This window comes from Engystomops pustulosus, chromosome 1 (assembly GCF_040894005.1).
Source record: "Engystomops pustulosus chromosome 1, aEngPut4.maternal, whole genome shotgun sequence".
Classification (NCBI taxonomy): domain Eukaryota; kingdom Metazoa; phylum Chordata; class Amphibia; order Anura; family Leptodactylidae; genus Engystomops; species Engystomops pustulosus.
In genome coordinates this window covers 20,945,413-21,016,802 of record NC_092411.1, presented here as the reverse complement: position 1 = coordinate 21,016,802, position 71,390 = coordinate 20,945,413, and the positions used below count along the sequence as shown (strand labels likewise).

General features: G+C 47.8%; 2 protein-coding genes and 1 long non-coding RNA gene across 6 annotated transcripts in view; 1 reads left to right on the top strand and 2 right to left on the bottom strand.

The window, feature by feature from the left end:
- LOC140117937 (uncharacterized) overlaps nt 1-3,338 on the top strand; it is a 3,435-nt gene extending 97 nt beyond the window's left edge. The window contains exons 1-9 of one of the 4 annotated variants that reach the window (XM_072135209.1): nt 1-495; nt 1,172-1,373; nt 1,476-1,774; nt 1,902-1,940; nt 2,135-2,179; nt 2,308-2,385; nt 2,722-2,778; nt 3,034-3,072; nt 3,208-3,338. The exon at nt 1-495 is cut by the window's left edge and continues 95 nt beyond it. In XM_072135209.1, the coding sequence (XP_071991310.1) occupies nt 1,173-1,373; nt 1,476-1,774; nt 1,902-1,940; nt 2,135-2,179; nt 2,308-2,385; nt 2,722-2,778; nt 3,034-3,072; nt 3,208-3,253 (804 nt within the window). In that variant the 5' untranslated portion in view covers nt 1-495; nt 1,172 and the 3' untranslated portion in view covers nt 3,254-3,338. Of the gene's footprint in view, nt 496-1,171; nt 1,775-1,901; nt 1,941-2,134; nt 2,180-2,307; nt 2,386-2,721; nt 2,779-3,033; nt 3,073-3,207 lie in introns of all 4 variants that reach the window. The other 3 variants (XM_072135192.1, XM_072135201.1, XM_072135182.1) reach the window with 3 other exon arrangements.
- A 17,880-nt stretch (nt 3,339-21,218) lies between these two features.
- LOC140063916 (NACHT, LRR and PYD domains-containing protein 3-like) lies at nt 21,219-48,172 on the bottom strand. Its single transcript, XM_072113834.1, has 10 exons — nt 47,848-48,172; nt 34,555-34,718; nt 32,177-32,348; nt 30,817-30,882; nt 27,445-29,137; nt 26,061-26,231; nt 25,109-25,279; nt 23,590-23,760; nt 23,006-23,176; nt 21,219-21,350 (listed from the first exon to the last, which is right to left on the bottom strand). Exons 1-10 carry the CDS (start codon nt 48,170-48,172, stop codon nt 21,224-21,226), a joined length of 3,231 nt encoding a protein of 1,076 aa, XP_071969935.1. The 3' UTR covers nt 21,219-21,223.
- A 17,337-nt stretch (nt 48,173-65,509) lies between these two features.
- Nucleotides 65,510-71,077, bottom strand: LOC140065251 (uncharacterized). Its single transcript, XR_011847877.1, has 3 exons — nt 70,828-71,077; nt 66,189-66,262; nt 65,510-65,610 (listed from the first exon to the last, which is right to left on the bottom strand). It is a non-coding gene; the product is annotated as an uncharacterized lncRNA (long non-coding RNA).
- Between the last annotated feature and the right edge of the window lie 313 nt (nt 71,078-71,390).

Genomic DNA, 71,390 nt, shown 5'->3' with positions numbered 1-71,390 from the left:
TAAAATAAAAACTGATGATGTTCATTAGGAGGGTCCTACAGAGGTGACACTAAAAGCCCCCAAGACCCAGAGAATGATAACACCACAATGACACGGTATATAGATTAGATACATTAGATTGTATACATTTCATCTGTAAGGGATTTGATTGGCTGTGGGATTGTTAGCTCCTCCCCCACATATTATGACATAGGTCACACATATCAATCACCCAATCAGGACCCAGGAATCTGCTGGAGCTGCTTGTGATGTCACAGAATGTTCCTTTGGCTCCTCCTGCTACGTTATGACATCACACGGGTATATAAGGAGCGGCGGAACTTTCACACCTCTGAGGGTTTTTGTAGGTGTTTGAGGTAAGTCCGCTCTTTCTTCAACTCCGGTTGTACCCTTAATTCTCTTCTATCATGGCTCCTTCTCTTGAGTAATGGCCACTTCTTTACATTTCATCTTTTGCAGTTGGTGCTGGTTGGTGATTGTGTTGTGATTTTTGCGGTAAGTCCATCTTTCCAATACATGTACATGAGGGGGAGGGGGGATTGAGGGAATTTATTATTGCGCCGGCGTCAAAAGATTATGGGTTTGTTCACTTTCCTGACTAGTTTGGTGAAAGGGGTGTAACTTCTTGGAAAACGGGGTTTGGTCTAAATTCGTCCAAGTGCCGAAAAAAATTAGGAGCTAAAAGCAGGTGTAACAGTGGATTTATCCTAACAGCAGTGTTGTCGAGGTCTTCACTGTTACACCCTGCAACACGTTACTAAATCCCCCCAATGTGTGATATCACCTCTTATGGACGAGCCCTATAGATGTAGTCCAGGAGATAAATGAGGCAGGCGGGGGTGTACCTACTATAGAGGCGGCTGATGAGAAAGTCACTGCCAGGGGGCCCTTGGAGAGAGGGGATCTAGCCCTGGTTTGTTTCCTGCTGTATACAGCCACCATTGAGTGATTCCATAGATGTAAGTAAATCCATATACAGTCAGTGCCCTCTAGTAGTGGCTGCCAGCCGTATATTGGGAGCTGCCGTATTATTAGCTTACTAGGTTGTAGCTTCTGGGCTTAGGTTGTGTTGATGCTGGTTTTGGTCCACATATAATTGGTATCTCATTTCTTTGTCTGTAGAGATCATTGTTAATGTCCACGAAAAACTGACTGTCTTATTTATTTATAGGATGGAGGACGATGAGGTGATGGAGGAGACGTTGGTGGAGGAGTTTAACATCAGGGAGTTGGATGAGTTGGAGGACGAGTTGTGGGAGATGGCGGAGAGGAGGAACATCGGAGAGGTGGAGGAGATGGTGCAGGGAGATAACATCGGAGAGGTGGAGGAGATGGCGCATGGAGATAACATCGGAGAGGTGGAGGAGATGGAGGTGGAGGCGTTTAACAGCAGGGAGTTGGATGAGTTGGAGGAGGAGTTGTGGCAGATGGCGGAGAGGAGGAACATCGGAGAGGTGGAGGAGATGGAGGTGGAGGTGTTTAACAACAGGGAGTTGGATGAGTTGGAGGAGGAGTTGTGGAGGATGGGGCAGGGAGATTACATCGGAGAGGTGGAGGAGACGGCGGTGGAGGCATTTAACAGCAGGGAGTTGGATGAGGAGGAGTTGTGGCAGATGGCACAGGGAGATAACATCAGAGAGGTGGAGGAGTTGGCGGTGGAGGAGTTTAACATCAGGGAGATGGACGAGGAGCAGTTATGGCAGATGGAGGAGAGGAGAAGGAACATCAGAGAGATGGAGGAGGAGGAAGAGGAGGAGGATGAAGATATGTGGGAGTAAGTATATGATCTATATCATCATTTATTATGAGAGGGCGCATCATGCCCCAATCACAATATGAATGAGAATATCCTGACCTGTATATATGTGTATCTCATGTATCTTATCACATTCCCCAAACAGGTGGCGGTGCCGAGTGATGGAATCGGAACCCCCGACACGGTAATTACCTGATACTTCTATTCTGTTTAGGACTCCAATTAGAAGGGGCTCATTCTGTAGGTCCCTTTTTTGTTTAATAAAATAATATTGGAGGGCACAGGAGGTATATGAGGGCACAGGGGGCTTATATGAGGTTGTTTTGGGGTTTGTGGCTTTGGCATCACCAGTAACCAGTGATGTGTTTTCTATTTTAGGATGAGGAGACTGAAGATACCTCCGTTTTATATAATGGATACCATGTAAGTCTATAGCCCGGGCGACACTGCTGAAGAACAGGGGGGGTCACAAACTTCATTTCACATGACCACTACCCCATTCAGATGGATGGAACTAGATTTATACTTTATTTATGCTCTTTGTCTTACAGCGAGGAGGAGGATGAACCGGAGGAAGAGGAGGAGGATGATGAGGAGGCCGTTGCTGGGCCAAGCCACCCGTCTACCCAGTAAGTGACCCAAAACCATTGTAATGTCTACAATTTTATCATACGCCGGACCACGGATGATAAGCCCCCCATACCCCCGCCACAGTGGATGCATCATGAGGCTTAGATGTATGTGCTGGTGCGCTGCGTTTTCAGACACAACTATGGCAGGTAGACCTGGAGTAGCTTTGAGTACAAACCTGAGAATATTCATCGGTGAATGTTCACAGATTTTTATAAAGTGTGCAGGCACGGGGCAGGAATGTCGGCAGCCACGTCCCGTGAGCCCCCACTGCACCACGATGATCATGGCAATTATTCTTTATTCTTATTTTTTATACTTTATTTTTCCATCAGGCCAAGACGCCAGTGGTGGACACCAAAGTGCTTCAGCCGAGGCAGCAGGAAGCAGACGTGAGTAATCGGCTTATTTTCTCTCTACCTCTACAAGACACTAGGGGGCGCTCACTGCATAGGGTTGTGTATCACTACTCTAATAGAGTACAGCAATAGTAGATGCAATGAGCTCCCCCTAGTGGTGGCATTGTGCTTTTATGCCATTTATGGTTAATGGGGGATGATGGTGGTAGTTGTTCTAGGCACTCACTTCCTCCCTTATCTGTATCCGTGCAGTGACATGACGGATGTTTCATCTTTCTTTTTCTGCAGCAGCAGAAGCAGCAGCAGAGGAAGTCAGAGAATTGCAAGGTAAGTCCATGACTCTATGCTAAATCCTCTTTACCCTTCCCCTAGACCGAGTAGAGAGGATGGTTGAGGGTCTCCATATCAGGACCCACCAGTCACTAATGTCACCACAATCCCCTGTGGTCTTGTCTCCTGCAGGTTCTTCAGGTTCTTCTTGTGCTGCGGTGCTGACCCCAAAGAGTAGAGGGATCGTTCTCTCCTGTTTCCAGCACAGTGAAGTAAATCAGCAGCTCTGTCTCCCGCTCAGCATTCATGGAAACCTGCAGAGATCTCATCATCTACACGACTCTGCCTTGTGCCATACAGCATCAGAGACAAAGTAAGTGCACGGACCTCCTTCTCCTCAGCACATGTTCTGCCTCCAGCACCTGGACAGTTTTACTCTTTCTCCATCACATTCTGTTATATTACTGATAATTATTCTTTATCTTTCTACAGAAGAAGTAGAAGAGGAGAACAGAGATCTTCAAGGTGAATACATGACAAATCCTCTGTACTGCTCCCCTATAAGCCCGAGTAGAGAGGATGGTTGAGGGTCTCCATATCCGGACTCACCAGTCACTATTTTCACCATAATCTCCTTGTCTTGTCTCCTGCAGGTTCTTCAGATTCTTCTTGTCCTGTCCGCTCAATGGAAAGACCATCACCAGAATCTCTATATAAGAGTTGGACACAAGCCCACCCTCTGCTCACCCTCTGGATGGTCTCAGTTTAACACCTACCAGGGACCCTCTTCCAGGGAAAAGATGGCACATAAGCCCTGAAGGAACAACCAGACATGGACCACCTTATCTTCTCCACTGTCATGGAGGACTAACTGCCCCCACCCCAAGTACTGATCAAGAATAAAATAATGAAACTACATGAAAGAGTTTTTTAGTTATTTACACAAGTATAAGTAGAGATGAGTGAACATACTCGTCCGAGCTTGATGCTCGTTCGAGCATTAGCGTACTCGTAACTGCTTGTTGCTCGGACGAGTATTTCGCCCGCTCGAGAAAATGGCAGCTCCCGCCGTTTTGCTTTTTGGCGGCCAGAAACAGAGCCAATCACAAGCCAGGAGACTCTGCACTCCACCCAGCATGACGTGGTACCCTTACACGTAGATAGCAGTGGTTGGCTGGCCAGATCAGGTGACCCTGGGATAGACTAGCCGCTGCCCGCGCTGCTCGGATCATTCTCTGTCTGGATGCCGCAAGGGAGAGAGCTGCTGCTGGTCAGGGAAAGCGTTAGGGTGTTCTATTAGAATAGTGTTAGGCAGGAGTGATTCTACAAGAACCCAACAGCCCTTCTTAGGGCTACAATAACGTTATACTTTTTTTTTTTTTTATTTGCAGCTAGTACCATATTGTGAGGAATTTGCAGGGGGACTTGCTACCGTTGTGTTTAGCTCTTAGTGACACACATATCCACCTCAAACACCAAAGTGGGCCAATTTATTAGGGGTTGGATTTCAATTAGGCACAGTCTGCCAGTTTCTTTTTATTTTACGTTTATTTTTTCATAACTCAGCGTCATCTCTTCTGGCATAGCAGTGTGCTTTCATACTTGGCTAGAAAATAGCCATAGGAGAATCCAAACGGCTTACTTACGCCTACAATAGCGTTATATATATTTTATTTCTGGTTGATCTGCTGGTGGCTGTCCTTGCTGTAGTGCATCTACTACCATATTGTGAGGAATTTGTAGTGAGACTTGCGACCGCTGTGTTTAGCGCTTAGTGACGCACATATCCATCGCAAAGGCCGAAGTGGGACAATTTATTAGGGGTTGGATTTCAATTAGGCACAGTCTGCCAGTTTCTTTTTATTTTACGTTTATTTTTTTAATAACTCAGCGTCATCTCATCTGGCATAGCAGTGTGCTTTCATACTTGGCTAGAAAATAGCCATAGCAATAGGATAGCATCGTTTGGTTTTAAAAACTAAAAAACACAAAAAAAAAAAAACACAAAAAACACAAAAAAAAGTAAAAAAAAAATTAAAGTTATAACTTTCATTTTCAAAATGTTTAACCCGAAAGCTAGGGATAGAGGACGAGGGCGGGGACGTGGGCGTCCAACTACTGCAGGGGTCAGAGGCCGTGGTCCTGGGCGGGGTGAGACACCACCTGCTGATGAGGGAGCAGGGGAACGCCGCAGAGCTACACTCCCTAGGTTCATGTCTCAAGTTACTGGGACTCGTGGTAGAGCACTGTTGAGGCCAGAACAGTGCGAACAGGTGATGTCGTGGATTGCCGACAATGCTTCGAGCAATTTGTCCACCAGTCAGTCTTCCACGCAGTCCACCCATGTCACCGAAATCGGCACTCCTCCAGCTCCTGCACCTCAGCCTCCTCCCCCCCAGTCTGCCCCCTCCCAGCAAAATTTGCCATTTGAACCGGCATACTCTGAGGAACTGTTTTCTGGACCCTTTCCACAGTCACAAACCACTTGTCCGGTTGCTGCTGAGCAATTTTCCGATGCCCAGGTTTTCCGCCAGTCGCAGTCTGTGGGTGATGATGACCTTCTTGACGTAGTGGAAGAAGTGTGTAAAGAGGTGTCCGACGATGAGGAGACACGGTTGTCAGACAGTGGTGAAGTTGTTGTCAGGGCAGGAAGTCTGAGGGGGGAGCAGACTGAGGGATCGGAGGATGATGAGGTGACAGACCCAAGCTGGGTTGAGAGGCCGGGTGAACACAGTGCTTCTGAGACGGAGAAGAGTCCTCGACCAGAACAGGTTGGAAGAGGCAGTGGTGGGGCCAGACGGAGAGGCAGGGCCAGAGCAGGTGCATCAGCGCCAAATGTGTCACGTAGTGAAGCTCCCGTGGCGAGGGCTCCCGCGGCGAGGGCTAGATTTTCAGAAGTTTGGAGGTTCTTTAAGGAAACACCGGATGACCGACGGACTGTGGTGTGCAACCTTTGCCAAACCAGGATCAGCAGGGGTTCCAACACTACTAGCTTAACTACCACCAGTATGCGCAGGCATATGAATGCTAAACACCCCACTCAGTGGCACCAAGCCCGTTCACCTCCGGCCGTGCACACCACTGCTCCTTCCCCTGTGTCAGCTGATAGTCAGCCCCCTGCCCAGGACCCTGGCACAAAAACCCCATCGTCGCCTCCACGATCCTCCACAGCATCCACCAGCGTTCAGCTCTCCATACCCCAGACGTTGGAGCGGAAAAGTAAATATAGTGCAACCCACCCGAACGCCCAAGCCCTTAATGTCCACACCTCCAGATTGCTTAGCCTGGAGATGCTGCCCTATAGGCTAGTAGAGACCGAGGGCTTTCGCAACCTCATGGCGGCGGCCGCCCCTCGGTATTCGGTCCCCAGCCGCCACTACTTTTCCCAATGTGCCGTCCCAGCCCTGCACCAGCACGTGTCAGACAACATCATCCGTGCCCTGACCAACGCCGTTTCTGACAAGGTCCACCTGGCCACGGACACGTGGACGAGTGCTGCTGGGCAGGGCCACTATATATCGCTGACGGCACATTGGGTTAACTTGGTGGAGGCTGGGACCGAGTCTGACCCTGCGGCTGGTCATATACTGCCGACGCCGAGGATTGCGGGGCCTACCTCGGTCCAGGTCTTTCAGGCCTACTATGCCTCCTCCTCCTCCCAACCCTCCTCCACCTCCTCCTCCGAACTACCATCCGTGGGCATGGCGCCATCAGTCGCTAGCTCTAGGCACAGCAGCAGTGCCGTCGCTAAGCGACAGCAGGCGGTGCTCAAACTGCTGAGCCTAGGTGATAAAAGGCACACCGCCCAAGAACTATTACAGGGCATCACGGCGCAGACTGATCTGTGGCTGGCACCGCTGAACCTGAAGCCAGGCATGGTTGTGTGTGACAACGGCCGTAACCTGGTGGCGGCTCTGCAACTCGGCAGACTGACACATGTGCCATGCCTGGCCCATGTGTTAAATCTGATAGTTCAGCGTTTCCTCAAGACATACCCCAATCTGTCTGATTTGCTCACGAAGGTGCGCCGCATCTGTGCGCATTTCAGGAAGTCCAGCACAGATGCTGCCACTCTCAGGGCAGCGCAGCGCCGCCTCCATCTGCCCGCTCACCGACTGTTGTGTGACGTGCCCACGAGGTGGAATTCAACATTAACCATGTTATCCAGAGTTTACCAGCAGCGCAGAGCGATTGTAGACTGCCAGATGTCAACTTCCACCAGAACTGGTAGTCAGGTCAGTCAGCTTCCTCAAGTCTACAATGAGGAGTGGACGTGGATGTCTGATATCTGTCAGGTGCTGAGTAACTTCGAGGAGTCAACACAGATGGTCAGTGGCGATGCCGCCATCATCAGCCTCACCATCCCGCTGCTTGGCCTGTTGAAAAACTCTCTGATCAGCATGAAGTCGGAAGCTTTGCGCTCGTCAGAAGAGACGGGGGAAGAAGATTCCCTTGTTGATAGCCAAAGCACCCTCAGGTCTGTTTCTCAGCGCATATCGGAGGAGGTGGAGGTGGAGGAGGATGAGGAGGAAGAGGAGGAGAATGTTGGCGAGACACAAGAGGGGACCATTGTTCAGTCCTTCACTGTTCAGCGTGTATGGGCAGAAGAAGAGGAGTTGGAGGAGTTGGAGGAGGAGGAAATGGAGAGTCAGGCCAGTGAGGGGAGTGAATTCTTGCGCGTTGGTACTCTGGCGCATATGGCAGATTTCATGCTAGGCTGCCTATCCCGTGACCCTCGCGTTCAAAGAATTTATTCCAGCACCGATTACTGGGTATTTACTCTCCTGGACCCACGGTACAAGCAAAATCTTTCCACTCTCATCCCTGGAGAGGAAAGGAGTGTGAGAATGCATGAATACCAGCAGGCCCTGGTGCACAAGCTGAAACAGTATTTCCCTTCTGACAGCGCTAGCGGCAGAGTGCGTAGTTCTGCGGGACAAGTAGCGAGGGAGAGTAGGCGAGCAGGCAGCTTGTCCAGCACTGGCAAGGGTACGCTTTACAAGGCTTTTGCCAGCTTTATGTCACCCCAGCAAGACACTGTCACCTGTCCCCAGTCTCGGCAGAGTAGGGCTGATCTTTACAGAAAGATGGTGAGGGAGTACGTAGCTGACCATACCATCGTCCTAAATGATCATACAGCTCCCTACAACTACTGGGTTTCAAAGCTGGACATGTGGCACGAACTGGCGCTGTACGCCTTGGAGGTTCTTGCCTGCCCTGCCGCTAGCGTGTTGTCCGAGCGGGTTTTCAGTGCAGCTGGTGGCATCATCACCGATAAGCGTACACGCCTGTCGACTGACAGGCTGACGCTTATTAAGATGAATAAAGCCTGGATTTCTCATAATTTCCAATCTCCACCAGGTGAAGGAAGCTCAACCTGAATAATTTATCCACTCCTCCTCCTCCTCATTTTCCTCCTTCTCCTCCTCTTTGTACACTAAAGCAGAGGAAACTGGCTATTTTTTGCCAGGGCCCACTGGCTCTAGCTATAGTACTTTATGCACTTAATTTTTCTGGAGGGCCACCTACCCGGTCCTCTGTTTTAAACAATTTTTGGGAGTGCCACATACAGGCACTCAATCTATTCAATTTTTCTGGAGGGCCACCTACCTGCTCCTCTGGTTTGAAAACTTTTTGGGACTGCCACATACAGGCACTCAATCTATTCAATTTTTCTGGAGGGCCACCTACCTGCTCCTCTGGTTTGAAAACTTTTTTGGACTGCCACATACAGGCACTCAATCTATTTCATTTTTCTGGAGGGCCACCTACCTGCTCCTCTGGTTTGAAAACTTTTTTGGACTGCCACATACAGGCACTCAATCTATTTCATTTTTCTGGAGGGCCACCTACCTGCTCCTCTGGTTTGAAAACTTTTTTGGACTGCCACATACAGGTACTCAATCTATTTCATTTTTCTGGAGGGCCACCTACCTGCTCCTCTGGTTTGAAAACTTTTTTGGACTGCCACATACAGGCACTCAATCTATTTCATTTTTCTGGAGGGCCACCTACCTGCTCCTCTGGTTTGAAAACTTTTTTGGACTGCCACATACAGGCACTCAATCTATTTCTTTTTTCTGGAGGGCCACCTACCTGCTCCTCTGGTTTGAAAACTTTTTTGGACTGCCACATACAGGTACTCAATCTATTTCATTTTTCTGGAGGGACACCTACCTGCTCCTCTGGTTTGAAAACTTTTTTGGACTGCCACATACAGGCACTCAATCTATTTCATTTTTCTGGAGGGCCACCTACCTGCTCCTCTGGTTTGAAAACTTTTTTGGACTGCCACATACAGGCACTATCCAAATTAAATTGTCTCCATAGCAGCCTCCACACGTTGTCTCCATTGCTACCTCTAAAAGTCGTCCATATAGCTGCCTCCATACATCGTCCCCTTATCAAACGAGATGTGTCAGGCAGAAATTTGGGTTGTTTTCATGGATTCCACATCAAAGTTGTTAACTTTGTCGCCACCCTGCTGTGTTATCCACGAAATATACTGGCAAACTTTAATGATTAACCGATATTATTTCAGCGCTTCTTGCGCATCTGTTGATTACACTGCTGTGTAATCCACAAAATATACTGCCAAACTTTTACCATTTACGGATATTATTTCAGCGCTTCTTGCGCATCTGTTTACATTCCCCTCACCCGCCATATCCCAAACTTATAAGAACGCTACTACACTTAACTTGGTGGAGGCTGGGACCGAGTCTGACCCTGGGGCTGGTCATATACTGCCGACGCCGAGGATTGCGGGGCCTACCTCGGTCCAGGTCTCAAAGGCCTACTATACCTCCTCCTCCTCCCACCCCTCCTCCACCTCCTCCTCCTCCGAATTACCATCCGTGGGCATGGCGCCATCAGTCAGTAGCTCTAGGCACAGCAGCAGTGCCGTCGCTAAGCGACAGCAGGCAGTGCTCAAACTGCTGAGCCTAGGCGATAAAAGGAACACCGCCCAAGAGCTATTACAGGGCATTCCACATCAAACTTGTTAACTTTGTCGCCACCCTGCTGTGTAATCCACAAAATATACTGGCAAACTTTTATCATTTACCAATATTATTTCAGCGCATCTGTTTACATTCCCCTCACCATATCCCAAACTTATAAGAACGCTACTACACTTGATCTTATACAAAAGGTTCTTAGAAGTGCTGTTTGGGGAGTAGCCTAGAGACAGGGGCTTGGATTGGCGAAAGCTCGCCTGGAAGCGGAGCGCCAGCTCCATCCCAAGATCCAACTAACATAGTTTTAACTGCAGCACCTTTAATCTACTACTAGTTCACTGCCTCCATACATGGTCCCCTTATCAAACGAGCTGTGTCAGGCAGAATTTTGGGGGGTTTTCATGGCTTCCACATCAAACTTGTTAACTTTGTCGCCACCCTGCTGTGTAATCCACAAAATATACTGGCAAACTTTTATCATTTACCGATATTATTTGAGCGCTTCTTGCTCACCTCCTTTGGTTCCTCTCTGCCACCCATTGGTTTTAAGCCTGAGTCCATTTGGGGTATGTTGCCAAGACACTCTCTAGCCTGCCGCTGCTGCCGCTGCCTCTGCATGCCGTCCCCTATAGTGTCAGGGTCAATTATTGGATGTTTTAGATGCTATCTAGCTTCATTCTGTCACTCTGTCATGGCCATGCTGTTGCCCATAATTTTGGCATAATGGTGCGTTTAAGCAGCCTCAGAGGCATCCATGCATGCTGCCCCTGCTGTTTCCTGTCCATTTCCATGGTGTTTCCATCCTTTTCTGAGGTTTCCAGGTGTTTGGCCAAGCTTCCCTGTGCAGAGCCTTGGTCCCCTTGAAAAATGCTCGAGTCTCCCATTGACTTCAATGGGGCTCGTTATTCGAGACAAGCACAAGCATCGGGAAAAGTTCGTCTCGAATAACGAGTACCCTAGCATTTTAGTGCTCGCTCATCTCTATCCATAAGCATTTTTCCCGGTGGAAGAGGGGAGATGGCACAACCCCCCATATGTGACCACAAAATATAATACACACCCCAACACCTTACTGTCCCCAGTGCTATATAACACAGCCTTTGTTCTCCCATACAGTCCAATGTCCTCCTCCTGTGTCACCCCCAGTTATAATTCCCCTTTTCTGTACACCCCTCTTTATACTACCCTACTTTTTCCTAGTTGCTTCCTTATAACACCCCCTTTCTGTAGTTTATGCCCCCTGTGATGTTCTGCACCCCCTTGAGGGTACTTGAGCTCAGCTTCACATCACATTTTACAGACACCCCCTGTACACACAAGCTCAGAAGGGCACAGGAAGCGAGAGAGAGGCCAACGTGACTACCAACCTGGCATAATGCTGGCATTTCCTGTCTTGTATTTAACCCTATGTCTCCCATCATTCCCTGCCGGATCTTTGTGCCTCATAGTCTTAGAGAAAGCTTCCAAGCGAGTATTCCTGCGTTCCTGTGTATTCCTGTATTCCTGCGTTCCTGTATGTTCCCGCTCCTGAGTCCTTGAGTTGCCGTGTTACCCGAGTTCCTCTGTGTTGCTGTGTTCCATGTGCCTGTGTTCCCGTTCCCCCATGCCTGGACCTCCTGTTGCTGACCCCAGACTTGGACTTGACGTTGCATCTCTGCCGCCTGCCCTGACCCTGTGACCACGAGATTGTCATCCGCTAAGGTACCTCGACCTCGGCTGCCACCGTGGGCTAGTCACACCTGGGAACGACCTAGTGGTATCCTGCCGCAGCAAGTCCAACCCGTTTTGCGGCGGGCTCTGGTGAATACCAGGTGCCGCTAGGCTCCGGTCCAGGGTGTTGGCTAGTTCCATCTCCTACAGTGGTCCAGAGGATCCACTGATCCTGACAGTAAGATCCGGCCATGGATCCCGCTGAGGTTCCGCTTCCTACTCGTCCCAACTTTGCCGCCATTGTGGTCCAGCAATCCCGGGAGATTGCCACTCAGCGTGAACAGCTGGATCAAGTCACCACCATACTGCAACAGCTGCTAGCCGCCCAGCAACAGCAACAGGCTCCTGTGTCCGCTCCCGCGACTCCAGCCGGTCCGGTCTGTCCTCCTGCCGCTGAACCCCGACTACGGCTGTCTATGCCCCGCAAGTTTGACGAAGACCCCAAGGACTGCCGGGGCTTTATAACTCAGTGCTCTCTGCAAATAGAGCTCATGCCCTCGCAATTTGTCTCGGAGCGGTCTAAGGTGGCATTCTTCGTCAGTCTCCTCTCCGGGAAGCCCTGGCCTGGGCTACCCCTCTTTGGGATAGAGGCGACCCAGTCACGACTACTCTCACGGCTTTTCTGGCAGAGTTCCGGGCTGTATTTGAGGAACCTGCACGGGCCTCTTCTGCCGAGACTGCTTTACTGAACCTGCGCCAAGGCAGCTCGTCTGTGGGAGAGTAAGCGGTTCAGTTCCGCACCCTGGCCTCTGAACTTGCCTGGAACGATGCAGCCCTCATCGCTACCTTTAAGAAGGGACTCTGCGCAGGTTAAGGACGCTCTGGCTGCTCGGGACCTGCCGTCAACTCTGAGTGGTCTTATCACACTGGCCACTCGGATTGATGTTCGGTTCAAGGAACGCGCCAAGGAATTCCGCACCGAGCACCCTCAAGCCCGGGTAAGACGTTCTCCTCGCCTCTCTCCTGCCTTTCAAAGACCTCTTCAGCCTTCGCCTGAATTGTCTTCTGAGGAACCTATGCAGGCGGACAGAATTCGGCTCTCCCCGCAGGAGCGTTCAAGACGCCAACAAGAGAACCTCTGTCTGTACTGTGCCAGCCCAGAGCACTTCATCGGTTCCTGTCCTGTCCGTCCTCAACGTCCGGGAAACGCCAGCACCTAGGCTTCTTGGGAGAAGCGTCCCTAGGTGTAAGTACAGCTTCTCCACGTCTGACTCTTCCCGTGCTCCTCAGCGTTGGCACCGGTACCCAGATCCAGGTTTCTGCCTTCCTGGATTCAGGCTCTACAGCTAACTTTGTGGATGCAGCCTTGGTCTCTCAGCATCACTTCCCGGTGGTTCGTCTCGAGAAGCCATTGTCCATTGCCTCGGTCAATGGTCAGATTCTCTCCGTGCCCATCTGGTTCTGCACGGAACCCCTGCTTCTGCAAGTTGGTGCCCTACATCAAGAGAGACTTTCTTTTTTTGTGCTGCCCCAAAGCACATCTGCTCTACTGCTGGGTCTTCCCTGGTTGCAGCTTCATGCCCCTGTACTGAACTGGTCCTCCAGGCAAATCCTCCGTTGGGGACCGAACTGTGCTTCACGTTGTATGCAGATTCCCTGTCCGCTACCTGTTAGGACTTCGACTCTGGCTCCCAAGTCTCTGGAGGGTCTGCCAGCTTGTTATCGGGACTTTTTGGATGTTTTCTCCAAGAAGCAGGCGGAGATTCTGCCACCACATCGTCCCTATGATTGCCCTGTGGATCTTCTTCCTGACGCCACTCCTCCCAGAGGTCGTGTCTATCCTCTTTCTGTACCTGAGTCTATAGCCATGTCCGACTACGTCAAGGAGAATCTGCAGAGGGGTTTCATACGCAAGTCCTCCTCTCCGGCTGGCGCAGGTTTCTTCTTCGTTACCAAGAAGGACGGCTCCCTACGTCCCTGTATAGACTATCGTGGGCTGAATAAGATCACGGTAAAAAACCGTTACCCCCTGCCGTTGATTACAGAACTCTTTGATCGCCTGCATGGTTCCAAGGTATTCTCCAAGCTGGACCTCCGTGGTGCTTACAATCTCATCCGGATCCGCAAAGGTGACGAGTGGAAGGCGGCGTTTAACACCTGTGATGGGCACTTTAAATATCTAGTAATGCCCTTTGGACTGTGTAATGCCCCTGCTGTTTTTCAGGAGTTTGTGAACGACATTTTTCGGGACCTTCTTTATATATGTGTCGTGGTCTACCTAGATGACATCTTGGTGTACTCTCCAGACTTTGAGTCCCACCAGGCACACGTACGACAAGGTCTAGGTCGACTTCGTGCCAATCACCTCTATGCCAAGTTAGAAAAATGCCTGTTTCACCAGCACTGCCTTCCTTTCCTTGGTTACATAATTTCCGACAGAGGCCTCCAGATGGACCCCGCAAAGCTATCTGCAGTTCTTCAGTGGCCACGTCCAGAGGGCCTCCGAGCCATACAGAGATTCCTGGGGTTTGCAAACTATTACCAGCAGTTTATTCCCCATTTCTCCACTCTGGTGTCTCCCATCGTGGCGCTCACCAAGAAGTTTTATGCAGGGCCCCAACAGCCCTCTTGACTTTTGTAAGGTGAGTCCTAATTAACCCTTTGAGGGAGGATGAGATAGCTGCCGGCAGCGAGCTGACAGAGTAAATGAAAGACACAGTCGGTCTTCCGATGCACTCAAATCAAACTGTTTATTTCAAACAGATACAGCTATATTTTAGCACATAGAGATCAGCATTTGGGGTGTTGATAAGACACTTAGATTCTATTGGCCATTATGTTTTTGTACCAGCACATTCTGGGAAAAATGACTAGGCCTTGTTTACAGCCATGCTTATCTACACAATGGCTCCTAGAAGCTTCTTCATAACCAAAATAAATAACAAGAATACAGAGGCCCGAAGGACGGTAAGAAATGCCAAGGATATTGTGAAAAGGCAAACAACAGTTTAAATGAGAAAAATAGCTGAATTAAAACATTTAACTCTATAGCTTCTAAAAGGGAAGCATACCCCCCCCCCCCAAGGTGGCCGCTGTATCTAAGATGGCGGACAGTAGTCAAGATGGCGTCCGAAACCAGTGCGACCTCCTTAACAGGTGCCAATCCACGTGCCTGGTCTCCGGCTGCTGAAATGGCCTTCTCCAAGTTAAAGTCCACTTTTGCCTCGGCTCCCATGCTCTCTAGGCCAGATACGGACAAACCCTTTCTTCTGGAGGTGGACGCATCCTCCATAGGAGCTGGAGCGGTGCTCACTCAGAAAGGGCCCAAGGGCCGAACTTTGACTTGCGGTTTCTTTTCCAAGACTTTTTCCCCAGCTGAGAGAAATTATTCTATTGGAGACAGAGAACTGTTAGCCTTCAAACTTGCTCTTGAAGAATGGCGGTATCTTCTGGTGGGAGCTCTCCATCCCATTTGTGTGTACACTGACCACAAGAATCTACTGTACCTCCAGACAGCCCTGCGCCTGAATCCCAGGCAAGCCCGGTGGTCTTTGTTCTTCTCCCGCTTTGACCTGCTGATTCATTTTCGTCCGGCAGACAAGAATGGCAAGGCTGATGCTCTGTCCCGTTCTTCAGATGTTGTTGGAGATGAACCAGTTCCTCGGCACATAATTTCTCCTGATCAGCTTGTTGTTGCAGCTCCGGTGGACCTTCGGCAGCTACCTCCTGGCAAGACGTATGTTAGACCTGCTCTCAGGAAGAGGATTCTGTCTTGGGGACATTCTTCTCGTCTGGCTGGGCACCCTGGGGTGCAACGCTCTGTGGCCCTCATCTCCCGCTACTACTGGTGGCCAGACCTGGTCAAAGATGTTCAGGAGTTTGTGGGATCCTGCTCCTCCTGTGCCCGCAATAAAGCCTCTCGTCTCAACCGGCTGGACTGTTACTCCCGTTGCCGATACCCAGTCGCCCGTGGTCTCACGTGGCAACGGACTTTGTTACCGATCTGCCTGTCTCCTCGGGCAATACTGTCATCTGGGTGGTGACGGACCGGTTTTCCAAAATGTCCCATTTTGTTCCCCTTCCAGGTCTTCCGTCTTCACCACAGTTTGCCAGTTTGTTCTTCAAACATATCTTCCGGCTGCATGGCCTTCCGCTTCACATTGTGTCCGATCGAGGAGTCCAGTTTGTGTCAAAATTCTGGCGTTCTTTATGTAACCAGCTGCAGGTCATCCTTGACTTTTCTTCTGCTTACCACCCTCAGTCGAATGGTCAAGTAGAGAGGGTGAACCAAACTCTGGGCTGCTACTTGCACCACTTTGTCTCAGCCCATCAAGACAATTGGACTGACCTTCTACCTTGGGCTGAGTTCTCTTACAATTCACTGGACTCGGGATCTACTGGTTCGGCACCGTTCTTTGTGGTCTATGGACGTATTCCTCGCCCACCTCTCCCGCTGTCTACTCCCTCTGTTGTCCCTGCGGTGGAGGATCTGGTGCAGGATCTCAAGGCTGTTTGGGACCAGACCCGCCAGTCCCTTCTACGAGCTACAGACCGTACCAAGACCCAGGCTGATAAAAGACGTCGAGCTCCTCCTGTCTTCTCTCCTGGTGACAAAGTATGGCTATCCTCCAGATATGTCCGGCTTAATATACCCAGCTATAAACTTGGGCCCCGGTTCCTTTTCCCCCCTTTGAGGTAATCAAGCGCATCAATCAACTGGCCTACAAGCTCCGCCTTCCTCCATCTATGCGCATCCCGAACTCCTTCCATGTATCCCTCCTGAAGCCAGTCGTCTTGAACCGCTTCACCCAGCAATCCCCTCCTCCGGCCCCTGAGGCTGATTCTCCAGATGTATATGAAGTCAAGGAGGTCCTGGACATGAAGTTCGTAAGGGGTAAGCGGTTCTTCCTTGTAGATTGGAAGGGGTTTGGGCCTGAGGAGAGATCCTGGGAGCCTGAAGAGAATATTCTTGATCGTACTCTCCTCCAGAGGTTTCTTGGGACCAAGAAGAAGAGGGGGAGGCGGAAGGTGGGGGGGGGTACTGTCACGGGCACCCCCGCGATCCATACCACGGATCGCGGGTGCACCCGTGCCTCTCTCCGCTGCCCCGGTCCCGCTCCTGTGCACTCACCCCTCCTGGCTCCCGCTCCCGTCCGGACTAGGTCTCGCGCGGCCCCGCTCCCTAGGGCGCGCGCGCCACTGTCTCAAGATTTAAAGGGTTGCGCGCAGGCGATTGGCGCTGGTCATTTCCTGTCTTGTATTTAACTCTATGTCTCCCATCATTCCCTGCCGGATCTTTGTGCCTCATAGCCTTAGAGAAAGCTTCCAAGCGAGTATTCCTGCGTTCCTGTGTATTCCTGTATTCCTGCGTTCCTGTGTGTTCCCGCTCCTGAGTCCTGTGTTGCTGTGTTACCCGAGTTCCTCCGTGTTGCTGTGTTCCGTGTGCCTGTGTTCCCGTTCCCACCTGCCTGGACCTCCTGTTGCTGACCCCGAACTTGGACTTGACGTTGCATCTCTGCCGCCTGCCCTGACCCTGTGCCTGGACCTGACTACGAGATTGTCATCCGCTAAGGTATCTCGACCTCGGCTGCCACCGTGGGCTAGTCACACCTGGGAACGACCTAGTGGTATCCTGCCGCAGCAAGTCCAACCCGCTTTGCGGCGGGCTCTGGTGAATACCAGGTGCCGCTAGGCTCCGGTCCAGGGTGTTGGCTAGTTCCATCTTCCGCAGTGGTCCAGAGGATCCACTGATCCTGACAGATAACAGGTGACGGATCATGTGATTTCCCTCAAGTATCGAGTAAAAAAAAAAAAAATACAATTAGAACCTGAATTTTTTTTTACATTGAATAATATAAGATTAAAACAAACACAATTACTACATACACAATATAACCCAGGACACACACACACCTTTTAGAGTTCTATGGATTTTTCCATCTAAAGTTCCTACATTGCACTTGAACAAACCTAAAAATCCCTTCTGGCCAGCTGCCTACAGATGACTTGGTCAGCAAGCAATGCCCTAAATATACTGGCCACTTACCTTTCAAAAAAAAATCTCCTACCCCTCTAGTCACGGACCATCCATCTGACTCAGGTTGTTGCCCCAGAACAGCGTTCATGAGACAGGCATTAAATGCCTTGATGATCGGACCCCACAGATCACGAGAACGTGGGGTCCGATGTACCCTCGTAGAACCACCGAGATTGCCAGGGCAGCCGGTCGCGCATGTTTGGGCAGCCCCATTCATCTCTATGCTGACGGACATTGACGGGCACCATACTCGCCAAACTATGTCAACTCCATGGAGTTGAAGTTGTGGACAGGGTCAGATTATCATTGGACCTGCTACTCTGGGCCCCACAGGAATCCTCACTCAGGGGGCTCCCAAGAGAAGCTCCAATGGCAATCTAAAAATCCCCTCTGTCAGCAATATTTGGGTCCTCAGGACCTTAAGAAGAATGGAAAAAGTTACTGTATGAATTGCTGAATAGGCACTTTGCAATAAATAAGCAGTTTTGGGTTGCAGTTTGGGCTCCCGGACTATTGAAGGTTAGCCATCACTGACCTAGGGCTTGTCAGGTCACAGGTAGCTTGGTCCAGGTAAGAGGGTCTCTTTCATGCCAGAAAGGGGATGCAAGAAGAGAGGGAGGACTTATATGGATCGGTCCCCCTGCGGCACTCCCAGTGTAAGTGTGGTGAATGGTTTTCCAGGTAGATGGTAGAGAGGGCGTGATGTTAACAGCAGCCGGGGATCACATGTGGAGAGGTTATTAACATTGAACTCACAGTCTCTTTATTCCACGACTCCAAAGCCACATCCGTTAACAGGTTGAGGTAGAAAGGTCTTATCTACCAGGTCCGAAGTAGCTGGTAGGATGCCGTCTGGTAGTAGCTCACAGCCCAGATGCAGTAACTAGGGGCTGGAGAAGTAGTAGGCTGGCTCTGTAAAGGAGAGCCAGAGCTTCAGCCCTAGCAAAGGATGACCCCTCTGTGGGGAGACAGCAGCAGCAGACGGCTAGTCTCTTGCACTCTGGAACAGACTGAAATGAACTCTGGGAAAAGACCTCAGCCACAGGAATAGTAATAAACTTCCACTCTGGGTGGATTCCCAGGCATCCAGCTAATAGCAGAACTCGGTGCAGAACAGGATTAACATTGTATAACAGTTATTATAAATATCTATAACCTTAACCCTTTCCTTCAGGCTGATAGGAAACACAGCTGTAAATGAGTAAGTGATTGAGGGGCAAATAGCAAGCAATAAATTCCAGAAGATAATTAGTGATCCTGTTAATGACCAACAGAGGTGATCAGCCTCTGAGCATCATATAGGACACTAAACGAAGCAGGTTTAGCTTGTAATGCCCTACTGAGTGGGCCATTACAGAAGCACCAGTCGATAGTCGAGCACCAAGCCACATGAAGTGCCGTCCATCTTCTGCTGGTAAGAATGGGTGAAGGAATGATCAACACTAGATGCTCATAAAACCTTCATAACATAAAGAGGTCGACCCAATTGGGCCAGAATCATCCTGCCTACTGTATATGACTACATCATCCAAGTAGGAAGTGAGGACTCTCAATACACCAGCTGAGAACCAGCCTGGCCCAGCCGTCCCCAACCTGATAAACTGGTGCAAAACCTCTGCAGTCTGTTAAGTATTTCAGGTCACATATGCAATTCATTCTTAAATCAATTCACAAATGGGGTAAATGTGATATCTCTCCCCCTATCATCTGCTCCGTTCTTGATCAGTCCAGATTTCCTTAACCCTTTGCTCTGCCAGATTAGTTGCTGCTCTTGTCAGATCGCAGCAGCAATGCAGCTTAAGGCTTGGCAAGTACCAGCATGGGAGACTGGCTGGGAATCCCAAATTCCGTTGACCCTGATGCCTTGGAGCTGGAGAGGGTTCAATGTAGAGCCACAAAAGTGATAAGGGGTATGGAGGGTCTTAGTTATGAGGAAAGATTAAAACAACTAGATTTATTTAGTCTGGAAAAGAGACGACTACGAGGGGAAATGATTAATTTATTTAAATATATGAATGGTCTGTACAAAAAATATGGTGGTAAGTTGTTCCAGATTAAATCAAATCAAAAGACGAGGGGGCACTGTCTCCGTCTGGAGAAAACAAGGTTTAATCACCGGAGGCGACAGGGCTTCTTTACTATGAGAACTGTCAATCTGTGGAATAGCCGAGCTCAGACGCTGGTCACAGCAGGGACAGCAGAGAGCTTCAGGAAGGGTCTAGATGCCTTTTTACACCTAAATAACATTGATGCTTATCACACATAGAATTTTTTCCCATAAATCCCTTACTCATCCAATCCCTTCCCTTCCTTGGTTGAACTTGATGGACAAGTGTCTTTTTTCAACCGTGTAAACTATGATTCTATGATTACTTTTATGTGACCCAGAAATTGTAATGTTCCTCCTTTGTGAGGAGATTAATGATATTACATTCCCAGTATGACATTGTCCCATCAGACATCTCTATTAATAATAATAAAAAACTAATCTGTATTTATATAGCGCCATCATATTCCGTAGGTTTACAAATCATAGGGAACATATACAAATATAATATTACATTACAAAGAACAAACAGTCATATGGAACAATAGGAGTGAGGGCCCTGGTCACAAGAGCTTACAGTCTATGAGGATGAGGGGGTGACACAAGAGCTTACAGTCTATGAGGATGAGGGGTGACACAAGAGCTTACAGACTATGAGGATGAGGGGGGTGACACCAGAGCTTACAGTCTATGAGGATGAGGGGGTGACACCAGAGCTTACAGTCTATGAGGATGAGGGGGTGACACGAGCTTACAGTCTATGAGGATGAGGGGGTGCACAAGAGCTTACAGTCTATGAGGATGAGGGGGTGACACAAGAGCTTACAGTCTATGAGGATGAGGGGGTGACACAAGAGCTTACAGTCTATGAGGATGAGGGGGGTGACACAAGAGCTTACAGTCTATGAGGATGAGGGGGTGACACAAGAGCTTACAGTCTATGAGGATGAGGGGGTGACACAAGAGCTTACAGTCTATGAGGATGAGGTGCTGACACAAGAGCTTACAGTCTATGAGGATGACGGGGTGACACAAGAGCTTACAGTCTATGAGGATGAGGGGTTGACACAAGCTTACAGTCTATGAGGATGAGGGGGGCACAAGAGCTTACAGTCTATGAGGATGAGGGGGTGACACAAGAGCTTACAGTCTATGAGGATGAGGGGTGACACAAGAGCTTACAGTCTATGAGGATGAGGGGGGCACAAGAGCTTACAGTCTATGAGGATGAGGGGGTGACACAAGAGCTTACAGTCTATGAGGATGAGGGGTGACACAAGAGCTTACAGTCTATGGGGGTGAGGGGGTGACACAAGAGCTTACAGTCTATGAGGATGAGGGGTGACACAAGAGCTTACAGTCTATGAGGATGAGGGGGACACAAGAACTTACAGTCTATGAGGATGAGGGGTGACACAAGAGCTTACAGTCTATGAGGATGAGGGGGGTGACACAAGAGGTATAAGAGCTTGTATAATGGTCCAGCCATTCCCACTACCCACCAGGAAGTTCTTATTAGATTGATAAATGATGGACATCCGGCTTCTCATCTGCTTTGTAAGATATTTTCAGATTTGGTTTTTGCTTTTCCATCTTTTCTAATGCTTCCTTCTCCTCTTCAGTCAGTGCACTACCCTCCATCCTACAAGAAAAACACAATTCCCGGTATTATCACCATTTATTTTCAGGAAGTTTTCATGATCTCAGATTAAATTGATCGTCCTGAAATCTGTATAATGTGGAGTTTATTTTCAAGAATGGAGACATTATTGTATATTATATTTGTATTTTTTTCTCATTAAACTTCTACTTCCAGTGAGTGTCTATAGAAGTGTGTGACATCTTCCTATGTGTTTCTCTGCTTAAAGTGAACCTGTCATCGGGAATGTACTTTTTAGCTGGTGACAGGTTCCTATAGCCTATGCTATGCCTTTGTCAGCATTCTGAATCATTTCAGTACTTTATATAAGTTTTTTTCACATTAGCCGGCTCCCTGCCAGCAACAAATGGTGAGTCCCGGTGGAGGGACAGCTGCAGCATATGTGTGCCTGTGTCTCCTCATACATTCTCCTACTACTCCACATCATCCCCCTCCCTTCCTGCTCAATGCACATGGCAGGAAGTGAGGAGGGAGTTGGATGAGTGTGGAGGAGACAAAACTGACACAGGCACACACAGGCTGCATCTGCCCCCCTCTCTGGACTCACCACACGCTATTGTCATGGAGCCAGGTAATGTGAAATAAATCTATATAAAGTACTGAAATTATACAGAATGCTGATAAAGGCATATTTTAAATCAACAAAGTATAGGCTATTGGGACTTGTCACCAGCTAAAAATGTCATTTCTGGGGACAGGTTTGCTTCAACCTCCTCTACAATCTTCCCATTAATAAGAGTTTAACACAATTTTGCAGGACAGGACAATGTTCAGTGTTGAATTTAAAAATTGATTTGAAAGATACTGGTAAATATTTGTTTAATATGACAAAAACATCAACTTGGGATATTATCACATCGCAATACACATAAACAAATAATTGTGTTATCTTTTGTGCAATCTCCCCAAAAAAACGAAATATTAAATGTACCAAAAATGGTGCCATCTTTTATCTTCCAAGTGCCTGATGGGCAACCCCAAGTAATGCAAGTGCCCAGGTTGTACCTATTAACTCCTGCACCATATGGGGAGGCAGAGCTTTCTATACAACTACGCCATAAGATGACAAAGACCATAAGAGATGTTTCTATACCCATTTTATGACATTTGTTTTTGTATGATGAAAAGTTATACAATTTTCCAATATACTTTCTGTAGGAAGACGTAAGGTTATCCTTGTAAATTCATAATGTTTTATTTGTGAAAATTGAATTGCATGGAAACTCCTGAAATCTGAGATTTAGCTTACAGCTCAAGTTTTAGTGGAGTGGGAAAACTTCTCTACCTTCTTACTTTGTGACATAATTTCTCAAAACTCAATTTTCCTTACTGTAGCCTCACATCAGCAGCAGCATGTGAGGTAGTGGTTGGTGAAAGAAAGCATCTGTATAAGTTGGTGGAGAATGCGGGCACGCCTTAGTTTTCTATGCCGGAGACCCAGACAGAAGGATATGAGGTCAGACCAGGTAGAAAGGAGATTTGTTAGCAGTCTCTTTTCTATGTTTGTTATCCTGCTTCACAGGCTTTACTCTTTAATAACTTTTTTTTCATTAATTTTACTACAGACGTTTTTCTAAAACACATTACTTTGGTGCCCTTATCCCACATGTCTTATCCTCTACACATCTTATACTCACTGTAATTCCTCTATGCTGCAGGCCGGACTGGACAGAGCTTCCATCAAATCACTGAGATGAGGACCAGAGAGACTGTTATAAGACAGGTTAAGGGTCCTCAGGGAGTGGTTATTCTTTATGACAGATGCCAACTGGATGCAGGACGTGTCTGATAGATTATTACTGTCTAAGCTGTAAGAAGAAGAGATTTAGGTGAAATGTCTACTCAGGGTTAGTATAAGACTGAGTTCACATAACGTTTTTGTATACGTAAACGTCGTGCATACGTCGGGAAAGCACCCAGCGCATACGCTTAGCGTATCCATTGATATCCATTGATAGTGGCATAGTTTTCTGGCCAGCAGAATTATGATATCTGCATTTTCACCGAATCCATGGTCTATAAATACTGTATCCATGAAGAATGTCCTCACTTTACAGCATGCCATAAATCAGTAATTATTGCAGCACATGATATCAAGCAGATATATACTGTATATGCCTTTGACTTTAAACAGAAATTTTAATTCAGGTATAAAATTGGTTAAAAACCACGTATAGCATGTCCCCACATGTTTCCTCCTGTACACGTCTCCTATACTCACTGTAATTCCTGGATCCTGCAGGCCGGACTGGACAGAGCTTCCATCAAGTCACTGAGCTGAGGACCAGACAGGTGGTTATCAGACAGGACAATTTTTTTCAGGGACTGGTTATTGACTATCACAGATCCTAGTTGGGTGCAGAAATCTTCCTGTAGATTATTACTAGCCAAGCTGTAGGAATGAGACAATGAGGTAAGAAGTGTTAATATAAAATCTCCAAATTTTGGATGTGGAGATGAAAGGTATCTGAATTTATTATATCCTTAAATGTCATCACTGGGAGCCCCCATGCTATGCCAGTACTCTAACACCACCTATGGGAGCGACTGCTGAATAGAGAGGAGTCGACTTGATGCCAATGGTCGGGTTCAGCCACCCAACCCAGACATATTGCCGAATTGATGTCTGAACAGCCAATCCAGTAAATGAACGCCCCTAGCTACTAGCCTTGGTTATGATTGGCCAGGGGAATTCTAGCCAATCATAGCCATAGCTAGGTGCTAGTGGCTTTTCTGTTCAGCCGCCATAACATTAGGTCAATGGAGCAATCGAAATCCGGACTCTGTGCCCAATCCTATCCCTGGGACAGGTTTATATCTGACCAAGTCCTTACTAATTATTGTCTAGTACATTCTATGAACTTCTACTCACCTGGCCCTCCAAACCTTTGGCTTGTTTTCTCCTCGCTTGTCTACTGGTTAATGTTATGAAGTCTGAGTAAATTCTACGCTCTCTTGCTCCTCCTTGAATTAGTCTCCTTTAAAGAACATGCACCACCAGGATAAATGATAAATGCAAACCAAGCACACTTATATGCAGGTGTGTGCCCCCGTGACAGGATCCCTGCTAGAGCCCTTATTTTTACAAAAAATAGGCTTTAAAAAATTACACAAATGAGCCTCAGGACCTCCGAACCCGAACCAACTGAGGCTCATTTGCATAATTAAAAACAAAGGCATAAGAAGCTTAAAGAAGAACTGATCCTACCAGAGGGGGCAGACACCAGTATGTCAGTGTGTTTGGTTTATAGTCCTTCATCCTGGTGATAGATGCCCTTAAACTCCTGGATGCTGTCTTGGTCTCTAGTTCAGGGAAGTTATAGTCAGACACCTTGAGCTGCTGTGCCAACCTGCGTCCTATGCAACAAAGACCAACTTTACTTGCAAGGCGATATGGTAAACTCCAAAGGTTTCCACCAATTAACACAACAGATAATCGAGGAGCTCAGTAATACCTTGATCCAGATCCTCCAGGACACAACCCACCATCCAGCCCTCACCTATTAGTCATACATTTCTCATTTTGATTTGGGAGGTTTATATCAATAGAGATCTTTCATTTCAGTCTTTCATTCGGTATAATTAAATGCATGATTTAAGTTTTCTTTAATTTTTTTTAGCACTACACGTGAAGGCATGATGCCTCTGTAGATTCCAAGAATTCTCAAGAAATACTCAAGGTCTTAACATTACGATTGCTTATTGTTTATCTATTAGATGGTGCCATGTCTTGTACTCACCAGATTTCCTCTATCCTGCAGGCCGGACTGGACAGCGCCTCCATCAGGGCACCAAGGTGAGGACCAGACAGACAGTTATAAGACAGGTTAAGTTTCTTCAGAGACTGGTTATTGGTTATTACAGATGCCAAATGTTTGCAGGATGTGGCTGGTAGATCATTACCTCCCAAACTGTAAAAATGAGAAGATGAGATGTGGGTAATGCAGTGAGTATAATATCTGCACCTACTATAGCTCTTATCTCATATCTGTGGATACTATGGGGCTCATTTACTTACCCGGTCCTGTCGTGATCCCGCGGCGTGTTGTCGGATGTGGATTCGGGTTCTGCTGGGATTCAGTAAGGTCGTGCGCCCAATATCCAGTAGGTGTTGCTGCTGCGCCGAGGTCCACCGGAGTTCACCTGCTTCTTCTCGGTGCATGTAAGTGCTTGATCTAGCGACACATTTAGTTTTTTAAATTCTGCAGTTTTTCCGAATCCGTCGGGTTGTCCGAAGGCCACGGCCCCGATTTCTGTCGCGTGAAAGCTGCCGACAAAATCCGATCACGTGCACCAGAGTCCCGGAATTTGGCGCAAAACGGAAACATTCGGGAAACCCGACGAAAGTGCAGCTGCGGGGCCCTTAGTAAATCAGCCCCTATATATTGCGTTGTATCTTCAAGTTCTAGAAATTTTGAAGGTGGGACAGGTAGTCTATCTCCTCTAGGATGGCACATCTATAGTGCCCATTGCAAGAAGGTTTGATTCTCAATCATGGGGTCAAAATATATTCTGAATGTAATAGTCAGGACGATGATTTGTCAAGAAGGTAAAGAGCAAACCCCAGCTACCTCCTGGATGTAGCGTTATGTAAGTATAGGATTAGAATCCTGTAATTATCATAATCCAGCAGTTTAGCAGGCAGGACTTCACACACCAAAGGCCAATCCACTACATCTATCTTATACATACTTTAATTCCTCTATGCTGCAGCTCGGACTGGACAGAGCTTCCATCAAATCACTGAAGTGAGGACCAGACAAATGGTTATAAGACAGGTCAAGTTTCTTCAGGGCTGGTGTATTCCTTAATACAGATGCCAACTGGACGCAGGAAGAGTCTGGTAGGTAATTGCCACCCAAACTGTAACAATTAGAAGACAGCATGTGAGTTATGTCTCACCCTCTGGATTCTCCCATCTGGATCTCTCTAGTAGTGATGACCCTTTGCTCCATTACTGACCACAATGTGGACCTTCCTTGTAGGGATTGAAGGTGGAGAAGGAGTAGAATCTATCACCTTCTCACCTCAGATAGCTAAACAAATAAGGAGGATCTACATCTCCATAAATAACATATAAGTTATAATACAGTGTTAAGTGTATGTTCACATTTTGGGGTCGTTTTTTTTGCTTTTTGAGAAAACCTCCAAAGTCCAACATTTTTTAATAATTTGATTATTATAATATATTTACATATTCCTTTTTGGTGGTCACATTAGTGATCCCTAGGTAGGTGCCCTCTTAGTTACCTCAATAACCTTCTACAGGACCTCAACCTTCTACACTGAGGACCTTCTTGGTGGTCACATTAGTGATCCCTAGGTAGGTGCCCTCTTAGTTACCTCGATAACCTTCTACAGGACCTCAACCTTCTACACTGAGGACCTTCTTGGTGGTCACATTAGTGATCCCTAGGTAGGTGCCCTCTTAGTTACCTCGATAACCTTCTACAGGACCTCAACCTTCTACACTGAGGACCTTCTTGGTGGTCACATTAGTGATCCCTAGGTAGGTGCCCTCTTAGTTACCTCGATAACCTTCTACAGGACCTCAACCTTCTACACTGAGGACCTTCTTGGTGGTCACATTAGTGATCCCTAGGTAGGTGCCCTCTTAGTTACCTCGATAACCTTCTACAGGACCTCAACCTTCTACACTGAGGACCTTCTTGGTGGTCACATTAGTGATCCCTAGGTAGGTGCCCTCTTAGTTACCTCGATAACCTTCTACAGGACCTCAACCTTCTACACTGAGGACCTTCTTGGTGGTCACATTAGTGATCCCTAGGTAGGTGCCCTCTTAGTTACCTCGATAACCTTCTACAGGACCTCAACCTTCTACACTGAGGACCTCCTAGAAATGCTAAACCTAAAACCTCGCCCTCCATGTCTGACTCTCCATTTCCTTATAACCTCCACTACCAACTTTCCAGTCATTGTAACATCTCTCCTTCCCAGTATTAGACCATCTAGCATTTCTTTTACCTCCTCTCCTACCCATTACGAAGCAGGTTTCCTGATGAGGCAAATAAGTTGTCAGATACCAGAAGTATAAGACATAATGACATAATTTTACCTCAGATTCTGGAGGTTCTTCAATGCTGGAGCAAGTCTTTCTAATCCCTCAGTGTGTACAGAACATTCAGTTAGATTGAGGTCTTCTATATTTGTGCAGGTATCCATGATGGATGCTAACACTGTGCAGTCAAGAGCTGAAATGTCAACACCAGAACAGTCAATTTTTTGGTGCGATTTTAAAGCTTCCTTCACTAGAGCCTTATTTCGTGATTCAAAGAGATAGAAATAAGTCCCGAGAAGATGTTTCTTCTCTTCTTTACTTTCCACTGACTTCTGATCGGTCAAGTTCTTCAGCCAAGTGATAACTTCTCTGGAAGCCTGATCTGCGTGGATTCCCAAGTAACCTTTTAGTATTGACCTGGTGGTAGCATCGGCTAGACCACAAAGGAAACGGAGGAATATCTCACCGCGTCCATCAGGATACGATTTGGCTCTGTCAATTGAATTCTGTAACTTCTCATGGGAATAATCATTATAATGCACTAAGGCAGCAAAGAATTCCTGAACAGTGAGATGTATGAAGGAATAGGTCACAGGTTTCTCTGATTCCATCAGAAAACTTGATAAGAGCTTTGAGTTATTGTCCACATAGAAAGACTCCAGGTCTCGATCATCAAAAATTACGTTACGATTCATGACTCCATGTTCTGCCATCCATCCGATGGACTGCAGGAGCTCATTAGCTCCACTTTTCTCCAGGCTGTGATTGGACAGGATGTTGGCGACATATATGGCAAAGAGCTGAGTCACAGTTTTGGGTAATAATGAGACCTGCTGGTCACTACTCGTAGTCTGGAAGCTCCTGGATAATACTGTACAGATGATCCAGCAGTAGGACGGGAGGTAACAGAACGTGTACAATGTCTCATTCTGCTTTACGTAGGTAAAAGCTTTTTCTGCCAGTTCAGGGTCGGAGAAGAAATTTTCAAAGTAAATCTTTCTTTCATCTGGAAAAAATCCAGCGATTTCTAGTATTCTCTGGAAGACTTTATAATCATTTGGTGCCAGTCTAGTCGGCCGACTGGTCATCAGAACAGAACATCCATTAAGAAGAGACTTTCTCACCAGACTGACCACAATCTTACCACAATGTTCAGGTTGTTTAGGATCAGAGCACAAGTGGCCTGATGCGAAATCCATTGTATGATTGCTTTCATCTAATCCATCAAATATAAAGAGAAGTTTCTCTGGATCTTGTAAGATGTTCCCAAGCTGCTGCCACAGATATGGGTATTGCTGAAGGATCATGGTCTCCAAACTAACCTTATCCAGTCTGTTGAGTTCCCGAAATTTGAAGAAAAAGACAAAAGAGAATCTTTGATATTGATCCCCTTTCATCCAGTCAAAGACAATCTTCTGCATCAGGGTCGTCTTCCCTACGCCAGGCACCCCGACCACCATGACAATGTGTGGCACAAATCTGGACCAATGGCACCAATGAAATATCTTCTTGGGAAATATACGTTGCATGTTGCTTCGCTTTTCCTTTAAACATTCCTCAAGTTTTTCCCCGGTTTTTATAAGTTCATTTTCAGAGCGCTTAGTAAAGTTTTGGGGGGAGACAATGATGAGGTTAACATAACGTGTACAGAATGGAAATCTCTCCTCTTGTTGGTTACATCCTGGAGGTTTGTTTTCTACAAGTTTCTCCGTTTTTTCCCGCAGATGTTCCTTGTGATTGTTTTGAACTTCTATAGAAAAATGGTACAGAAAATAGGAAATATTAATATATATACAAAAAAGAAGATTTTTAGATTTTCCCTATGCCTCTCCCTCTTCTAGTCCCATCAGACTTGAAGGGTTGTCATAACTTATACATAATGGCTAAGCCCTGCCCTGGTGGTCCTGTGCCACCAAGAGCCACTGCCATGGGGTGGTCTTCTATTTTTACTCACAATCTGTCCCACTGGGGTTTTTTTCTGAAAAAAAGGAATTCGGGACACTATAGGACCCAAAAGTCCTTATGAGTCAGGATTTAGTGTCACAAAATGCCTTATTTCACTGTCCATGACCAGGTTAAAAAAAATTTCAACACTTTGCCAGATCTACTGCAAGAGCATCTCTGTAGTACTTATCATGACTAGTTCACTCCCAGGTTTTTATTATGCAGAGGGCTTTGTATTTATCTTTTTACACCTTAGAAAAAGTGTGTGTTTTTCATGAACTGTTTGAGTGATAGAACGAACCAATCATTGGCAGGGGTGGCGTCCAGGAACTCCCTACATATCCATTCCTCAATTCAGTGATTGCTGTTTATACTGTTCTCTTGGGACTTGTAGAACTTCTTTTCGCATTGTGCTTATTTCCATGTACCCTTGCTTTTCTATTGATTATTCTTTGCCTTACAATTCTGTATTTTGCAGCCACACTGGTTTTGACCCTATTAGCCCAACTACACTTGTGTCTTTCTGCCTGTTTATCATCTGTTATGTGAACCTGCCCAGAGCAAGGAACGTCAACCAGTTTCCACTTGTGGTTTAGTGCAGGACCTGGCAAGTAGACAGGGACAGAGGTTCTAGGTAAGCCCAGGGCCTGCACCTCTTCTCCTTTGCTCCCTACGCCTGGACAGTTGCTCAATGAATGGGGTGTAGTATAGCCTTGATTCCCTGTGCTGGTAGAGGACCTTCTATGCATGCACCTTGGAAACGAGTTGTATTTTCTCGACTTCATTGAAGCAACATTTAGGCAAATGAAACACCACAAATGGGCCCAAGAGAAATTGTCAGACTCTTCTCTAGATAAGAATAACCAGGTATAACCAGGTCATGTACAGGGCAATTTCAGAGATATTAAGCCACAGATCCATAATGTGGGTGGTCTAGTCTCCTAAATGTCCATGACAGCTTTCCTTTAAAGGGATTTTCCCTACGAAACCCACAGATCACGAGTATGAGGGGTCTAATGTGGTCCAATGTACCCCAGTCAGGTGGCCGCACATGGACAGGCTGCCCCATTCATCTCTATGGAGCTGGCAGAGATTTCCGAGCGCCATAAGCTCCATAGAGATCAACAGGGCAGCTCGGACATGCGCAACCGTCTGCTCCACTCATGTCAGAGAGCGACAAGGGGTCCCACTGGGGTACAAGTGATCTGTGGGGTTCCCATCACTGAGACCCCCACCGATCAGCAAGTTAGGCTCTATCCTGTGTATAGGGCCACACTTGTTTCGTGAGAAAACCCCTTTAAGGTTCTGCCTGTGTCTTATTCGAGCTTCTTCTAATAACATCTACAACAGCAATGTGTTTCACCTTCCCGCTCTCTTGTATTTATTGCACTTAACCCTTGCACCCAGTGAGGGGGTGTATAGTATATATAAATTCCTTTAGTATGGCACAGTCCAATTCCATTCTCTAAAGTATAGAATTTATACCTTCCAGTTCGGGAGGAAGTAAGTGACCTGTTTTATCCAGTAAAATTTTCTCCACCAGAGATCTACCTAAAAACAAAGAAATGTAATGAATTATTGGAATTATTGTATATATCCCTGAGCAGCAGTGATGTCCTGTGTGTAATATATGAGTATATATCTTTCATATCAGTTACAAAGTACGGTACATTGAGCCGACACGAGTAGATCCTGAGCCGACACTAGTAGGAGGAATAGGGCGGGCTCACCATTTAAAGGGATACAGCCTCCATTTTTTTTTTTTTGAAAGAAAAATCCCAGGCACATGTAGAGCATAAGAACATTTATTAAAGGGCCAAAGCCACTTTAATGAATCTGATGGGAAGCTGAGCTCCAAAAATAGACCTAGAACTGTCTCAAGGAGCCGCCTAATGATAAATCTCCCCCTGTAAATTAACAAAAAATATATATGGCATCACTTCCGCCTTTGTCTTCTTGTTCAGATGATATTGTCCCATAAAAACTGGAACAAAATATACAAAAGCATCTCCTCTATCTGCCCTAGAAGAGCATGTCCTCCCCCACTGTGAATGGTTCTAGAAAATATTATACAGGCGGTCCCCTACTTAAGAGCACCTGACTTACAGACGACCCCTAGTGTACACAACCCTTAAAACACCTACAATATTACAGGCAGGTTTTTTTAACCATTGGTTTGTTTTTATTAAACATAAACTGATGCTATTGTATAAAAAAAAGTATGACAATTAAATAATGACAGTTATTAGTTTGTAGGCGTTATTTCTATACCGTTTTTCTGACAAACCAATAAGGGAAAGAAAAAGGGAGGAGATAAAGGGGTGTTCAGGAAGGGAGGGAAAAAGTGGGAAGTAGGAAGAATCAGGCAATTTTTACACTATGTCACTGTGGGATCTTGGATCTGGGATTTTTGTTATGAAAAATATTCTGTTGACTTAGGGGTGCAACAGCCATGAGGCGAGTGGAGCCTCTTGCCTCAGGCAGCACCACCTGCAGCAAGATGGGCGACACAGTTATATGCTAAAAAGCAGGACCTACCACTTAAAAGTAGTATCTCTACACACGGGTTGTGAGTATGGACATGAGACCCTGCACCTGCATGGAGAACCCACTTACTAAAACAATAAACTGATACATTATTATTGGATTGGGCGGAGAGGCTGTTCTATCGCTTGCCTCAGGCAGCGAAGAGTTTAGGTTCACCCCTGACTAGACTACCGGAAGTCCTATGTTTGAAAAGCAGCACATACAAAGTGTAGAAATGACCTGAAATTTTATAGACATACTACAAAATCATTTCTATGTTCTCATAAAAACTAAAATAAAACAAATATTACGATATTACCTTCCACACAGAGTTCCTCCAGTACAGCGTGTAAGGCAGGAAGAGGATGTTCCCTTTGTACGACGTAGAGACTAACCCACAGTCCTATCATAGCTTCTTTTCTGAGTTTGAGAATGTCAGATACCAGGGTCTGGGCAAATAGTTTCATGTCTTTTTGTAGATCTTTGTATTTCTACAATAACAAAATTAAGAAGTTGAATTCAGTGGGTTGTTCCATAAAAGGACATCTACCGTCAGTTTTACTGGTGGGAGACATGTCCTACTAACCAGATCCTGAAAAACTCCTCTGGATTTTAGTTGGACCGTTTACCTTCTTCATGCCTAAAACTACTTGCACAGGTTTTTAAGAAGTGCCTGTGCTGCGATTGTGGCGCGATTGTGCTGCAGCTGCTTTCATGCAACGGAAATCAGGGGGCGTGTCATCAGACGATCCGACTGATTCAGTCCGAGCACCGTATTTAACTTTCAAATTGTGTCGCAGGCCCTAGCCCTAAAATGCCCCACTAAAAAGATGGTGAAGTCTGTCGGACCGGAGCTGGGGAAGCAAGACAGGAAGGGCAAAAGGAACTGGCAATCAAAGGCCAGTCCTATTAGTGATATAGGAAAGCACTATGAACTCAACGGAGTATCCACATCAATGAAAATTTACTTGATTTTACTCAGAGTAGAGTCAATTTATATTGATGTGGATACTCCATTGAGTTCATAGTGCCTTCCCATAGTGCTTTCCTATAGCGCAATAGGACTGGCCTTTGATTACCAGTTCCATTTTCCCGTCCTGTCTTGTATCACTATTTCCGGCACCCAGTGTTTTTGGGGTCTTGGGCTATTTTTTGGGCTACTTGCAGCTGACTTAAGCACAAATTTTTTTTGCAATCGAATATTGTTGGACCACTGAATAGTGTGGACTATTGGAAAGCCTATTCAATTCCTAATTGGAATATTGTGCTCCTATCCAAAAAACAACAAGGTGAGCAGCCCCGCTTTGGGACATTGATTCTAATTTTGGACTTTGTCGTGAGGTATTACCCGAGGTGCCGTCCTCTGTTTTGTCGTTTTTCTTCCTTGTGCATGCTGAGCGGGGAGGCGACACACTCATGATATTTGGCGCACGATCTTACGGAATCATTGCACGCTCCATTATAGATGGACAATGCACTTGAACTTCAGTGAACTCTAAGTGACCTTGTAAATAACTGTGCCCCTATATGTCATGATTTTTGTTGAATTGGAAAAAAATTATGCTAATCAGTCTAGGGTGCTCCTGCTACGTCACGGGAGAACCTCACAGTACCTCCTCTTACGATTTATTCACTCCCCCGTTACTCTAGTAGTCCCGTCTACAGGTCCCTGACGTCACCTGCCCTATGCACTGTGGATGGGCAGGACCAGGCGGGACTTGTATCATAAGTGAGTAAATAAATTATAAGATGAGGCGTTCTGAGGCACTCCGGTGCCGTAGCCACAGCCCCCAGACCAATTAACCTAATTTTTATAACTCTATATTGCCGAAACCTCAGCTTATAGAGTTATAATGAAAGAAGTCCTTAGGAGCATAGTTCTCATTAGCCCCAAATCGCATAGAGAAGGGGCTGGGGACTATAGGGAATTTCCGGTGAGGGTGCAGAAGGCGGCTTAAAAGGCGATTGGCCCCTTCTTTAGGCGGTCCCTAAAAGGGGCTGGATTGGGCGGGCTTATTGGGGCCCGCCCCGTGGTTTTAAAAAGCATTGAGGGCACGTGGAGGGGCTTCTTTCCTTCTACCCTCAGAACCGAGCGGTGTGATGTCGCCCACCCACCCTTGCCCTCAGGTTAATTTTTGTTTACAGGTGGTTTTCCGGTTTCTGGCTGTTCTGTCTTCCTTTCAGATGTCACAGCATTGGCGGATTTTCACATGCCCGAAGGCGAGATGAAGGCGCCCACATGACGTCTGACGCCATTCGGGTGAAAGGTTTTTGCTCAAGAAGAAGCGAAGGGCCCGGATGGGCATGAATTTTGTTCCAACTATTTTGCATTTTTTCTATTGGTTATTTAATTAATTAATTGTTTCTCTAAAAATAAATGCTGCCCCCCCCCCACATACCCACAATAAGAAACATGGTGTGGTGTCCATTGATGGCTGGTTTAATTTTGGAGGATTTCAAATTTCCGGGTCAAGAGCCTGAATATTTTGGGCTAAGTTTACAAGTCCCTACAGTCCTCAGGAAGTGGTTAGTAGGACACGTCTACCATCAGTAAAACTGAAAATTGAATGAGATATTAGTATAAAGATTCCAATCAACAAAAAGTCAAAATGTGTTTGATCACAACAAATCAATGTCAAGAGTCACGATTAAGGGCCTGACAGCCAGAGAACACATCCGTAGTAACTAATCTCTCACCTCAACATTAGGGAATTTTTGGGATTCGAGTTGACTTAGGAGTGCGAAAGATCTCAGGTTCTCCACAATGTAGAGCAGATCATCCTGGAAATATTTATAGGTCATCCTCAGGATGTGATCTTCATACTGACAGATCTTCTGGCCAAACTGGCGGGTCTCATCATCTAGGAGGAACCACACAAGGTGTCACCACAGTAATGGCGGCCATTGTCATCCGAAGGAGATGATACATATCAGGATTATTGGGCTAATAAAATCAATAAGGTTCGGTCCTACCATCACTAGGACCAGTGTGCCGGATCGGGTCCTGGTCATGTTCCATGTTCTAGACCCTGCAAGAAAACAGCCGTTACTTACGGACTTTATATAAGGACGAATCTAAATAATGAAACAATTGCACTGAAATATTACAGTAATATCAATGCTTTGATCTAAAATTTTCCTCCTAAAATTAATGAAGACACAACATGCGCCGTATAAGTAATAGTAAAAGAACAACATGTGTGTCACAGAATGACATGGATCTAGTACAGGGGCGCGTAGGTTTCAGAGACGCTGGCCAATATTTGGGCAAATGAACTGATTTAAATGCGTGTCATGGGGGCTTGGGTCAGGGGCTTGGGTCAGGATCAATTAGGTATTTTCAGTCTATGATTTGTGAACGGCTGCAGAATTTGATGGCGCTATGTGAATAAAAATTGTTATTGTTATTACCCTTAAAGAGAACCTGTCACCAGATTTTGCCTCACTAAACTACTACCCCATTCACATAAAATAATTCCCTCTTTTATGTGAAGTTGCACGCATTTACCTAGACAAAAAAATCTCCCCCAAAGTCAGGCAAAAATTACTCTTCTCACCTCATTCTCTCCTCTCACCTCATTCACATGAGATGAGTCAAGTTACATAGTTGGAAATACAAGCTGCAGACTCATTTCCCGTCTATTTTTTAACTGCCTTCATGTCCAGTTCTGTAGCTCACAAAACCGTAAGCCTGATGCGATTTAATATATGAGATTATTATCTTTAAAGGGGTATTCTCATCTGGGTATTGACATTTCATTTAATTCATCTACATTATACATATATTTTTTTTCAATTGGATGGTATGACAAAAAATGTCCCTGTGTGAAGATAATTCCCCATAAATGTAGCAATGATGTTCCTTAGAAACAAGAATATTGTCCTTGGATACGACCACCGCCACAAGAGTGATTGCACAAAAAACAACATATTGGGGGTCATTTACTAAGGGCCCGATTCGCGTTTTCCCGACGTGTTACCCGAATATTTCCGATTTGCGCCGCTTGTACATGAATTGCCCCGGGTTTTTGGCGCACGCGATCGGATTGTGGCGCATCGGGGCCGGCATGCGCGCGACAGAAATCGGGGGGGCGTGGCCGCACGAAAACCCGACGTATTCGGAAAAACCGCCGCATTTAAAAACCGAAAAAGTGTCGCTTGGGGAGCGCTCACCTTCACCTTCTATGGGATGGTGCATTCCGGGGCGTTAAGATTATTTTCGGCGCTGCAGCGCCACCTGGTGGACGGCGGAGGAACTACCATCTTAAATCCCAGCCGGACCCGAATCCTGTGCAGAGAACGCGCCGCTGGATCGCGAATGGGCCGGGTAAGTAAATGTGCCCCATTGTTTTGCATATGAAATGGCCGTGAGTAATTGCACGTCCCACTGCCATTCTGTGGTAATGAGGTGACTGGTCAGGCTTCAATAATACATCCCTGGCTACTGCTGGAAGAGCACAGTGGTGGTCGTATCCAAGGACGACTAAGGGACTAGATGGCTACATTTATGGGACATTATCTTCACTCAGGGACATTATATTAATAAAATGCAATTGTAGAAATGTTTATATATAGCAGATAAATTAAATGTGAAAGCCACCATGAGAATATCCCTTTAGTATTTTCAGGTACTATCGAACCATGTTTGATGGGTCTTTGATCTAAGCTGGACTACTGACCCAGCAGCTCAGATTAACCCCTACAGACCTGGCTCTGTAACAAACCTGGCCATGTGTAGTCTGATCCTGCAGTCGTGTTCCTCTACCACTATCTATAGATTATACAGGAGACAATTTCGGAGTGAGACTCACATTCATTGAGTGAAAAGTACGGTAAGCGTTTTATATATACATGATTTCCATAAAAATAAATAAATCATGGTGTGATACATACTGTAGTACCTGCTGCCGGGGATCAGTTCTGCAAGATCCGGGTTCCTGGATGTACTGACAGCAGTGAGCGGTGTCCTCCACCACACCGGGACATCAAGAGCTCAAAGTCCACATCTAGTCACACCTGAGACACAAGTGTTTCCTCATCCTGCAGTAAAATACTTCACATGAAGCAGTGCACAGCACATAGTACATTACTTAGCTTCCTGGTGATGGGGATCCTGAAGACGCGTTCACACGTTTCCGATTTCAGATGCAGTTTTCGATGTCCAAACCAGGAGTGGAGTAAAAAAAGAGGAGGAACAGTTTCTCTCAATAATGTTCTCACCCATGATCATCCACACCTGCTTTTGCCTTCCAAAACTGAACGGAACCTGAGGCTTCTTCTTCACCAGGCTCCAAGATGCAAGTGGGCGATGATGTCACCCTAAAGAGAAGGGTATAGAAAGGCGAACAAGGGAAGACCAAATAGCACTCATAGGGTAGTAATGTTGTAACCTGCGGTGGTGGTTTGAAAGATTGTCGAGAGGCTCACCAGATTAGGTTGTGCAATGTTAGGCACAACTCTAATACAGGTGTGATGGGTCGGGTGTTAGTGCTTCCCGGTGCTGCCTGTGGACATGGGCCGTCGAGACACAGTTGCCAAACCGGTCTGGAATCACGTTCGGTAGAGTAGGAAGAGTACTTGTCACGATTGGCGCACACGTTTTTTTCATATACACAGAGTGTTAAGTAGAAGGATTTTTATTCGGTATCTCTGGTACACAACGCGTTTCGGAGTCTAATATGACTCAAGTGGGTAGATACTAAGGGGACATAAGTGTATAAAAAAGGGAGTCTAAGCAACATTAATATAGTGATCTAGTCACTTAGAGGGTCTTGCATCGTAATTAGAGATGAGCGAACATACTCGTCCGAGCTTGATGCTCGTTCGAGCATTAGCGTACTCGAAACTGCTCGTTGCTCGGACGAGTATTTCGCCTGCTCGAGAAAATGGCAGCTCCCGCCGTTTTGCTTTTTGGCGGCCAGAAACAGAGCCAATCACAAGCCAGGAGACTCTGCACTCCACCCAGCATGACGTGGTACCCTCACACGTCGATAGCAGTGGTTGGCTGGCCAGATCAGGTGACCCTGGGATAGACTAGCCGCTGCCCGCGCTGCTCGGATCATTCTCTGTCTGGATGCCGCTAGGGAGAGAGCTGCTGCTGGTCAGGGAAAGCGTTAGGGTGTTCTATTAGCTTACTGTTAGGCAGGAGTGATTCTACAACAACCCAACAGCCCTTCTTAGGGCTACAATAACGTTATCCTTTTTTTTTTATTTGCTTGTGGCTGGGCTTGCTGGCACTAGTAGTGCAGCTAGTACCATATTGTGAGGAATTAGCAGGGGGACTTGCTACCGTTGTGTTTAGCTCTTAGTGACACACATATCCACCTCAAACACCAAAGTGGGAAAATTTATTAGGGGTTTGATTTCAATTAGGCACAGTCTGGCAGTTTCTTTTTATTTTACATTTATTTTTTCATAACTCAGCGTCATCTCATCTGGCATAGCAGTGTGCTTTCATACTTGGCTAGAAAATAGCCATAGGAGAATCCAAAAGGCTTACTTACGTCTACAATAGCGTTACATATATTTGATTTCTGGTTGATCTGCTGGTGGCTGTAGTTGTTGCAGTGCATCTACTAGCAAATTGTGAGCAATTTGGAGTGAGACTTGCGACCACTGTGTTTTGCGCTTAGTGACGCACATATCCATCGCAAAGTCCGAAGTGGGAAAATTTATTAGGGCCCGGGGTTGTATTTCAATTAGGCACAGTCTGCCATTTCCTTTTTTATTTTACGTTTATTTTTTTCATAACTCAGCGTCATCTCATCTGGCATAGCAGTGTGCTTTTATACTTGGCTAGAAAATAGCCATAGCAATAGGATAGCATCGTTTGGTTTTAAAAACTAAAAAACACACAAAAAAAAAAAAAACACAAAAAAACGTTAAAAAAAAAATTAAAGTTATAACTCTCATTTTCAAAATGTTTAACCCGAGGGCTAGGGGTAGAGGACGAGGGCGGGGACGTGGGCGTCCAACTACTGCAGGGGTCAGAGGCCGTGGTCCTGGGCGGGGTGAGACACCACCTGCTGATGAGGGAGCAGGGGAACGCCGCAGAGCTACACTCCCTAGGTTCATGTCTGAAGTTACTGGGACTCGTGGTAGAGCACTGTTGAGGCCAGAACAGTGCGAACAGGTGATGTCGTGGATTGCCGACAATGCTTCGAGCAATTTGTCCACCAGTCAGTCTTCCACGCAGTCCACCCATGTCACCGAAATCGGCACTCCTCCAGCTCCTGCACCTCAGCCTCCTCCCCCCCAGTCTGCCCCCTCCCAGCAAAATTTGCCATTTGAACCGGCATACTGTGAGGAACTGTTTTCTGGACCCTTCCCACAGTCACAAACCACTTGTCCTGCTGCTGCTGAGCAATTTTCCGATGCCCAGGTTTTCCACCAGTCGCAGTCTGTGGGTGATGATGACCTTCTTGACGTAGTGGAAGAAGTGTGTAAAGAGGTGTCCGACGATGATGAGACACGGTTGTCAGACAGTGGGGAAGTTGTTGTCAGGGCAGGAAGTCCGGGGGGGGAGCAGACTGAGGGATCGGAGGATGATGAGGTGACAGACCCAAGCTGGGTTGAGAGGCCGGGTGAACACAGTGCTTCTGAGACGGAGGAGAGTCCTCGACCAGAACAGGTTGGAAGAGGCAGTGGTGGGGCCAGACGGAGAGGCAGGGCCAGAGCTGGTGCATCAGCGCCAAATGTGTCAACTAGTGAAGCTCCCATGGCGAGGGCTCCTGCGGCGAGGGCTAGATTTTCAGAAGTCTGGAGGTTCTTTAAGGAAACACCGGATGACCGACGGACTGTGGTGTGCCAAATTTGCCAAACCAGGATCAGCAGGGGTTCCACCACTAATAGCTTAACTACCACCAGTATGCGCAGGCATATGAATGCTAAACACCCCACTCAGTGGCAACAAGCGCGTTCACCTCCGGCCGTGCACACCACTGCTCCTTCCCCTGTGTCAGCTGATAGTCAGCCCCCTGCCCAGGACCCTGCCACAAAAACCCCATCGTCGCCTCCACGATCCTCCACAGCATCCACCAGCGTTCAGCTCTCCATACCCCAGACGCTGGAGCGGAAACGCAAATATAGTGCAACCCACCCGCACGCCCAAGCCCTTAATGTGCACATCTCAAGATTGCTAAGCCTGGAGATGCTGCCCTATAGGCTAGTAGAGACCGAGGCCTTTCGCAGCCTCATGGCGGTGGCCGCCCCTCGGTATTCGGTCCCCAGCCGCCACTACTTTTCCCGATGTGCCGTCCCAGCCCTGCACCAGCACGTGTCAGACAACATAATCCATGCCCTGACCAACGCCGTTTCTGACAAGGTCCACCTGACCACGGACACGTGGACGAGTGCTGCCGGGCAGGGCCACTATATATCGCTGACGGCACATTGGGTTAACTTGGTGGAGGCTGGGACCGAGTCTGACCCTGCGGCTGGTCATATACTGCCGACGCCGAGGATTGCGGGGCCTACCTCGGTCCAGGTGTTTCAGGCCTACTATGCCTCCTCCTCCTCCCACCCCTCCTCCACCTCCTCCTCCGAACGACCATCCGTGGGCATGGCGCCATCAGTCGCTAGCTCTAGGCACAGCAGCAGTGCCGTCGCTAAGCGACAGCAGGCGGTGCTGAAACTGCTGAGCCTAGGCGATAAAAGGCACACCGCCCAAGAACTATTACAGGGCATCACGGCGCAGACTGATCTGTGGCTGGCACCGCTGAACCTGAAGCCAGGCATGGTTGTGTGTGACAACGGCCGTAACCTGGTGGCGGCTCTGCAACTCGGCAGACTGACACATGTGCCATGCCTGGCCCATGTGTTAAATCTGATAGTTCAGCGTTTCCTCAAGACATACCCCAATCTGTCTGATTTGCTCACGAAGGTGCGCCGCATCTGTGCGCATTTCAGGAAGTCCAGCACAGATGCTGCCACTCTCAGGGCAGCGCAGCGCCGCCTCCAACTGCCCGCTCACCGACTGTTGTGCGACGTGCCCACGAGGTGGAATTCAACACTGACCATGTTATCCAGAGTTTACCAGCAGCGCCGAGCGATTGTAGACTGCCAGATGTCAACTTCCACCAGAACTGGTAGTCAGGTCAGTCAGCTTCCTCAAGTCTACAATGAGGAGTGGACGTGGATGTCTGATATCTGTCAGGTGCTGAGTAACTTTGAGGAGTCAACACAGATGGTCAGTGGCGATGCCGCCATCATCAGCCTCACCATCCCGCTGCTTGGCCTGTTGAAAAACTCTCTGGTCAGCATGAAATCGGAAGCTTTGCGCTCCTCACAAGAGACGGGGGAAGAAGATTCCCTTGTTGATAGCCAAAGCACCCTTAGGTCTGTTTCTCAGCGCATATCGGAGGAGGTGGAGGAGGATGAGGAGGAAGAGGAGGAGAATGTTGGCGAGACACAAGAGGGGACCATTGCTCAGACCTTCACTGTTCAGCGTGTATGGGCAGAAGAAGAGGAGTTGGAGGAGTTGGAGGAGGAGGAGATGGACAGTCAGGCCAGTGAGGGGAGTGAATTCTTGAGAGTTGGGACTCTGGCGCATATGGCAGATTTCATGCTAGGCTGCCTATCCCGTGACCCTCGCGTTCAAAGAATTTATTCCAGCACCGATTACTGGGTGTTCACTCTCCTGGACCCACGGTACAAGCAAAATCTTTCCACTTTCATCCCTGGAGAGGAAAGGAGTGTGAGAATGCATGAATACCAGCAGGCCCTGGTGCACAAGCTGAAACAGTATTTCCCTTCTGACAGCGCTAGCGGCAGAGTGCGTAGTTCTGCGGGACAAGTAGCGAGGGAGAGTAGGCGAGCAGGCAGCTTGTCCAGCACTGGCAAGGGTACGCTTTACAAGGCTTTTGCCAGCTTTATGTCACCCCAGCAAGACACTGTCACCTGTCCCCAGTCTCGGCAGAGTAGGGCTGATCTTTACAGAAAGATGGTGAGGGAGTACGTAGCTGACCATACCATCGTCCTAAATGATCACACAGCTCCCTACAACTACTGGGTTTCAAAGCTGGACATGTGGCACGAACTGGCGCTGTACGCCTTGGAGGTTCTTGCCTGCCCTGCCGCTAGCGTCTTGTCCGAGCGGGTTTTCAGTGCAGCTGGTGGCATCATCACCGATAAGCGTACACGCCTGTCGACTGACAGCGCTGACAGGCTGACGCTTATCAAAATGAATAAAGCCTGGATTTCTCATAATTTCCAATCTCCACCAGGTGAAGGAAGCTCAACCTGAATAATTTATCCACTCCTCCTCCTCCTCATTTTCCTCCTTCTCCTCCTCTTTGTACAGTAAAGCAGAGGAAACTGGCTATTTTTTGACAGGGCCCACTGGCTCTAGCTATAGTACTTTATGCATGTAATTTTTCTGGAGGGCCACCGACCCGGTCCTCTGTTTTCAACAATTTTTGGGAGTGCCACATACAGGCACTCAATCTATTCAATTTTTCTGGAGGGCCACCTACCTGCTCCTCTGGTTTGAAAACTTTTTTGGACTGCCACATACAGGCACTCAATCTATTCAATTTTTCTGGAGGGCCACCTACCTGCTCCTCTGGTTTGAAAACTTTTTTGGACTGCCACATACAGGCACTCAATCTATTCCATTTTTCTGGAGGGCCACCTACCTGCTCCTCTGGTTTGAAAACTTTTTTGGACTGCCACATACAGGCACTCAATCTATTCAATTTTTCGGGAGGGCCACCTACCTGCTCCTCTGGTTTGAAAACTTTTTTGGACTGCCACATACAGGCACTCAATCTATTCCATTTTTCTGGAGGGCCACCTACCTGCTCCTCTGGTTTGAAAACTTTTTTGGACTGCCACATACAGGCACTCAATCTATTCCATTTTTCTGGAGGGCCACCTACCTGCTCCTCTGGTTTGAAAACTTTTTTGGACTGCCACATACAGGCACTATCCAAATTGAATTGTCTCCATAGCAGCCTCCACACGTTGTCTCCATTGCTACCTCCAAAAGTCGTTTATATAGCTGCCTCCATACATCGTCCCTTTATCAAACGAGGTGTGTCAGGCCGAAATTTGGGTTGTTTTCATGGATTCCACATCAAAGTTGTTAACCTTGTCGCCACCCTGCTGTGTTATCCACAAAATACACTGGCAAACTTTTACCATTTACGGATATTATTTCAGCGCTTCTTGCGCATCTGTTTACATTCCCCTCACCCGCCATATCCTAAACTTATAAGAACGCTACTACACTTGATCTTATACAAAAGGTTCTTAAAAGTGCTGTTTGGGGAGTAGCCTAGAGACAGGGGCTTGGATTGGCGAAAGCTCGCCTGGCAGCGGAGCGCCAGCTCCATGCGCATCATGCGCTTCTTGCGCATCTGTTTACATTCCCCTCACCCGCCATATCCCAAACTTATAAGAACGCTACTACACTTGATCTTATACAAAAGGTTCTTAGAAGTGCTGTTTGGGGAGTGGCCTAGAGACAGGGGCTTGGATTGGCGAAAGCTCGCCTGGCAGCGGAGCGCCAGCTCCATGCGCATCATGCGCTTCTTGCGCATCTGTTTACATTCCCCTCACCCGCCATATCCCAAACTTATAAGAACGCTACTACACTTGATCTTATACAAAAGGTTCTTAGGAGTGCTGTTTGGGGAGTAGCCTAGAGACAGGGGCTTGGATTGGCGAAAGCTCGCCTGGCAGCGGAGCGCCAGCTCCATGCGTATCATGCGCTTCTTGCGCATCTGTTTACATTCCCCTCACCGCCATATCCCAAACTTATAAGAACGCTACTACACTTGATCTTATACAAAAGGTTCTTAGAAGTGCTGTTTGGGGAGTAGCCTAGAGACAGGGGCTTGGATTGGCGAAAGCTCGCCTGGCAGCGGAGCGCCAGCTCCATGCGCATCATGCGCTTCTTGCGCATCTGTTTACATTCCCCTCACCCGCCATATCCTAAACTTATAAGAACGCTACTACACTTGATCTTATACAAAAGGTTCTTAGAAGTGCTGTTTGGGGAGTAGCCTAGAGACAGGGGCTTGGATTGGCGAAAGCTCGCCTGGCAGCGGAGCGCCAGCTCCATGCGCATCATGCGCTTCTTGCGCATCTGTTTACATTCCCTTCACCCGCCATATCCCAAACTTATAAGAACGCTACTACACTTAACTTGGTGCAGGCTGGGACCGAGTCTGACCCTGGGGCTGGTCATATACTGCCGACGCAGAGGATTGCGGGGCCTACCTCGGTCCAGGTCTAAAAAAGGCCTACTATACCTCTTCCTCCTCCCACCCCTCCTCCACCTCCTCCTCCTCCTCCGAATTACCATCCGTGGGCATGGCGCCATCAGTCGGTAGCTCTAGGCACAGCAGCAGTGCCGTCGCTAAGCGACAGCAGGCGGTGCTCAAACTGCTGAGCCTAGGCGATAAAAGGCACACCGCCCAAGAGCTATTACAGGGCATTCCACATCAAACTTGTTAACTTTGTCGCCACCCTGCTGTGTAATCCACAAAATATACTGGCAAACTTTTATCATTTACCGATATTATTTCAGCGCTTCTTGCGCATCTGTTTACATTCCCCTCTCCCGCCATATCCCAAACTTATAAGAACGCTACTACACTTGATCTTATACAAAAGGTTCTTAGAAGTGCTGTTTGGGGAGTAGCCTAGAGACAGGGGCTTGGATTGGCGAAAGCTTGCCTGGCAGCGGAGCGCCAGCTCCATGCCAAGGTCCAACTAACATAGTTTTAACTGCAGCACCTTTAATCTACTACTAGTTCACTGCCTCCATACATGGTCCCCTTATCAAACGAGCTGTGTCAGGCAGAATTTTGGATTGTTTTCATGGCTTCCATGTTAACTTTGTCGCCACCCTGCTGTGTAATCCACAAAATATACTGGCAAACTTTTATCATGTACCGATATTATTTGAGCGCTTCTTGCTCACCTCCTTTGGTTCCTCTCTGCCACCCATTGGTTTGAAGCCTGAGTCCATTTAGGGTATGTCGCCATGACACTCTCTTGCCTGCCGCTGCTGCTGCTGCCTCTGCATGCCATCCCCTATAGTGTCAGGGTCAATTATTGGATGTTTTAGATGCTATCTAGCCTCATTCGGTCACTCTGTCATGGCCATGCTGTTGCCCATAATTTTGGCATAATGGTGCGATTAAGCAGCCTCAGAGGCATCCATGCATGCTGCCCCTGCTGTTTCCTGTCCATTTCCGTGGTGTTTCCATCCTTTTCTGAGGTTCCCAGGTGTTTGGCCAAGCTTCCCTGTGCAGAGCCTTGGTCCCCTTGAAAAATGCTCGAGTCTCCCATTGACTTCAATGGGGCTCGTTACTCGAAACGAGCACTCGAGCATCGGGAAAAGTTTGTCTCGAATAACGAGTACCCGAGCATTTTAGTGCTCGCTCATCTCTAATCGTAATTCATGGAAAAATGACGATAAAAACATCTAATATCAGGATAGTTCATAATTATGATTAATCAGTGAAATTCATAGGACACAAATAAAAAATTCTAAATAATAGAATAATTAGAAACATTTTCATATGGTAAGATAAGTGAGTGGATAAGTGAATACACAATAGAGAATAAATCAATCAATTAATCTACTGTATTGGAAATAAACAAACAAATAAATAAACAAACAAACAAATAAATAAATATAATTCCTATAGTTCAAAGCATAGTTGATTAAATGTTCGATAAATAAATAAATACATTGGTGAGCGTCTAATGATGTATGAAAGTATAGATATATGGCATAGTTAATGAACTTGGAACAGTGCCCCTTATGTGAATGGTTGGGTTGAAAAAATGTATTCACAGTAAAAATCATAAGAAATGCCAGGGGCGCTTACCTGCAGCACGGGTGAGAGGTTGATTACCCGGAGCTGTCAGGCAGCGTCTGGCTTCTTCTTTAAATGAGCCGGCTCAAGGGTGCGGCATGCGCATAGTGGTTTCTATCCAAGAAAATGTCTGCCAATACACATCATATATAATATAATTTATTCTCATCCAATCCCAGAATTAATTACACAACTACCATAATTCAGAACCACTCCATCCCTACACTTTCATGTTTGTCTACCGCTACAACAAATGTAAGGTCCGCGCCAGCCCCTTATCTAATTTCAAATAAAAAGCACTATCACGCTTGACTAGGTCAAATATGTCGCCGCACCAGTCGGCAGACATTTTCTTGGATAGACACCCCTATGAGCATGCGCCAAGTTCTCGTTTTGGCGCATGCCGCACCCTTGAGCCGGCACATTTAAAGAAGAAGCCAGACGCTGCCTGACAGCTCCGGGTAATCAACCTCTCACCCGCGCTGCACATAGGGGGCACTGTTCCAAGTTCATCAACTATGCCATATATCTATAATTTCATACATCATTAGACGCTCACCAATGTATTTATTTATTATTTATTGAACATTTAATCAACTGTGCTTTGAACTATAGGAATGTTACATTTATATTTATTTATTTATTTGTATATTTATTTATTTCCAATACAGTAGATTAATTGATTGATTGATTTATTCTCTATTGTGTAATCACTTATCCACTCACTTATCTTCCCATATGAAAATGTTTCTTATTATTCTATTATTTAGAATTTTTTATTTGTGTCCTATGAATTTCACTGATTAACCATAATTATGAACTATCCTGATATTAGATGTTTTTATCGTCATTTTTCCATTAATTAAGACCCTCTAAGTGACTAGATCACTATATTAATGTTGCTAAGACCCCCTTTTTTATACACTTGTACATATGTTTATTTCCCTTTTGTATATTTTATGTCCCCTTAGTATCTACTCACTTGATAAAGGAGTCATATTAAACTCCGAAACACGTTGTGTACCAGAGATCCCGAATAAAAATCCTTCTACTTAACACTTTGTGTATGTGGAAAAAAACATGTGCGCCAAACAAGTACCCTCCCTGCTGTATCCTAGAGAGAAATATCTCTACCTACACGGCTCAGGTAATCAATTGACAGACACTTACGCCTAGGTCTGTGGTAATCATCTTATTTCCTGATCGTCCTTCAGGCAGCAGAAGGAAAAAATGAGATTATGATCCCTGGATATAATCATATAGAGACTATTAAGAACAGCAGTGACCAATCACCACAGAGTGTGGTTAACCCATCCCATATAAGCTCACTGGGAACATGGGCACCTTGTATTTTATTTTCTCCAGGTCTTTACATGAGACAAGATATCCTAAACATCAGGGTTCCAGGCCCTGGTCGCGCGGGCTTTATACTCTGTGTAGTGGTGTCCCTCAGGCCGGATGTTTGCTCCTCCTGGGCAACGGTTGGGCACATGGGTTTCCCAACCCGCATCTCCATTTTACTTGTGAACTGGGAAAGTAAATGTGCCCCATATTCTTTCCTCCACTTAACACATCCCTCCCACCAGGCCTATCCGTCACAAGTCATGGCCAAAAGTTTTGAGAATGACACAAATATGATATTTTCACATGACCTGTTCCCCTCTGGTTTGTCAGATGTTTTTATCACATACAGAAATACAAGTGCAATCATATTATGAGTAACTAAAGCTTTTATTGGCAGTGAGAATGAGTTACTGCAGCGAGTCAGTATCTGCAGTGTTGCCCCTTCTTCTTCAGGACCTCTGCAATTCTCCCTGGCAGCTCTCAATCACCTTCTGCACCAAATCCTGACTGGTAGCCGTCCATTCCTGCACAATCACTGCTGCATTGTGTCACAATTTGTTGGTTTATATTTGTCCACCCGTCTCTTGATGATTGACCACAAGTTCTCAATGGGATTAAGATCTGGGGAGTTTCCAGGCCATGGACCCAAAGGGGGGTATTTATCATACGCTGGCGCTCGTGCGCCAGCGTATGATAGCCCCGCCGCTGCAAATTCGCAGCCCGATACATCAAGAGGCTTCTGCCTCTCGGACTTTCAGCCTCTCTCTCTGCTGCCAGAGCCTCTTCCCATCTGGTGAGAGGGCATCTCGCTCACCTGGTGTAGGACCATGTCCCATCTGTAGCCAATCTCGCACTTTTCGTATCTGGTGATCACTTTGCTGCCTATTCCTCCAATCTTCTTCAGACCCTCCAGTCCAAACCTCAGCTTCGATATCCTGAACTGCAACAGACCTATGAGGCAGCATGGGTTGACTGAAGTCAGGAGTCTCATCTCCTTCACGGTCTTCATCTGTGGGTCTCTCCACAGGGTTACGGGATAATGCATCTGCATTAGCATTTTCCCGTCCCGGACGGTACTGTGTTTTAAAGTTAAACTTACTAAGCCGGGCCATCCACCGCTGCTCCAACTCCCCCAACATGGCATTCTCCAGGTGAACTAAAGGGTTATTGTCGGTCATCAATGTGAACTGTGGCCCAAACAACAGCCAGCAATTCTAGCTTGAATGAACTGTAGTTATCAGGGTTCTTTTCCCCATCTCTTAAAGTCTGGCTGGCGTATGCTATGACTCTCTCTTGGCCTCCTTGCACCTGGGTCAGCACAGCCCCCAAACCTTTCAAGCTCCCATCAGTCTGTAGCACAAAGGGCAAATTATAATCCGCATAAGCCAGAATCGGAGCACTGGTTAAGAGTCTCTTTAGTTCCAAAAAAGCCTGTTCTGCATCATCATTCCAAGAGAGCACTCTCCGCTTGGCCTCCTCTGAGTTGGCACCCTGAAGAATGGCATACAAAGGGGCTGCAATCTTAGCAAAGTCTTTAAGGAAACGCCTATAATAGCCCACTAACCCCAAGAAGGACCGCAGTTCATTCACTGTACGGGGGGTGGGCCATTGCTGCACTGCACGTACCTTAGAGTCCACGGGATGGACCCCATCTTTGGAAACGATATGGTCCAAATATTCTATGCTCTCCTGGAACAAATGACATTTGTGGGGCTTCAACTTCAAACCGTGGACCTCCAGTCTTGCTAACACCTGGTCAAGCTGCTTCAGGTGCTCAGTGAATGAGGAGGAAAATATGATAATGTCATCAAGGTAGATGAGCAGGCACTCATAGTTTAAGTCCCCCAGGCATAGCTCCATCAGTCTCTAGAATGTGGCAGGTGCATTGTTTAGTCCAAATGGCATGCGCAGGAACTCAAACAGCCCCATAGGGGTAACAAAGGTTGTTTTCTCCTGATCCTTTTCAGCGATTGGCACCTGCCAGTACCCACTAGCCAAGTCCAGTGTAGAAAAGTATTGAGCACGCCCCAGTGCTGCCAACGAATCCTCAATGCGGGGAAGTGGGTAGGCATCTCTTACTGTGCAAGCATTAAGACGTCTGTAATCCACACAGAACCGGAGGGTCCCATCCTTTTTCTTCATTAACACAATTGGAGAAGCCCATGGGCTCTTGCTGGGACGGATGACCTCCTTCTCTTGCATTTGTTTTAACATGGCCTTGACCTCTTGATACAGGGCTGGAGGAATCTGTCGGTAACGCTGCCTGATTGGGTGAGCATCCCCAGTTGGGATCTCATGCTGTACTGTCTGTGTAAGGCCAAAGTCTGCCTCATGTAGGGAGAAAGCACCCAGGTGGGCGGCTAGGACTGAGGATAGTTTGGACTTCTCTGCTGTGGTCAACCCCGTCCCCTTCACACTTCATTCAGGATTTTCTCAGCTGAGAGGGGGTGGTTCTCTGCCCTCACTTGGCACAGGGTGACTACTCCCGCTTCTGTCCCACTGACCTCCAGTTCCCATGCAGACTGACCTGAGAACTGTACTTCTTGTACTGGATACACTTCTGCCATGTGCTCTCGGGGTGGCAACGTCACTACATGGTCATTCACGTTCATTACCCGAACCAGGACACCGCCATCTTGCACATCGCACAAGGTGCGGCCCACAGCTACTCCTTCCAATAGTAGACTGGGTTCCACCATCACTGTAGTACCTTGTAACTTTAGTCCCGTGCCTACAGGCAGTGGAACCAGCAACTCATGTCTTGCCGGCACACGTAATGCTCCGGAATGGGGTACTCTTATGCTTCCCAGTCGGCCAGTAACTCCTTCCAGCTCTGCCTTGATCCGGCACTGTCTAAAAGCTCTCTGTAAAGCTCTGTGGGGTGGACGATTATCAGGAACATGTTTCCAATATTTTGGCCCCAACTCACGAGCCATGAGTCCATCAAGGGCTTGCAACTCATTCATGCCAAGGATAACTGGAACCGAGAGTCCATGGTGTTCTGCACTACCACTACACCTTTACCTTTCACCATACGACCCCAGATCTCTATGTCAGCTTGCATGACTCCCAGGGTTTGGATCGGAAGGTTATTGGCTGCTTTTAAGTTCACCCACGATGCGCTGTCTTTATACATATTAGTTGAGAAATGTCTTTCAAATGCTGCCCGGGCCAGGGTTGTAACTTGGGAGCCTGTGTCCACTACTCTACTCCGTTTAACTTGGCTCTGACCACCGGACTCTCACCAACTAAGTCCTGGACTTCTAACAGGGGGCATAACTTCATGCTGCCTCCTGCGGTTTGCCCCACAACCGCAGGCGGATCTAAAGTTTAAATCCCCGGAGTTGGCAACAGCACCCCGTTGCAGACAGTTCCTGGCTATATGGCCTACTTCACCACATTCCCAACACTTCCGTCTGCTTTTGTTCCTGTTTACGGTACCTTGTTCTCTTGTAGCTCTATTTCTACCACTTTCCTGGTTATGCTGCATCAGCCCGCCATTTTGGGTACACAGTGTCTCTTTAAGGTCTCGAAGTGCTTCCTCCAGAGAATTTAGCCTGAACTCCAATGTCCTCTCTCGAACGGGTGCTACCTGGATCTGCATTACACCAGGAGTTGCTTCACACTCTCTCCTCTCTCTCTAGCGTGATGGCTTCTTTCAATACTTGTTGGAGGGTGAGGTGAGGATCTAGCTTTACACGCTCTCTCAGAGTTCTCCGCAGTGGCTGGCTCCTCATGCCTAATAGGAATTGATCTTGCATCACTAGCTCTGTGTTTGTGAAGGATGCTGCACCCGCTACTTCTTTCTTTTCCAAAGCAGCCATAAGCTCCCGCAGACTATTTGCATACTGAGATAATGTCTCATTCTCTTTCTGGTAACATGAGAAGAATCTTTTCCTCAATACTGCTTCCGAAGTCACATCCCCATACACGTCCTCAAGAAGAGACAGAATCTGCTCAAACCTTTCTCTTTGGCGCGCTGGACGCAACATCACTGTTTTTCGGGCCTCTCCCTCCAGTGTACTGAGTGCCAATTCTGCTTTTAGATGCGGGGCTATATTACACAGTCGAGCCACCCCTTCAAGTCTTTCCTTCCAGTCTTCCAGAGAAATGTTTTCCCCATTGAACTTGGGCAGGTGGCTCAATAGTGCTCCCACTGGGACTGTGTGTTGGGCGGAAGTAACTCTGTCATTCGCCATGTCTGTCTCCATCCTGCCGACTACGCCAGATGTAATGTTGCCGGGGAGACAACAGACAACGTACTGAATATAACAATAAACTTTACTGAACTAGTAATGAATACAGAAAATGTCCATATAATGTAGATAATAATGAAGATGGATTTCCTTTAGCCTCAATGCAGGAACCTCGGTCTTTCTTCAGCTACACGCTTGCGGGACGGGAGACTCCCTCTCCGTCCACGCTGTCCAAAGACCTCACCTGCAGACTGTTCTTTTCTGGTGCTCACCACCAGAGTTCTGGCCACAGTACTTTCTCTCCTTAGTACAAAGTAGGGGCTTATATCTTAGGCAGGAGCCCACAGGCACACCACCACTTCTGCCTCTTATCAGCTCCTCTGACCTCTCGCTCTGAATCACTTCTTTTTCCTGCTCCTTCCAGAATCTCCACTTCTGTACTCTGGTGCCACCTACTGGACAAAGATCCACACTGCAGTCCCTTGTTACACTGCCCTCCTGGACACCAGGCCTTGCTCCAAGAGTCTCCGCAGTCTCACAGTGCGTGCAGATGCCTCACACCTGCCTGCTGCCATTCCTGAGCAAGCTCTGTACTGCTGGTAGCCCCATCCCCAAGCTGAAACACTTTTAAGAGACGGTCCTGGCACTTGCTGGTCTTGGGCACCCTGGAGCCTTTTTGGCAACAATGGAACCTCTCTCCTTGAATTCCTTGATGATGTGATAGATTGGTGACTGAGGTGAAATCTTTCTAGCTGTGATACTCTTCCCTGTTAGGCCAGTTTTGTGCAGTGCAATGATGACTGCACATGTTTCTTTAGAGATAACCATGGTTAACAGAAGAGAAACAATGATGCCAAGCACCAGCCTCCTTTTACAGTGTCCAGTGGTGTGATTCTTACGTAATCATAACAGATTGATCTCCAGCCCTGTCCTCATCAGCACCCACACCTGTGTTACAGGAGCAATCACTGAAACCATGTTAGCTGCTCCTTTTAAGGCGCCTGCAATGAAGTTGAAATGTGCTTTGGGGGAAAAAGTTCATTTTCTAGGCAAATATTTACTTTGCAATTAATTGCTGTTAAGCTGATCACTTTTTATAACATTCTGGAGTATATGCAAATTGCCATTATAAAACCTGATGCAGTAGACTTTGTAAAACTTAACATTTGTATCATTCTCAAAACTTATGGCCATGACTGTACATGGGTCGTTACCAACCACAACAAAATTACGCACGTCTTTTCAAACTACAAGGAACAGATCCGTGCATGGCTACGTCAAGCCCCACAGTTTTTTGACAATATTGAATCATGGGTTGAAAAAATTATCTTGGGGAATAAAAACAGATGTGTATAGGATGTGTTCACAACACTTTGAACATGATAGTTATTTCTACAAAGGAACAAAGCGAAGGCTACGTCCAGATGCGGTTCCATGTTTGACATTCCAGATCGAATTCCATCCTCATGCCGTAAAAGTCAAGAAACGCAACATCAAGCACCTATTTCCCAAATAACCACTAAAAAAAAAGTTACCAATTGTTAGGACCGGACCAAATCTCTGTTCCAACCCCTGTGATAGAAGTGGGGGACACTATTATTATGGAGATGCCCTTCGTAATGTGTCATGAGGTAATGGAACAAAATCCAGGAAGTCTGGCAATCCAAGGAACACCCACAATACTGCATCAAGCGTCAAAATCTGTAGAGACACAGAATGTGCAGTCATGACTGAACCAGTGTATATTTATAATAGGCCGTCCATTTCTAAAATAAAACAATGTAGTATTGTCATACAATGTGATCTAATTACTGAAAAAACTTTGTTAGATCCAAAATCCAACTCCCGCTTCCCCGGTTTTGAACCCACATTCTACAATTGAAAAAATCATACAAATTGAACAAACAAAATCACAAAAAGAATTGAAATGGCCACAAAAGGGTTGTAAAAGGAAACTCGCTGAATCTACCACAGCAATGCAATCAGACAATCCTCCACTGTCTTCTACCCCTTTGAAAGGATCAATTGTATCAACTAACTCTTCACTTTTACATTTAGTTAGTCCAATAACAGAAACTGCCTCTAAATCAAAGAACCTAAGGGCTGTGACCCAAAATTGTTACAAGCGACATCTCCAACATGGAACAACCTCAAGTTATTTTTTTGAGGACTTCATCACAAAGAAACATTTCATCTGACTTTGAAGATATATTTGAAGAAACGTTCCCCAGTGCCCACCAACAGGATACTTCCTTCCATCTTTCTAATGTTGCAGAGGAGAGTGAAGAATAAAGTTGCTTTTCTGATAGTGAAGACACAGGGGCACATTTACTTACCCGGTCCATTCACAATCCCGCGGCGCGTTGTCCAACGTTGATTCGGAGCTTGCCGGGATTCACTAAGGTTGTGCACCCGATATCCAGTAGGTGTCACTGCTGCTCTGAAGACCCCTGGAGTTCACCTTCTTTGTCCCAGTGTATGTGAGTGCTTAATCTTGCAACACAATTTTTTTTTAAATTTCGTGGTTTTTCCGAATCCGTGGGGTTTTCCAACGGACACGCCCCTGATTTCTGTCACGTGAAAGCCCGTGCCGATGCACCACAATCCGATCGCGTGCGCCAAAATCCCGGGCAAATTCAGTGGAAATCGCCGGGAAACCAGATGAAAGTGTGCTTTAGTAAATGAGCCCCAATGATGGAAGTCAAAAGCCAAAAAATTGTAGGATTTACAGTTTAACAGCTAATACCTCCTGCTACCTTAGTTTCACTTGAAAAAATTGCTTTTGAGCAGACTTTATGCTCTTTGATAGAACAAGGAGTCAATGTAGGAATAATAGCTACAGATCGCCATGTAGGAATTCGTAAACTTATGCGAGAAAATTATCAACACATTAGGGCAGATTTACTTACCCGGTCCATTCGCGATCCAACGGCGCATTCTCTGCGGAGGATTCGGGTCCGGCCGGGATTCACTAAGGTAGTTCCTCCGACGTCCACCAGGTGGCGCTGAAGTTCCCTGAAATGCACTCAAGTTCACCGGCCTATACCTAGTGAAGGTAAGTGCAAGTCTCGCGACACTTTTTTTTTTTAAATGCGGCGGTTTTTCCTAATTCGTTGGGTTTTCATTCAGCCACGCCCCCCGATTTCCATCGCGTGCATGCCAGCGCCGATGCGCCACAATCCGATCGTGTGCGCCAAAATCCCGGGGCAATTCAGGGGAAATCGTCGCAAATCGGAAATATTTGGGTAACACGTAGGGAAAACGCGAATCGGGCCCTTAGTAAATGACCCCCATTATTCATGAATTTGATGTTTGGCATTTGGCAAAATCTGTTGGGCAAAAATTGCTTGCAGCCTCTAAAGTTAGATCCTGTTCATCAATTTCAGCCTGGATTGGCCCAGTAAAAAATGACTTGTGGTGGAGTTCAAGAAACTGTGAGGGCAATCCAGAACTATTGGTTGAAAAATGGCAAACATGTGTTAAACAAAAATGAGTCCGATGGGCAACTATACCATCAGTGTTGCCATCCTACATTGCCCCAGACAACTAAATGGCTACAAGAAGAAAGTGCTGCCCATGTCAAATTTAAATCTGTGATAGAACATAGTTTTCTTTTGAGGGACATTCAACATCTCTCAAACACAGGAGTCCTAGAAGTATTTCACACCAGTGTTTTAAAAAATAGACCAAAAAGGGTGCATTTTTATTAAGATTCTATGGGGCCAGAACTCAATAGACCACAATGAAAATGTTGGCAGATTGCAGGCAAATCTGACCGGCAGGTTTGGCGATGGAACAGCGGAAGAACAACACAAAGACATTGCATTGAATATTCCGAGGCTCATAAGGCGTGGGTAGTGGAAAGTAGAAGGTACTTTATGAGCCAAAATCAAGTCAACTTGCGAGAGCCATCAACAACGATGTGCTATTGTTCTTGGCCGGTGAAAAAAATTTGGAATGGCATTCTGAAGCAGTGAATCTACCAAAAATTATTGCTCCAATACCATGACCCCCAAAAGAGGAACTGATTAAAAAATTCCTTAGTCATTTTTAAAAACGAAAAAAAAAAAAAATAATTCTCTGTTTATAGAACAATTTATAAAAATAATGATAGCCCATTGTTCCAGGATTGGTAAAAAAAAAGGCCTTTCTTGACTGAGGATTAGAGATGAGCGAGCACTAAAATGCTCGGGTACTCGTTATTCGAGACGAACTTTTCCCGATGCTCGAGTGCTCGTTTCGAGTAACGAGCCCCATTGAAGTCAATGGGAGACTCGAGCATTTTTCAAGGGGACCAAGGCTCTGCACAGGGAAGCTTGGCCAAACACCTGGGAACCTCAGAAAAGGATGGAAACACCACGGAAATGGACAGGAAACAGCAGGGGCAGCATGCATGGATGCCTCTGAGGCTGCTTAATCGCACCATTATGCCAAAATTATGGGCAACAGCATGGCCATGACAGAGTGACAGAATGAAGCTAGATAGCATCTAAAACATCCAATAATTGACCCTGACACTATAGGGGATGGCATGCAGAGGCAGCGGCAGCGGCAGCAGCGGCAGGCTAGAGAGTGTCATGGCAACATACCCTAAATGGACTCAGGCTTCAAACCAATGGGTGGCAGAGAGGAACCAAAGGAGGTGAGCAAGAAGCGCTCAAATAATATCGGTACATGATAAAAGTTTGCCAGTATATTTTGTGGATTACACAGCAGGGTGGCGACAAAGTTAACATGGAAGCCATGAAAACAATCCAAAATTCTGCCTGACACAGCTCGTTTGATAAGGGGACCATGTATGGAGGCAGTGAACTAGTAGTAGATTAAAGGTGCTGCAGTTAAAACTATGTTAGTTGGACCTTGGCATGGAGCTGGCGCTCCGCTGCCAGGCAAGCTTTCGCCAATCCAAGCCCCTGTCTCTAGGCTACTCCCCAAACAGCACTTCTAAGAACCTTTTGTATAAGATCAAGTGTAGTAGCGTTCTTATAAGTTTGGGATATGGCGGGTGAGGGGAATGTAAACAGATGCGCAAGAAGCGCTGAAATAATATCCGTAAATGATAAAAGTTTTCCAGTATATTTTGTGGATTACACAGCAGGGTGGCGACAAAGTTAACAAGTTTGATGTGGAATGCCCTGTAATAGCTCTTGGGCGGTGTGCCTTTTATCGCCTAGGCTCAGCAGTTTGAGCACCGCCTGCTGTCGCTTAGCGACGGCACTGCTGCTGTGCCTAGAGCTACCGACTGATGGCGCCATGCCCACGGATGGTAATTCGGAGGAGGTGGAGGAGGGGTGGGAGGAGGAAGAGGTATAGTAGGCCTTTTTTAGACCTGGACCGAGGTAGGCCCCGCAATCCTCTGCGTCGGCAGTATATGACCAGCCCCAGGGTCAGACTCGGTCCCAGCCTGCACCAAGTTAAGTGTAGTAGCGTTCTTATAAGTTTGGGATATGGCGGGTGAAGGGAATGTAAACAGATGCGCAAGAAGCGCATGATGCGCATGGAGCTGGCGCTCCGCTGCCAGGCGAGCTTTCGCCAATCCAAGCCCCTGTCTCTAGGCTACTCCCCAAACAGCACTTCTAAGAGAACCTTTTGTATAAGATCAAGTGTAGTAGCGTTCTTATAAGTTTAGGATATGGCGGGTGAGGGGAATGTAAACAGATGCGCAAGAAGCGCATGATGCGCATGGAGCTGGCGCTCCGCTGCCAGGCGAGCTTTCGCCAATCCAAGCCCCTGTCTCTAGGCCACTCCCCAAACAGCACTTCTAAGAACCTTTTGTATAAGATCAAGTGTAGTAGCGTTCTTATAAGTTTAGGATATGGCGGGTGAGGGGAATGTAAACAGATGCGCAAGAAGCGCATGATGCGCATGGAGCTGGCGCTCCGCTGCCAGGCGAGCTTTCGCCAATCCAAGCCCCTGTCTCTAGGCCACTCCCCAAACAGCACTTCTAAGAACCTTTTGTATAAGATCAAGTGTAGTAGCGTTCTTATAAGTTTAGGATATGGCGGGTGAGGGGAATGTAAACAGATGCGCAAGAAGCGCTGAAATAATATCCGTAAATGGTAAAAGTTTGCCAGTGTATTTTGTGGATAACACAGCAGGGTGGCGACAAGGTTAACAACTTTGATGTGGAATCCATGAAAACAACCCAAATTTCGGCCTGACACACCTCGTTTGATAAAGGGACGATGTATGGAGGCAGCTATATAAACGACTTTTGGAGGTAGCAATGGAGACAACGTGTGGAGGCTGCTATGGAGACAATTCAATTTGGATAGTGCCTGTATGTGGCAGTCCAAAAAAGTTTTCAAACCAGAGGAGCAGGTAGGTGGCCCTCCAGAAAAATGGAATAGATTGAGTGCCTGTATGTGGCAGTCCAAAAAAGTTTTCAAACCAGAGGAGCAGGTAGGTGGCCCTCCAGAAAAATGGAATAGATTGAGTGCCTGTATGTGGCAGTCCCAAAAAGTCTTCAAACCAGAGGAGCAGGTAGGTGGCCCTCCAGAAAAATGGAATAGATTGAGTGCCTGTATGTGGCAGTCCAAAAAAGTTTTCAAACCAGAGGAGCAGGTAGGTGGCCCTCCAGAAAAATTGAATAGATTGAGTGCCTGTATGTGGCAGTCCAAAAAAGTTTTCAAACCAGAGGAGCAGGTAGGTGGCCCTCCAGAAAAATTGAATAGATTGAGTGCCTGTATGTGGCAGTCCCAAAAATTGTTGAAAACAGAGGACCGGGTCGGTGGCCCTCCAGAAAAATTACATGCATAAAGTACTATAGCTAGAGCCAGTGGGCCCTGTCAAAAAATAGCCAGTTTCCTCTGCTTTACTGTACAAAGAGGAGGAGAAGGAGGAAAATGAGGAGGAGGAGGAGTGGATAAATTATTCAGGTTGAGCTTCCTTCACCTGGTGGAGATTGGAAATTATGAGAAATCCAGGCTTTATTCATTTTGATAAGCGTCAGCCTGTCAGCGCTGTCAGTCGACAGGCGTGTACGCTTATCGGTGATGATGCCACCAGCTGCACTGAAAACCCGCTCGGACAAGACGCTAGCGGCAGGGCAGGCAAGAACCTCCAAGGCGTACAGCGCCAGTTCGTGCCACATGTCCAGCTTTTAAACCCAGTAGTTGTAGGGAGCTGTGTGATCATTTAGGACGATGGTATGGTCAGCTACGTACTCCCTCACCATCTTTCTGTAAAGATCAGCCCTACTCTGCCGAGACTGGGGACAGGTGACAGTGTCTTGCTGGGGTGACATAAAGCTGGCAAAAGCCTTGTAAAGCGTACCCTTGCCAGTGCTGGACAAGCTGCCTGCTCGCCTACTCTCCCTCGCTACTTGTCCCGCAGAACTACGCACTCTGCCGCTAGCGCTGTCAGAAGGGAAATACTGTTTCAGCTTGTGCACCAGGGCCTGCTGGTATTCATGCATTCTCACACTCCTTTCCTCTCCAGGGATGAGAGTGGAAAGATTTTGCTTGTACCGTGGGTCCAGGAGAGTGAACACCCAGTAATCGGTGCTGGAATAAATTCTTTGAACGCAAGGGTCACGGGATAGGCAGCCTAGCATGAAATCTGCCATATGCGCCAGAGTCCCAACTCTCAAGAATTCACTCCCCTCACTGGCCTGACTGTCCATCTCCTCCTCCTCCAACTCCTCCAACTCCTCTTCTTCTGCCCATACACGCTGAACAGTGAAGGTCTGAGCAATGGTCCCCTCTTGTGTCTCGCCAACATTCTCCTCCTCTTCCTCCTCATCCTCCTCCACCTCCTCCGATATGCGCTGAGAAACAGACCTAAGGGTGCTTTGGCTATCAACAAGGGAATCTTCTTCCCCCGTCTCTTGTGAGGAGCGCAAAGCTTCCGACTTCATGCTGACCAGAGAGTTTTTCAACAGGCCAAGCAGCGGGATGGTGAGGCTGATGATGGCGGCATCGCCACTGACCATCTGTGTTGACTCCTCAAAGTTACTCAGCACCTGACAGATATCAGACATCCACGTCCACTCCTCATTGTAGACTTGAGGAAGCTGACTGACCTGACTACCAGTTCTGGTGGAAGTTGACATCTGGCAGTCTACAATCGCTCGGCGCTGCTGGTAAACTCTGGATAACATGGTCAGTGTTGAATTCCACCTCGTGGGCACGTCGCACAACAGTCGGTGAGCGGGCAGTTGGAGGCGGCGCTGCGCTGCCCTGAGAGTGGCAGCATCTGTGCTGGACTTCCTGAAATGCGCACAGATGCGGCGCACCTTCGTGAGCAAATCAGACAGATTGGGGTATGTCTTGAGGAAACGCTGAACTATCAGATTTAACACATGGGCCAGGCATGGCACATGTGTCAGTCTGCCGAGTTGCAGAGCCGCCACCAGGTTACGGCCGTTGTCACACACAACCATGCCTGGCTTCAGGTTCAGCGGTGCCAGCCACAGATCAGTCTGCGCCGTGATGCCCTGTAATAGTTCTTGGGCGGTGTGCCTTTTATCGCCTAGGCTCAGCAGTTTCAGCACCGCCTGCTGTCGCTTAGCGACGGCACTGCTGCTGTGCCTAGAGCTAGCGACTGATGGCGCCATGCCCACGGATGGTCGTTCGGAGGAGGAGGTGGAGGAGGGGTGGGAGGAGGAGGAGGCATAGTAGGCCTGAAACACCTGGACCGAGGTAGGCCCCGCAATCCTCGGCGTCGGCAGTATATGACCAGCCGCAGGGTCAGACTCAGTCCCAGCCTCCACCAAGTTAACCCAATGTGCCGTCAGCGATATATAGTGGCCCTGCCCGGCAGCACTCGTCCACGTGTCTGTGGTCAGGTGGACCTTGTCAGAAACGGCGTTGGTCAGGGCACGGATTATGTTGTCTGACACGTGCTGGTGCAGGGCTGGGACGGCACATCGGGAAAAGTAGTGGCGGCTGGGGACCGAATACCGAGGGGCGGCCGCCGCCATGAGGCTGCGAAAGGCCTCGGTCTCTACTAGCCTATAGGGCAGCATCTCCAGGCTTAGCAATCTTGAGATGTGCACATTAAGGGCTTGGGCGTGCGGGTGGGTTGCACTATATTTGCGTTTCCGCTCCAGCGTCTGGGGTATGGAGAGCTGAACGCTGGTGGATGCTGTGGAGGATCGTGGAGGCGACGATGGGGTTTTTGTGGCAGGGTCCTGGGCAGGGGGCTGACTATCAGCTGACACAGGGGAAGGAGCAGTGGTGTGCACGGCCGGAGGTGAACGCGCTTGTTGCCACTGAGTGGGGTGTTTAGCATTCATATGCCTGCGCATACTGGTGGTAGTTAAGCTATTAGTGGTGGAACCCCTGCTGATCCTGGTTTGGCAAATTTGGCACACCACAGTCCGTCGGTCATCCGGTGTTTCCTTAAAGAACCTCCAGACTTCTGAAAATCTAGCCCTCGCCGCAGGAGCCCTCGCCACGGGAGCTTCACTAGTTGACACATTTGGCGCTGATGCACCAGCTCTGGCCCTGCCTCTCCGTCTGGCCCCACCATTGCCTCTTCCAACCTGTTCTGGTCGAGGACTCTCCTCCGTCTCAGAAGCACTGTGTTCACCCGGCCTCTCAACCCAGCTTGGGTCTGTCACCTCATCATCCTCCGATCCCTCAGTCTGCTCCCCCCTCGGACTTCCTGCCCTGACAACAACTTCACCACTGTCTGACAACCGTGTCTCATCATCGTCGGACACCTCTTTACACACTTCTTCCACTACGTCAAGAAGGTCATCATCACCCACAGACTGCGACTGGTGGAAAACCTGGGCATCGGAAAATTGCTCAGCAGCAGCAGGACAAGTGGTTTGTGACTGTGGGAAGGGTCCAGAAAACAGTTCCTCAGAGTATGCCGGTTCAAATGGCAAATTTTGCTGGGAGGGGGCAGACTGGGGGGGAGGAGGCTGAGGTGCAGGAGCTGGAGGAGTGCCGATTTCGGTGACATGGGTGGACTGCGTGGAAGACTGACTGGTGGACAAATTTCTCGAAGCATTGTCGGCAATCCACGACATCACCTGTTCGCACTGTTCTGGCCTCAACAGTGCTCTACCACGAGTCCCAGTAACTTCAGACATGAACCTAGGGAGTGTAGCTCTGCGGCGTTCCCCTGCTCCTTCATCATCAGCAGGTGGTGTCTCACCCCGCCCAGGACCACGGCCTCTGACCCCTGCAGTAGTTGGACGCCCACGTCCCCGCCCTCGTCCTCTACCCCTAGCCCTCGGGTTAAACATTTTGAAAATGAGAGTTATAACTTTAATTTTTTTTTTTAACTTTTTTATGTGTTTTTTTTTTTTTTGTGTGTTTTTTAGTTTTTAAAACCAAACGATGCTATCCTATTGCTATGGCTATTTTCTAGCCAAGTATAAAAGCACACTGCTATGCCAGATGAGATGACGCTGAGTTATGAAAAAAATAAACGTAAAATAAAAAAGGAAATGGCAGACTGTGCCTAATTGAAATACAACCCCGGGCCCTAATAAATTTTCCCACTTCGGTCTTTGCGATGGATATGTGCGTCACTAAGCGCAAAACACAGTGGTCGCAAGTCTCACTCCAAATTGCTCACAATTTGCTAGTAGATGCACTGCAACAACTACAGCCACCAGCAGATCAACCAGAAATCAAATATATGTAACGCTATTGTAGACGTAAGTAAGCCTTTTGGATTCTCCTATGGCTATTTTCTAGCCAAGTATGAAAGCACACTACTATGCCAGATGAGATGACGCTGAGTTATGAAAAAAATAAACGTAAAATAAAAAAGGAAATGGCAGACTGTGCCAAATTGAAATACAACCCCGGGCCCTAATAAATTTTCCCACTTCGGTCTTTGCGATGGATATGTGCGTCACTAAGCGCAAAACACAGTGGTCGCAAGTCTCACTCCAAATTGCTCACAATTTGCTAGTAGATGCACTGCAACAACTACAGCCACCAGCAGATCAACCAGAAATCAAATATATATAACGCTATTGTAGACGTAAGTAAGCCTTTTGGATTCTCCTATGGCTATTTTCTAGCCAAGTATGAAAGCACACTACTATGCCAGATGAGATGACGCTGAGTTATGAAAAAATAAATGTAAAATAAAAAGAAACTGCCAGACTGTGCCTAATTGAAATCAAACCCCTAATAAATTTTCCCACTTCGGTGTTTGAGGTGGATATGTGTGTCACTAAGAGCTAAACACAACGGTAGCAAGTCCCCCTGCTAATTCCTCACAATATGGTACTAGCTGCACTACTAATGGCAGCAAGCCCAGCCACAAGCAAATAAAAAAAAAAGGATAACGTTATTGTAGCCCTAAGAAGGGCTGTTGGGTTGTTGTTGAATCACTCCTGCCTGACAGTAAGCTAATAGAACAGCCTAACGCTTTCCCTGACCAGCAGCAGCTCTCTCCCTAGCGGCATCCAGACACAGAATGATCCGAGCAGCGCGGGCAGCGGCTAGTCTATCCCAGGGTCACCTGATCTGGCCAGCCAACCACTGCTATCGACGTGTGAGGGTACCACGTCATGCTGGGTGGAGTGCAGAGTCTCCTGGCTTGTGATTGGCTCTGTTTCTGGCCGCCAAAAAGCAAAACGGCGGGAGCTGCCATTTTCTCGAGCAGGCGAAATACTCGTCCGAGCAACGAGCAGTTTCGAGTACGCTAATGCTCGAACGAGCATCAAGCTCGGACGAGTATGTTCGCTCATCTCTACTGAGGATGTGATTTATTGGCAAGATAAGTGTTGTTATTGCACAGTTGTTAATGCAATATTTTCCAGATAATTTTTAAATTACATTTCTTGTCTGTTTTGACAAATTTGTGACTTGATCGATTGATCCGGATAAATTAAAAAATAAAATTGTTTATACATTTTTGGATATCTTTGTGATTTTTACTTTCTCGCATCACCCCATAGTTTGCAATTATCAAAGGTAAAGAAACTGACTCGAGGGAACAACACTAATATTGAAAAAAGTACTCATTGAGGCAAATTTACTTACCTGGTCCTGTCGCGATCCCTGATTCGGACGGTCCGACGAAGATGAAGTCCGGCGAGATTCACGAAGCTTGTGCGGCCAAGATCCTGCATCTGTCGCTTCCCCGCTGAGGTCCACCGGAGTTCACCTTCTTCTTCCCGGTGCATGTAAGTGCATGTCTTGCGACACAATTCGAAATGTTAAATCCCGTGCGTAGTCCGAATCCGTCGGGTTGTCTGATGGCCCGCCCCCTGATTTGTGTCGCGTGCTAGCGCCAAAATCCCATCGCGTGTGCCAAAATCCCCTGTTAAATGCGGCACAAAACTGAAATCGTCAGGAAACCCGACGAAAATGCGGTCCGCGTACCGACCCTTAGTAAATAAGCCCCATTGTTTATAAAATTTACAGCCAGTGACCGATAAATCTTTATGGATATTTATTGCATGAATGCTTTCTTGACAGAAAATTGACAGAAAACATTCTGTGGGCTAGACACAATGCTATGTAAAGATGCAGATACAAAGGCATAAGGCCGAACGGTTTACATATGAACAATAATACAAAGTGTACAAAAGGGTCATAAGTTTTGATTGTAAAAAAAAACCTTTAAAATGTAAAAATGTTAAATGCTAAAATGTTATAAAATGTATAAATAACAATAGAAAATAATTGTAATCATAAATAACAATTTAGAACACATAACACTTTGTGCTGAATGCTAAAATATGTCATAAAATGTATAAATAACAATAGAAAATATTTGTAATTATAAATAACAATTAAGAACACACAACATTTTTGTTTTAAAAAATTCATTTCAGCATCGGTGTTACTGAGTCACATATCCATGTAAGGGCTCATTCACATGGCCGTCTGCGGGGACGTACATGCGGCCGCAAATTTGCGGCCACATGTACGTCCCCATAGACGGCAATAGCGGCACGGCGCAGATATGGTGCCACACATGTGTGGCACCGATCCGGGCCGCACACCGCAAAAAGATAGAGCATGCTCTATCCTTCTGTGGGTGTGCGCCCGTGCGCCGCTATTCTCTATGGAGGGAGGAGGGGCCACCTTCTCCTCCTCTCCAGCACACGGTGGGCATGCCGCGTGTGAATGTGCCCTAATAACGAAAACCTGTGTATTGTCCGGAGGGTTCTGGGTAGGAATTACGAAATTTTGAAACCACACAAGACGGAATGCTTGCTTGCCAAGGTGTCCATGTACCCATGCAGTGTAGGATCTGTATGCAGTATAACGTAAGGATCTAGAAAGAAAGAACGAAATAAATTTTGGAATGATATATATATATATATATACCGTATATACTCGAGTAAAAGACGACCTGAGTATAAGCCGAGACTCCTAATTTTAACACAAAAAATTTGAAAACCTAATGGGGCTCATTTACTTACCCGGTCCATTCGCGATTCAGTGGCGCGTTCTCCATCGAGGATTCGGGTCTTCCAGCGATTCACTAAAGTAGTGCGCCCGATGTCCACCAGGTGCACCAAGGTCCGCTGGAGTTCGCCGGACTTCACCATCCTATCCTGGGTGCAGGTAAGCGCGTGTCAAGCAACACATTTTTTGTTAAATACCGCAGGTTTTCCGATGGCCACTCCCCCCATTTCCATTGCATGCATGCCGGTGCCGATGCGCCACAATCCGATCGCTTGAGCCAAAAAACCGGGCCAATTCAGGGAAAAATGGCGTCAAATCGGTAATATTCGGGAAACCCGGCGAAAAATAGCGATTCGCCCCTTAGTAAATGACTCCCATTGACTCGAGTTTAATCCGGCACACACATCAGAATGTCAGCGCACGGCTGATGTCACGGTGCCTGCGACGGACCGATACATGGAGACGATGCCGGGGCGGTGATGGATAGAAGAGGACCTGTCGGGGGGAGGGGGGCGTTGGAAGGTGGGTGAGTACACTTTTTTTTTTCTTTACTCTAGTATAAGCTGGGTTAGGGTTTTGAGTACATTTTTTGTGCTGAAAAACTCGGCTTATACTCGAGTATATACAGAATTTATATATTTCTATCATTTTAAAATTATAAAAAACAACGCCCTAATGAGAAGAAAAAAAAATATTTGGATAGGAAAATAACTTTATTTATATTTTTAAAACACACATGAAATTGTATCAGTTGTTCTTGTGATAGACATCGCTTGTTAAACATTACATGGCGAGTGATGCAGTCAATCTTTGAACTGAAGAGGTCTCTCAGTTCTGCAGCCAATGGATTCAGGCAGAGAATTCATTCTGGAACAATTGGTAACAATGACACTAGCCACAATGTCCATGTCCTCCTGTGGTCTCTCTTCAGCCGGTGCCCATGGGGGGGGGGGGGGGGGGGGGGTCGTTCGTGAAGCAGAGCTCATTCGCACTGTATTGGGATCGGATGGAGAAACGCAAGTCCTCAATCAATTCCTGGATTTCCTAATAAAAACATTACAGAAAAATATATGAATATAACTACGAATAATATTTTAGTTTTTTTTTAAAAATTACAATTTTGGTATGTAACAATAGGCAGGCACAATAACATGACTTGCCACTTTTTAAAAAAAGCGCTGTACAGGCAGTCCCCGGGTTACATACAAGAAAGGGTCCGTAGGTTTGTTCTTAAGTTGAATTTGTATGTAAGTCAGAACTGTATATTTTATAATGGTAGATCCAGACAAAGATTTTTGCCCCAGTGACAATTGGTCTTTCAAATTTTTTTGCTGTAATGGGACCAAGGATTATCAATAAATCTTCATTACAGACACCTTATAGCTGATCATTGCAGTCTGGGACTATAGTAACATCCAGAGAGGTCACCAGAGGTCACAGGGGGCAGAGGGGTCCGTCTGTAACTAGGGGTCGTCTGTAAGTCGGGTGTCCTTAAGTAGGGGACCAACTGTACAGTCTATTTTGTTGTATGCATCAATGAAAAGGAAGTTTATTGATGCTTGTTTGACATCTGAGATAGTTTGGATACCTATTTGGCTGGGTTGATGCAACAGTTTTCTTACCGCACTGTGGATTCTGTCTGTACTCCTCCTTCATCCTCTTCCACTTCTTCTTCTTCTGACTCTGATTGACTAGCCTATTTTAAAGTAGATTTGTAAATTGATATGAATAAAAGATGACATTTTAAAGAATATAAATATTTAAAAATAATAAAATTAAGCCCCGCCCTTGATGCAATAAAATTAATTAAAGATTAAAGGGGCAACAGGAGTGCAGCAGTGGGGGGAGGGGGGGGGGGGTTTAGAACAGGGGTGCAGCAGGGGGGGACTAGGGGGTAGAGGGAAACAAGAACAGGGGGGGACTAGGGGGTAGAGCAGGGGTCAGGAACCTTTTTGGCTGAGAGAGCCATGAACGGCACATATTTTAAAATGTTATTCCGTAAGAGCCGTACAATATGCACATACCCCCCAGTAGATAGGTAGTCCCAGTGTCACGGGAGCCCCTGCGATCTACGTCTCTAATCGTAGGCACACCCGTGCCCCTCTCCGAGCTCACTCACCTCACCACGTTCCTGCTCTTGTCCCAGCCAGCGTGCACGCGTCGGCACTTGCAGATTTAAAGGGCCAGCGCCGCCGCTGATTGGCACTACCCACTTCCCGGGTTCCTAGAAAGACTGGCGGCTCCCAGCATTCCCCACCGAATGTTAGTACTTCATGCCTATGAGGAAGCTTTCCACAGTGTTTCCTTACCAAGTGTTGACCTCCCGTTGTGACCCTGGACCTGTTCCTGATTCTGCTCCTTCGCTGCCAGCTCTGACCTCTTGCTCCGTCCCCAACCTCACATCATTGCCGCCTGCCTTGACCGTCTGCCTGTTCCTGACCACGAGATAGTGATACTGTAACTCGACCGTGGCTGCTATCTTGGACAAGTCACACCTGTGGAACGACCTGGTGGTACCATGCTGCAGCAAGACCATCCTGCTTTGCAGCGGGCTCTGGTGAAGACCGGGTGCCACCGGTCCCAGGTGTCTGCTTACATCATCGTCCACGGTGGTCCAAGGTGTTCACTCCTCCAAATCCTTTCACCCACAACATGCCTCCCAGTAGATAGGTAGCCACAGCACATTCTCCCCAGTATAAAGGTAGTCACAGCACATTCTCCCCAGTATATAGGTAGTCACAGCACATTCTCCCCAGTATATAGGTAGTCACAGCACATTCTCCCCAGTATATAGGTAGCCACAGCACATTCTCCCCAGTTATATAGGTAGCCACAGCACATTCTCCCCAGTTATATAGGTAGCCACAGCACATTCTCCCCAGTTATATAGGTAGCCACAGAACATGCTTCCCAGGAGATTGGTAGTCACAGCACATGCCTCCCAGTATATAGGTAGCCACAGCACATGCCTCCCAGTAGATAGGTAGCCACAGCACATTCTCCCCAGTATATAGGTAGCCACAGCACATTCTCCCCAGTTATATAGGTAGCCACAGCACATTCTCCCCAGTTATATAGGTAGCCACAGCACATTCTCCCCAGTTATATAGGTAGCCACAGCACACTCTCCCCAGTTATATAGGTAGCCACAGAACATGCTTCCCAGGAGATTGGTAGTCACAGCACATGCCTCCCAGTATATAGGTAGCCGCAGCACATGCCTCCCAGTAGATAGGTAGCCCCAGCACATACTCCTAGTAGATAGGTAGCCACAGCACATACTCCCTTTATATAGGTAGCCACAGCACATACCCCACAATAGATAGGTAGTCACAGCAAAAAAAAAAAAAATAAAATAAAATAAAATATTCACTTAGCGCTCCCTGCAGCCAGCTCCTCATCGCTCCCACACTCTTCTCTTTGACCCAGGCTTGGACGATGGTGGCGATGGCACTTGGGTCGTACAAAGGACGTAGACAGCGGTAACATCGCTGCCTGTGTCTAGTGATCAGTCTAAGAGGCACACAGCAGGGAGCCAGATGCAGCCAACAAAAGAGCCACATCTGGCTCCCGATCCATAGGTTCCCTACCCCTGGGGTAGAGGGAAACAAGAACAGGGGGGCAGCAGGGGGGGACTAGGGGGTAGAGGGAAACAAGAACAGGGTGGCAGCAGGGGGGGGACTAGGGGGTAGAGGGAAACAAGAACAGGGTGGCAGCAGGGGGGGGACTAGGGGGTAGAGGGAAACAAGAACAGGGTGGCAGCAGGGGGGGACTAGGGGGTAGAGGGAAACTAGAACAGGGGGGCAGCAGGGGGGGACTAGGGAGAAGAGGGAAACTAGAACAGGGGAGCAGCGGGGGGGGACTAGAACAGGGGGGCAGCAGGGGGAACTAGGGGGGAGGGGGAAACTAGAACAGGGGAGCAGCAGGGGGGGACTAGGGGGGGGGACTAGAACAGGGGAGCAGCGGGGGGGGACTAGCGGGGAGGGGGAAACTAGAACAGGGGGCAGCAGGGGGGAACTAGGGGGTGAGAGGGGAACTAGAACAGGGGGGCAGCAGGCTGGGAACTAGGGGGGCGAGGGGGAAACTAGAACAGGGGGCAGCAGCGGGGGAACTAGGGGGTGAGAGGGGAACTAGAACAGGGGGGCAGCAGGCTGGGAACTAGGGGGGCGAGGGGGAAACTAGAACAGGGGGCAGCAGGGGGGAACTGGGTGAGGGGGCGGAAACTAGAACAGGGGGGCAGCAGCGGGGGAACTAGGGGGTGAGAGGGGAACTAGAACAGGGGGGCAGCAGGCTGGGAACTAGGGGGGCGAGGGAAACTAGAATAGGGAGGGAGCAGGGGGGTAACTAGGGGGGGAGAGGGAAACTAGAACAGGGGGGCAGCAGGGGGAGACATGGGGGGAGGGGGAAACTAGAACAGGGGTGCAGCAGGGGGGGGCATGGGGCGAGGGGGAAACTAGAACAGGGGCCGGCTGGGAACTAGGGGGGCGAGGGGGAAACTAGAACAGGGGGCCAGCAGGGGGGACTAGGAGGGAGAGGGAAACTAGAACAGGGGGGCAGCAGGGGGAACTAGGGAGAAGAGGGAAACTAGAACAGGGGGGCAGCAGGGGGAACTAGGGAGAAGAGGGAAACTAGAACAGGGGGGCAGCAGGGGGGAACTGGGTGGGGGGGCGGAAACTAGAACAGGGGGGCAGCAGCGGGGGAACTAGGGGGTGAGAGGGGAACTAGGACAGGGGGGCAGCAGGCTGGGAACTAGGGGGGCGAGGGGGAAACTAGAACAGGGGGCAGCAGGGGGGAACTGGGTGGGGGGCGTAAACTAGAACAGGGGGGCAGCAGGGGGAACTAGGGAGAAGAGGGAAACTAGAACAGGGGAGCAGCGGGGGGGGGGGGACTAGCGGGGAGGGGGAAACTAGAACAGGGGGCCGGCTGGGAACTAGGGGGGCGAGGGGGAAACTAGAACAGGGGGCCAGCAGGGGGGACTAGGGGGGAGAGGGAAACTAGAACAGGGGGGCAGCAGGGGGAACTAGGGAGAAGAGGGAAACTAGAACAGGGGGGCAGCAGGGGGAACTAGGGAGAAGAGGGAAACTAGAACAGGGGGGCAGCAGGGGGGAACTGGGTGGGGGGGCAGAAACTAGAACAGGGGGGCAGCAGCGGGGGAACTAGGGGGTGAGAGGGGAACTAGGACAGGGGGGCAGCAGGCTGGGAACTAGGGGGGCGAGGGGGAAACTAGAACAGGGGGCAGCAGGGGGGGAACTAGGGGGGGAACTAGGGGGGGAGGGGGAAACTAGAACAGGGGGCAGCAGGGGGGAACTGGGTGGGGGGGGCGTAAACTAGAACAGGGGGGCAGCAGGGGGGACTAGCGGGGAGGGGGAAACTAGAACAGGGGGGCAGCAGGGGGAACTAGGGAGAAGAGGGAAACTAGAACAGGGGAGCAGCGGGGGGGACTAGCGGGGAGGGGGAAACTAGAACAGGGGAGCAGCAGGGGGGGGGACAAGAACAGGGGAGCAGCAGGGGGGGACTAAGGGGGAGAGGGAAACTAGAACAGGGGAGCAGCTGGGGGGACTAAGGGGGAGAGGGAAACTAGAACAGGGGGCAGCAGGGGGGAACTGGGTGGGGGGGGGGCGGAAACTAGAACAGGGGGGCAGCAGCGGGGGAACTAGGGGGTGAGAGGGGAACTAGAACAGGGGGGCAGCAGGCTGGGAACTAGGGGGGCGAGGGGGAAACTAGAACAGGGGGCAGCAGGGGGGAACTGGGTGGGGGGGCGTAAACTAGAACAGGGGGGCAGCAGCGGGGGAACTAGGGGGTGAGAGGGGAACTAGAACAGGGGGGCAGCAGGCTGGGAACTAGGGGGGCGAGGGGGAAACTAGAACAGGGGTGCAGCAGGGGGGGGCATGGGGGGGAGGGGGAAACTAAAACAGGGGGGCAGCAGCGGGGGAACTAGGGGGGGAGGGGGAAACTAGAAAAGGGGGCCAGCAGGGGGGGACTAGAAGGGGAGAGCGGAACTAGAACAGGGGAGCAGCAGCGGGGGCAGCAGGGGGGAGAGGGAAACTAGAACAGGGGGCAGCAGGGGGGGGGGGGACTAGGGAGGGGGAGAGGGGACTGTAAACCCTAAACCAAATCTGGTACTTGACCCTGTACCTACACCCAATCTATTAATAGACCGGGAAACTAAATGTTAGGGTAATGTGGGAAGACCACAGCATTTATTAGCAGGAAAATAAATTATTAAATAACATAACTGTTAACATTTCACAACTTGCTTACTTCACTCTTGGGTTCTTGAGAATCCCCGGCATGTGGGCATCTTCCAGCGCCTTAGGGCCTGTGTAACATCCGCCTTTGCTGTGATATCTGTAGGAAAACAGAAGGAAACAGACAGAAACCGAGGAAAGGAAACCTGAAAGGAATTAAATCAGAGGGCAGGGTGGGAGGGTGACTTCTCGCCTCTTCTGTCCAATGGGCAGAAGAAAAGAGGCCGCCCCCCCCCACGTGCTCTCGATCTTTATAAATCCCCTGGGCGAGTCCTTACCCGCCCCTGAAACCCCCTCCAGTGACCCCACACGGGAGGAGTAATGGGTGAAGCCCCAAAGCCTTCCAGTGGGCTTGAAACCCACCCCCTACAGTCCTCCGCCCCTTCACTGGTTGCAGGGGAAAACTATGGGGGGAAGCAGGGGGGTCTGGGGGGGGGGGGGACTAGAACAGGTGGCAGACAGGGGGGGGGAGTGGGAAACTAGAACAGGGGGTGAGCAGAGGGGGAATAGGGGGTAGTTTCAGGTCAGGTTCAGTGTCCACCTCCTCACCTGGACATATTGCCGAGATGGTGACCG

Bases quoted from the DNA above. Each gene is read 5' to 3' on its own strand.
- LOC140063916 (XM_072113834.1), bottom strand. From the start codon at position 48,172: ATGTTGGGGGAGTTGGAGCAGCGGTGGATGGCCCGGCTTAGTAAGTTT. The intron at 29,138-30,816 runs GTATAAATTCTA...ATTTTTCTATAG, and splicing joins ACTTCCTCCCGAACTGGAAG to AAGTTCAAAACAATCACAAG. The intron at 21,351-23,005 runs GTGAGTATAAGA...TTTTTCTTGTAG, and splicing joins TGCAGCATAGAGGAATTACA to GATGGAGGGTAGTGCACTGA.